Source organism: Onychomys torridus, chromosome 4 (genome assembly GCF_903995425.1).
Source record: "Onychomys torridus chromosome 4, mOncTor1.1, whole genome shotgun sequence".
NCBI lineage: Eukaryota > Metazoa > Chordata > Mammalia > Rodentia > Cricetidae > Onychomys > Onychomys torridus.
Genome location: NC_050446.1, coordinates 51,981,784 through 52,053,872, shown reverse-complemented (window position 1 = coordinate 52,053,872; position 72,089 = coordinate 51,981,784).

Below are 72,089 nucleotides of genomic sequence, written 5' to 3'. Positions count from 1 at the left end.
GGCTCAGAGATCTTACAGTTTGAAGGGCACCCTAAGACTAGAATATAAGCCAAAAGTGAGTAAGTTCTTAGGAGAGAAAGAAAACCACCACAGATTATATGTTTTAAAGCTACCAGATGCCACATGCATCACTAAACATGGAAAAATCCAGTGTTTCTGTTAATGAAGGGAAGTTGGAGCAGACATAAAGCTCAGTCTTGACCAATCTCATAGAAATATCTCAACATTTCCAACTTTACCAAATACTCTGCCCTGTGAGCACACTGCTTTGGTCTTGCACGGGGTCTTACAAGGAGCCCTTGCAAGTGAGGGGCATGAAAACTTACAGCACATGAGCACCAAGGCAAGCCTGCATCTCATTGCGACCCTAACAGGCACTCAACCAATCACTGCCCTCTCTTCCTCACTCACAGGCTGTTCTAAGATGTCTACCCACACCCAGGCATCAGCTCCCCTCAAGCTGCACACAACCAATGCACGACAACCACTGTTTCTTCCCCCACACTTAACTGACTCAAGCACACCTTGGAGAGGGTTTTATTTGAAGTGGATGTGATACTTCAAATAGAAAAACAAATAGACTTGCTGTTTGCAATAGTCTCTCTGGAAAGATCCCTTTCTAATATAAACTATAAAAACTATGCTTCTAAGAGTGAAGTGGTGAGGACTGGCTTTTGAATCTTAGTTATAGCTCATCAGAACCTTGCCTCCAAAATACATTGAACTATCACTTCGAATACACCAATGTTCAAAGAAGGGGTATCTGTGCATCTTGACTATAATACTTATTTTTTTTTTAACTAAAACATGTTTGGTTTGGGTAATGAAAGGGAGAGTGGAAAAAAAGAGAAAAAGTTATTCCATAATCATTACTACATTTACTTTAATTTTAAACCATTAATTTCTGAAAAGATAGAATGCATTTCCATAACCTCGTTGGAGTGCATAAGAAAAGGCAGTCTTTTCCCAGGAGCTGTAATACCCTTTGTTCTAAGAGAGATTATAATAAATGCACACAATTTATAAGTGATACTTTGAAGACTATCTCCCAGAATTTAAAGCAATCCAGGATTTAATAGCAATCAACAGAATCAAGGCGAAGTGAAACTATTACGGCTGAACACACTGGAAAAGTGGGGTTGGAATTGATGCTGCTTATTATTCATTTTGACAAGTGCAAACTCACACTGAAGATAGCAGGAGTGGAGACGGGGGCTGCAAGGAAGGGTAATACAAATGCATTATTAACACAAAAACAAATCTGACTTTAAGCCTGGCTCATCTCTGGTTAGTCAGAATAATAATAAGGCCTTGAGTTCTCATTGTCCTCTACATGGAAAGTAATCAGAGAATGCCCACGTTGTCAAGGGAGATGTGATGGCCAGTCCACATTAGCAACACTTTCCAAAGGAAAGCTAAGTAAATGTGGGTGGGATGAAAGCAGGTGCAGACCTGCTTTTTCCTAATGACCAAAGTGTGCTCAGACCCTGGGGGCTAGGGAACAACCTCACTCTTTCCTTCCCCCAAAGACAGGGCATCTGAGTAGAGGTAGCTTGGTTCCCTTCTGACAAGGCACTCAGACAGTCCCAGCAGTGGACCCCAGCAAGCCTCCCAGCTTTCTCTGTACTAATGGGGAAAGTCCTACCGAGACTTTTCTAAAAATGCCTGCCACGCCTGTCCAAGAGATAACGCCCCGCCCCTCTGCCCCTGAGGGTCAGGAATGCAGAAGTGCCAGAAAGATTCCAGCCGCGCCTGGTGGATGCCACACCCGCAAGCACGTGTCTTACCCACCGGTAGTGTACAGATACAAGCAGTGTGCGTGAACATTTGTCTCATACACTTCTCATATGAAGGGAGTCCCATCACCATCCCCATTTTCCTGTGGAAACAAAGATGTTGAAGAACACGAGAGGGGGCAACTGGGTGACGTCATCAGCACTGGGGGGGGGGGGAATACATTTTGTTAAGCAAAGTCTTGCCCTTCAGTGAATGTGTGTGCTTTGTTAGTTCATTGTATCCACAGACAGCTCCAGGACTTAAAACATAGTCACACTTTACAGGCTTCCATTTCCACAGAGCTCCCTCCCGTCTCTACACTGCTGTGTGGACTCTTTCCTGAGAAATCCATCAATACAATTGCTAACCTAAAGTCAAAAATACAACAAAGAAAAACACAAAGAATGTAGACTCGATGCAATGACCAGAGAAAGGGCTCCTGTCAGGGAAACTAGCCTTCTCTGTTTTACATAGATCTATCCGTTAAGGGTTTGTGGGTAACAGGGAGGCTATCCCAGGCAGCCATTATTCTAATACCACTGTATTAGTGTCAACTGTATAACCCCAAATTTATGTTAGCACAAATACCTAGGAATGTTTAACAACATGTTGTATTCTTGACTTATAGGAGTACAAAACCAAAACAGATCAGTTCTCCTCAGGAGCCACAACAGTGACCCTCTAAAGGACCAGTCTCTCTGCTCCAGAGGCATGGTCTCTCCTTCACACACATCCACAACTCTCATTAGTATCCAAAGGGAATTATACCCACCAGGGAAAAGAAAACAATGGCTACCCCATGCTTCAGCTTTTCAGAGCAATGTGAGTAAAACAACTTTTGGCTCAAACACACACAAAAAAACGACATCACTGAGCAAGGAAGAGCAGAATGTCAGTAACCCAAAGTCAGCTATTCATTTATGTTATGCTCACCTCCGGAGGCCGTAAGTAGATTCACTTTTTATAGAAATGTTGAAACATGTGAAGAAGGGGAGCATGATTAAATGAAAGTACAGTTTTTCATCAGCCATGGAAAGCCGATTTTCAGATCTACTAGGAGTTCATTGTTCTTTAAGATTTAAAAAGGAGAAGTAATTATCAATAATGTAGTCGGCTTGTGTGTGTCAGACGGATCAAGTCAAGCCACTTTTAAAAAATCGATGAGATAGTTAATATGAATTTGTGTCCCAATGGGCAGGCACAAAAAGAGGAGGCGTAACCTTAGTACTTGCCTTAAGACTTTTCAAGTTGGGACCAAAATTTCCTCTTCAGATACTTTCTAGTGTCAAGGTAGAGACAGTTCCAGCAACAGACTGGGTTCTTATCAGCTTGTGGAACCTTTTGTTAAATATGAAAGAATTTCCTGAACTGGCCTGAAACTGTGAGCATCTTAGAACGTCTATCCTGGAAGTCTTTATGAAAATCAGCAGACCCTACAAACCAGGCTACCCCATCTCCAACCCCCATTTTGCCAGTTGGTCATTGGCCAAGTTCTAAAGCAGAGTCCAGATGTATACCTGGTCATGGCCTTTTAATCTCACACTTTAGTACTGAGACAAACTGGTGATCCATTGTCAACTGGGTGACTAGGAAACTTGTGACTTAGGTTCCCATGCACTAGGTCATATTGATGCTACCCAAGAAAGAGTGGTTCTCACAATACCACTAGCCTGGGGTGAACAATGACCAAACAGGCCTGTAGTTAGAGTTTTCCTGCCTGGCCCAGTCAGGACTAATCTCTCTTACTCGCCAGTCCCACAGTCGCTCAGACCCAACCAAGAAAACACACAGAGACTTACATTGTTTAGAAACTGTATGGCTGTGGCAGGCTGCTTGTTATCTACTTCTTCTCTTTTAGATTAACCCATTTCTGTTAGTCTATACTTTGCCACATGGCTTGTGGCTTACCAGTGTCTTTACATGTTGCTTTTCATGGCGGCGGCTGGTGGTTTCTCTCTCCAACCTCCTACTTCCCAGAATTCTCTTCTCTCTTGTCCTGCCTATACTTCCTGCCTGGCCACTGGCCAATCAGAACTTTATTTACAAAGAGCGATATCCACAGCACTTCCCCTTTTCTTTTTTTTAAGAAAGGTTTTAACTTTTACATAGTACAATTACATATAACAAAACAATTATCAAGCAAGAATTACAGTTACAATATTAAAGAAGATATCCTATCTATCTTATATTTATGAGTCTAAGGTTTTATATCTAACGTATCTTTTATCATAACTGAGGAAATTATATCTATCTAGTCTTCAACCACATCAAAGACCTCAGAAGGATATAATATTACCTGAGAACCAGGAGAAGGATGTAAGCATTTTTCAGGAGTCTTGCAAGAGTAGACAGAGACAGCTGGCAGCCTGGACAGTCACCTAATGTTCCTTTGTAAAGTTGGGGCATTTGTCTTCAGCCCACAGGGCTAGAGTCTCTCAATCACTTCTCTCAGTGTCCTGTAGAATGTCTGGCAGTTTCCTCTGCAAAGCAGGTACCTGAAGGACCATTTTGTCAAGCAAAGTTTAGTGGTCACCTTTCTATGGGTCCTGCATGTCCAGTCGATCAAGCAGTCCAGGCAAGAACAGTTTCTTGCCCAAATGGCTATTTTTACCAAGGTGAAGATAAACTCCATATGAAGTGTCTTCAATGCCCATCCTCCTCTCTGAAGTAAATCGGTGCTGCCAGGAGCAGACATGTCTCACTGTCCAGAAAGTCTAAATTTTAAAATATTTTAAATGCCATATTCTGAAGGTCTTTGAAGTATTTGAAGATTGCCTATCTATCTGAAATATCTCTATGTATACCTAGAAGAGTTAACTAACATGGCTATGAGTATGATTATCACAGATGATTAATTATTAATCTATTTTTAATTATCCATTACAATTTAAAATGAGCTATACAAACATAATACCTTAAACAAGAGTAGAAATATACACACAGTATAACAAAATTAACTTTAAGTTTGTATCAATAGACTAAAATCTATACCAATGTAAAACATTTTAAACAAGTTGTTGCTCTTTAGAAGTAAGTTCCTTCATCTACCCTTTCATCCTATTATATCTATAACATATCCCCTTTTCTTTTTTAGAAAGAGATCACATTTATAATCAACCTGGTTTAAATAAAAATATCGTTTTTTTTCTGTTGCACAGCAGAGGGCTCTTCTGATTTGGGACACAAGAATCTCTTAACCTTTTCTTTTAGCAATATGTCTGCGTTTAGAAAAAGAGTGAGCCAATTCCATCTCCAAAGCCAGCTTGATAATTTTGGGAATGTGGGCGTAGTTTTTCTTACTACTTCCTGCTGGAGGGGGGCGCTGTATCTTATGGAGACACAAAGAAAATTTTAGGATTATGGAGTAGTCCATGAGGGTAAACCTCTGAGCCAGTTGCCTTGAAACCATTTTGGATGTTGGATCATCTGGGCCCTGGTGTCATCGGAGACCTTTCAGGTGGTCTTGGCTGATCAAACCTGATGTATCTTAATCTGGAACAAATCCATAGCCTCTGACTTTCTGTGGAAACAAAAGCAGAGACTCTTTTCCAAAGCAACATATCCTTATATCCAAATTTTGAAGTCAAGATACCTCTAAAATTTACATATTTGTTTAACTCAACAGCTTTTATGATCAAATCTTTTTCTGCAGTTAAAAATCCCAAAGACAAGACAAACCAGATTGTCTGTATAATATCCATCTTTGTAAGACTGAAATGCCACTGTGGCTGCTGGCTCCACCCACCTCAGCTTCCAAACATGGCGGTGGTACAGTTTACCACCAGCTCTGGGTCTGGAGCCGTGTGTACCATCAACTATCAGAAGCAGTTCTATCAAAGCAGTTCATAGCCCAGAAACCTTTTGTTGTTGTTGTTTTTAACTAGCAAAGGCTAAATCTACCACACAGCAGAGTAAAGTGCTGCTTGTAGACTCCTCATTCCCGCCACACTGCAGGTCAGACACACACGCCAGGAACCCGCCATAGTAGCTCAAACCAGCAGGCTGCCGCTAACTTGAGAGAGACAACTAGGAAGCTGTTTTTAGCTCCATTTTAGAATCTTTTTTCTCAGGTTTTAGGTGGAAATTCTTGCCAACATGTTGGACGCCATTTGTAGTTAGAATTTTCCTGCCTGGCCCAGTCAGGACTAATCTCTCTTACTCGCCAGTCCCACAGTCGCTCAGACCCAACCAAGAAAACACACAGAGACTTACATTGTTTAGAAACTGTATGGCTGTGGCAGACTGCTTGTTATCTACTTCTTCTCTTTTAGATTAACCCATTTCTGTTAGTCTATACTTTGCCACATGGCTTGTGGCTTACCAGTGTCTTTACATGTTGCTTTTCATGGCGGCGGCTGGTGGTTTCTCTCTCCAACCTCCTACTTCCCAGAATTCTCTTCTCTCTTGTCCTGCCTATACTTCAACTGCTGACAGTACAAATGCTGTCCTTTCTGGACAAGCGGGACACAAGGAAAGCGACCACTATACTTTGCCAAGACAGGGTAAGATGGTCTTTCAGAATTCCTGCTTCTGAAAATGGTCTGTCAGATACTCTAGGCCTGTAGCCAATTTGAATGCACCAACGATACTGAGAAACGTTAGGTGACTGTCCAGGCTGCTAGCTGTCTCTGTCTACTCTTGCAAGACTCCCGAAAGTTGCTTGCGTCCTTCTCCCATTTCTCAGATATTATTATATTCCTTCTCAGGTCTTTGATGAGGTTGGAGATTAGCAGTTATAGTTACAACTTAGTATATATACATATATAATATCTTAGATAGGATATATTATGTATTAGACTCAGGTTCTTTAGGATAGGACCCCTTTTGGAATGATCTTTGTAACACGCCACCTACCCATGCCCTAGACTTCCCTGGATTTTACTATGTGTTTTTTGCTTGATATTGTTTGTACTTATCGTAATTCCAACTTATCTAGGTCATTATCCCTCATTACTCCTGGACAATATTTGATAACCATCTCTTTGTATATAGTCTTGTATTAGGTTAGAACTTTCTTATTTAGACAAAAGGGGGAGATGTAGTGGGTAGCCATCCCAGCATTGGCCTGGAAGTTCCAACCCCCACTGAGGCTTTGGTAATGGTCACGCCCACAAGGCGGGGCAGAGGAGGAAGCGGAAGACGAAGGATCGGGAAGTACTCACTCTCTTGGTTCCCGGACTCTGGACGCTGGAGGTAGACCGAGCAGAGTTCTCCAGAGAACAACGCCGGATTGTGCTATACCCTTGCCAGACCCTGTAACCTACCCCCTCATTTGTAAGTACCCCACAAAATAAACCTCCCTTTTAACTACGTGGAGTGGCCTTAATAATTTCACCAATACAGGCCAGCTCTCCCCACTCACTAACCAGCTGAGCCGTCTTGGACAATCCAGTTCACCCTCAGAGCTCCCTCGTAATATTTCCGTTGCCTCTGTCTCAAGCGTGTGAGTGGCACATAGAGCCCTACTCTAAGCTGTGAAGCATTGGAAAGAACCAATATCCATACAATTAACAGCTGACTATATTCTGCCTTAATTCTTCCCCTATTCCTTCCTCATAATTTACTATCTGTCAACAACATGACTCTGTCTCCTAATGTTCTGAGCCTGCATCCAGACTCCACAACTGCCCTGCCAGCTCTCGCAGCGGGGATAACATGACACATTTCTTTCAAGTGTACCCTGGTCCTGTAGCAGCCTCTCTTGAACAGGCCCAAACACTGACTTCTGTGAGGGCTTCTTACTGTAATGAACAACCAAGAGCTCACGGAGCTACAAAACTTAAAATTATAGGGCTAAAGGAGACAGCTCAATGGATAGAGTATTTGTCTAGCATGCATGAAGACTTGCGGTCCATTCCTTAAACTGCAGAAACCTGGTTTGGTGACTCACGTCTGAAGTCCCAGAACTAAGGTAGAAGCAGAGGATGGGAAGTTCAATGTCATTCTCAGCTACATAGGGAGTTCAAGGTCAGCCCTGGTCTACAGAGACTGTCCAAAAAAGGGGGACAGGAGATCTGGAGAGATGGTTCAGACGTTAGGAGCACTGGCTGATCTTTTAGAGGACCAGGGTTCAAGTCCCAGCACTTCCATCTATACTTCTTAGGTCTAGTCTCAGGGTGTGTGACACACTCTTCTTGTCTCTGTGAGCAGTGCAAACATGTGGTGCACAGACAACATTCAGGCAAAACATCTACATATTAAATAAAATATTTTTAAAAATTAAAGGGAGGGAAAAGAAAAGGGAGAGGTAAAATTCTACAGACAAGTGGTTGACTGTTACTATTCCAGTACAAGATTTCATTGACCCCACTAGCCACAAGTTCTGATCTTTGAACAGCTTCTGCTCCAAATCGCTCCTTCAAATTCAATGTTTCTTGATGTTTCTCTGCCTTAAAGTCATTGTTTCCTTCCAGTCCATATGGAATTCCATGGGTCTTTTTAAGTAAACAGCAGGACAAAAGGTAATAACAAATATGGCCATGTATTAATATTGTCATCCTCTAACTCTTTTTTGGTTTCTGACAGTTCTTCTCTCTGTGTTTCTCTTTTTATTGTTTAATGTAGATTTGTACAATCCACAGCAGCATCTTTCTATCCCCCTGTAGGATCACACAGGGTAGTCAGGGATAAGTGTGGGCTGGGAGACTCATCAAGGTGTGAATATCAGTTTCACCTGCCCGGAGCTGCTCGATTCAAAAAAAGGCGGCCAACAACAAAATCAGGTAAGTCTGGGAAAGTCCAGTGTCAGGCACCAAGCGCCTTGCCTGTGTGTTGACTCTTGAGGACAGCTGTATTCACACCCTCTTCTGTAATCCTTCAGGACGCTGGAGGAAGCCTTAAGCACTCCCACCTTCTTGCTCTTGGTTAGAAATCAAGAACTAAGCTTCCAGTCCGCTGAATTAATCAAGGTAAATCATTGTTTCACACTGTTGAGGCGCAGTCTAGGAATGCTGCCTTTGACTGATCAACAGTGACTTGATTCTTCCGGTTGCCACTGGCTCTTTTTGGTTTGGGTTTGGATTTGGGTTGAGGGCATGTAACTCATTAGGTCAAGTGTTTATGACCTGCCTACAGAAGGCAGATGCCAGTTTCACAAAGCTTGAAGTTCATACTATTTGGGAAACCCACTTATCAAAACGAATACAAAATGCAAGTGCCAAGTTAGGTATTAAGTGTATGTTTGTTATGTTGCAAATTAAACGAGGCCTGTTGCTTAAGGCTATTTTGTTCTGTGGGAGTCACTGGCTTGCCAGGCACTGTGTGAGGCTCTGGGGATATGGCTGTGCATGCCACAGTGTCACACTCACATGGATCCTGTGGCCTGGTAACTTTCAGGCACAGCTGTCCCCACAGAGACAGAAGATTGACTCTCATACAGGTATCCACGGTGATACTCAAGTTACCTTTCTTTTCTTCTCGGAATCTGAAATCAGACATGCACAAAGGAAGACATGGGTTCCAAAGGATGTACAATATGCTCAGGCAGGAAGAGAGTTGCTAGCCCAGCCAAAGTGAAGCTGGCCAGAGTCCACAGTGTCCAGCTTGACCTTTAGTGGCAATTCTATCTTGCTACATCCCTCCTCTGACTGGCTGTCAAAATGAGAACTAAGGAAAGGCAAATAAACTTTATGCCTCCTGGAAAGGCTTGTTTGCAAGCCAGTGTCCAAATGGTCCTTAGAACTGTCTTCGTTATCTTCCTGACACTATAACCAACCAGCCTTCAGCACCCTGCACTTGCCTTTTTTTTTACTGTTATGGTTGGGTTTTTGTTAACTTTATCCAAAATGCCACTGAGGTCCAGGAAAGAGTTACGTCTTTGTAAGGGTTAATTTTAAAAGCCTATTAGAACGTGACTCTTGCACTCCTTTTACCACACACACTCCATATATACAGGGCTGGAGAGGAGAACACGAACTCAGGCTGGCCCCAGATTCACCATAATCCTCCTGCTTTATGCGCCCCCAAAGTGTTGGGATTACAATTTCTGGCTCCTGCACTCTTTTTAATTTTAACCTTTATTCTCACTTTCTCCCTGAGAGATATGATACTGTGCATCTATGCAATGGAATTGGACCTTACTAAATTATTCTCTTTCTGCTCTGCATATAAGAGCTTGTGTGTGCAGCAACTGAATCTTTTATCTTAAACTGACAAGGCTTAGTCATGAGATGCGCCTTGAAATATTCATCACTGTCTAATGCATGCAGGGTATTGCTTAACATTCAAGGCACCATAATCTAGCCTTTTCCTGAAATTTTGTCTTGATTAAATGGAGCTGGTATTCAAGAAATAGAAACCATCATCCCTGAAAAGCCTTAAGTGTAAGACAAACGTTGATTTCATTTGAGAATTACCATCAGACCACTGCACTGCTGTGAAATCATCAAATTTGGGTTAGAAGGCTTTAAAGGATGAAGGCTAGGGAATGTATTGCCTGATCAACATATCGCATCTTTGCAAGAGCAGAAAAGAAATCATGTAGCAACTGCGGCTGAAAACATCAATGCAAATGTTATTACGTCCCACTTCTCTGTCAGACCGGCTCCTGACATCTCAGCGGGCTGTCAGAGGCGAAGCAGACCTGTTTCCTATTGGCTCAGCAGTGTCATGTGACCCGACGGCCTGCACCAACCTAAATTACCAAGTGAACTGTTGTGTGAAATCATTCCTACACCCTTTGGTGACTTTGCGGTGTGACAAGCACTCCAGGAATATATTGGATGCCTTCAGACCACCTTTGCACCTCCAGCAATCCACCCGGGAGCTTGAGATTCCTGAGCTCCTGGGGTTAGTGTTTTTTGTTGACTCGAATTTGCAAAGGTTTGTGGGCTCGGCTGCCTCACAGAAACATCACCCCCACTTTCATTTGCTTCGTGTCCTTCCGCCTTTGTGCCGCATCTCTGTTCGTGACTTCAGCTGCGCATCACGCAGGCGCTCAGACAGCCTTTCCGATTGTGGGTTCTCCGAGTCTGATAACGCGTTCCAGGCCTTGTGCTGGGATAATTTATATGGTAAAGATGTCACAAAATCAGACTAGAAAGACACCAAGATCTCTTCTTACCTGAAACGGAAAGACAGAACCAAACAAAACACTGCAAATTGCATCCCCAGTTCCCAATGTTGGCTTCTAAGATTTCTCCGTTTTTCAGTCCCAAAACCCATTTCATATGCTGATAGCAAAGGCTGAAAACAGTGTAACCTTCCCAGAGGTCAACTGGACTCTATCTAGGTAAATAGTTTGAGACAGGTGCAAAATCGAACTTACAACGACGTTGAGTCAAGAGCTCTATATAAAAGCAAAACTTCTACTTAGAGATTTTTGTATTTATAATTGTCACATACAATTATAACCATCATAAAATGCATAAATACAAAAAGGTAGATGTTAAATAATAGATACAGTATTATGTAGGTATGAAATGACACAACCCAGATGTTGGCAGAAAATGTGAAATATTCTTCCCTAATTATTGAATTATTAATTTTGAGATTATGTTTATATTTCTCGAGGACTTTTCTGAGTAGGCCATCAATCCTTACAACAACAGTAATTTTTTTTCACATATGTGTGAGATTATGTGTGTGCACTCACGGGTGTATGTGCACAGGAAGATGTTGGGGGTCCTGCTCTGTCAGTCTGCCTTATTTCCTTGTGACAGGGTCTCTCACTGAACCTGGAGCTGGGCTGGCAGTTGGCTAGTCCCAGCCACTGTCCGGTCTCCGCCACACCCCCCACCAGGGCTGGGAGAGTGTGGCTTTTCTTGAGGTTCTGGAATTCCAAGTCACTTTCTCAAGCTTGGACAGCAAGCACCCTCACCAACCACCCTCTCCAGCCTCCAATAACGATTTTTACTACATGCAATTTTAACATTTTTATTACATTTATTGTGTGTGTACATGTGCACACGCATGCGCTAATATGAGTGTGGGGATGAAAGGACAAGTTCAAGAGTCAGCGCTCTTCCCGCATCCAGGCCTGGGGACAGGGCCTTTACCCTCTAAGCCATCTCCACCAGCCAAAAGGTAACATATTTTCTGGTCTTGGAGAAGCAAACAAAATCCAAACTATGATAAATCTCAAAAACAAAGTGGGGAAAATGTAACACGCATGCTGGCAAAAGGTACAAGGAGAGCTTTTGGGGGCTGACAGAAAAGAAAAAAATATTAATACAAAAATAGATAAGAAACACAAATAATTCATAGGAAGCCAATGGCCCAGGGGCAAATATAAAAATGCTTGGCTTCACCAGTAATCAATGGAAAGCATATAAATGCCATAATTAGGTATTTTTGAAGCAATTAGAGAAGGAGAAAGACCAATATATCAAGAGTAAAGAAACTCATAGAGTATAAAATGATGCATGTTTGGGGGGCATTTGGAGATACCTAAAGTAATTCATACATCTATAGCAACATAGCATGGTAATTGCTTGCATTTATTGACACTTGGTATACATCCAGGCTAACCCTTTTACAGTTAGGTGTACTAGACATTGAATTCTCACTTCCTCCCTCTGAGCAGCCCTGGGCACACCATGATTCCAGAGTCACAGTTCACAGATACTTCCACGTGTAGCACATGCCCCTCAGAGCTGCTCCAAGCAGCCTCCCCAGCTATGAGGTCCCCACTTTATACATGAGAAATCTAAGCCCTAAGCCCTGAAAAGGCTGTGTAACCTTCCTATGGCCACAGAATGGTATGGGAGCAAGTCAAGAGTGACCACTTTCACTACAGCGGATTTCAAACATGACGGCACTGAGCTTGGAGTTGGAAGATGTATACAACTGGCGCTTTTCCCCCCACTTTTGGTTTTCGAGACAGGGTTTCCTCTGTGTAGCGCTGACTGGACTGGAACTCACTTCGTAGCCCAGGCTGGTCTCGAACTCACAGAGGTCCACCTGCCTCTGCCTCTGGAGTGCTGGGATTACAGGTGTGCACCACCACTGCCTGGCACATAACTGGCTTTTGCACACCAGCTCCAGCCACTACAGTTCTGAAGTCGTGGAACCAGGATCCAAACTCTACAGCTCACACTCATGGCCAGCATTCTGTTTCTGGTGCTATACAAAAATCTACAAAATACATAAGATTAAAGTTGCATGAAAGAGGAAAAAAATGTAATGATGAAAAAATAGAAACAAATTGAACTTAAATTTGTTATTATATGCATTCCCCATACCAGCACTGCGCTCGGTGTGATAAAACAGACATGGCCACAGAACTCTGTCCATTGGAGAGTCAGAACGCACACATGTGGAAAAAAAAATTTTTTAAAAAGAGCCCACCTGCAAGACCTGTTTGCTTTATTACATGAGCTCAGGGGCCCCTTTTTCTTCAGCAAATTCCCCAGGCATGAGCTGGTGGGTTACCTACGGGGTCCTAACTGTGGAAGGTCCTGAATGTGGGCAGATTCCCATTTTATCCGGTGTTTGTCAGCCCCATCCAGGGGAAAAAGAAGGATCTAGCTGCCCAGTGACCTCTCCACTGGAAATCACTGTCAGGTTCAAATGAATTCACACAGCTTACACATATTCCTCTGTTTCCAGCTTCCCTGCCAAAGGTCAACCTATGGCTTACATTCATGCCAATATGACGTGTGGAAACCATTGTAGTTCTTAGAAAAAATACAATGCCCAACTGTGCACCAGAAAAACAACCACCCAGCGAGGGGGGAAATTCAATAGCATTAGGATCGTTCAACAAGCCAACAAAAGCCAGGAAATTCAAAGCTAAGTTTTACGCTCCCTCCTTAACTCCACCCCATTGTGAGAGAGAAATAAAGGCACAATGGCGTGTGTTAGGGGTGCAGTGTCAGCTCGGGAACTGCACTTCCAGGCTTTATTGACTCATGCCATAACCTTAGCATTCTATAAACAAGGGGTTTGGCTTAACACCTGGGCCCTTTAAAAGAGAGGTATCTTCTGGAAGCCCGGACTAGGGGAGCTCCCAGCAGCTTCCAATGTCCTCTGTGTGCACAGTAAATCATGCCGGAGAAAGGAAACAGATGAAATTGTTGTTGAGACTGCAGCCTTTCTGGCCTCTTGGGAAAATAAATAATTACGACAAAGAAATACTATTTACTTCTGAGACCGGGAGAGACTCATGAGTAACCTGGCCTAGCAGCTGACTTGTGGATAGCTTCCTATGCAAAGCTTTGCCTCTAGGGAATAAAGCTATCCGAGATGGTCCTTTATGGGACCCATAGTTTAAGGTTTCTTCTCAAAAGATCCATGCCTGAATAAACTGAAATTTTGGCCAACTTAAAACTGTTTTATTTTTAGAAGTTTAATAATAAGCACAATTTTATTAGCAGGCATAAAACTATACCTTTATTTAATTTTACTCATATTCTGGTAGTAAAAAATTATAGAGGAAGTTAAAGGAGTGAGTCCAAACACATTTGTTTTTGTAGCTTGGCTTGACTGTAAGGTAGGACAAGTTCTGCAGAGACCCTCGGCATAAGGTGCAGTTCCTTCTTAAGGGGAAGATTCCAGAAGGGGAGGTGGAGCAGCTGTACTGAGGGCTTTATTCTCTCTGAGGGGGGTCAAATGAAAGCTCTGGAATCTTGAGAACCTTAGGACTTTTAGCTACTTCATCCAAAACCAATCATGGAATTATTTTAGAACCAAGGTTCCTCACGGCAGAGAAAGCAGCTCAAACCAGTGAAAACCGTCTCCTATCTTTTTATCTTTGGGACCTGCACCTTAGGAAACTTCACACATCAGAACTGGTGTAGATAACTCAGCCATGGTCCTGGGCTAAGTGGATATGGAAATACATTGGGATCATCTTTCAAAGAGGTCAGATGTTTTCTTGACCTGTGATGTATTAATATGGCGAATAATAATGGGTTTTTGTCATGGTAAGCCCATCTTTGCATTTTTGGAATAAACATCTCACCATTCACACGCAGTTGGCCAAAACTCAGTCACAGGAAATGTGAATTCTTTGTGTGCTCCAAAGGAAAAGGAACTGGGTTGGGCAAACAGTCTCTGCAATAACAGCCAAGCCATCAGGAATACCAGGGGCCACAGAGAGGATCCAATAACAAAGGTTCCACCAGAGCCCCCATTTCTCCACTTCACCTCCAGCTCAAAGTAATCCTGAAGCAGGAGGAATGTGAGGTTCCTCGGTCTTCTTCAGGCTTTGTTATCTCATCAGAGTAACACAATGTCTGGGCCTACATCTCAGTGTTCTTCACTTATAACACGAATGGAAAAGGCTTATGCTTCCCACCCCTCTGCAAGCAGAGTCAGAATAAACCTACCACTTACATGTACTGCCATTGTTAGTTTTGTAACTGTACGATGATACACGTTCTCAAACATTTCTGTGTTGTGTAATAAATCAAATGCATATCTGGTACAGAAACCAAACGGGGCGTTTTCGTTTTAAATCAGAACCAGAAAGCCAAGGTAAAGAGGACTCAAGCATCCAGCTGTGGAGTAGATGATCTATTTTTGAGATGTTTTCCAGTTGCAAGCCCCCATGGTCACCATGTGCAGACAAACATTCTGTTTACCTGTGGGCGGAGATGGATCTGCCCTTCCTTGGTGCCCAGAAACCACATGTGTGTTTGGTTTCTTCGAGGTCTGAAGGGTACTCAGTGAGAGATACACCTGTCAGCAAAGAAGGTAATTGCCTTGCCTTTCTTGCATTCACAATTTGATTGGTCAACCAATTTTACAGAAGCTTGATAGTGTCTAAGGATTTTGAACTCAAACAGACTGAAGCCATTGACTGTTATAGTCTCTAACTCTGTTGATATACGTGTCCAGTCAGTTTATTTCATTTGAGACATGACACAACCTTGTATATTCACATGAAATATCTGAGGACGTTTTGGTTTCTTGTTTTGTTCTATTTGAGGTTTTGTTTTTGTTGTTTGGTTTGATTTTCATTTTGGGTTTCTTTAAGTTTGTTGTTGATGATGTTGTTTCATTTTCTAAAAGCTTGCATAAAACAAATACTTGAGAGCCAGAAAATATAAACCCCACACATTTTGAGCTCCTTTCTCCTTCTGGTGCCCTTTTGAACTGGTCTGTCTTCCCAAACACTTAGAAAAAAATCACTGTCAAGTCTTGAATCCCCTGCACTTCCTTGGCAATAACCCTGGCAGAGTTAGGAATGGGTTCTCCTTCTGAGAGAGGTGTGAAAGCGTCGCCCATCTCCCCAGTGAGGGAGCTAGGTCTCAAGGTCAAGCCTCCTAACCGAAGTCCCATGGTCATGTTCATAGGCCACCCTACTATCAACCAAACCCCTCATCCAGGTGCAGCGCCTCACCCCCCAAACAAAGGTTCCCAGGTCACTGTTGTCCTTCTTGTGGGTAAGGAGAAGGACTTGGTAGTTAATGCCCTGAGTTTCATGTGTTCTGTTTGTGTTTCTGGGAGATGGCCATGGGACCTTTGTCTTCCCATCTTGTAGAGGTCCTCCATGACAGGATTCCATCTCTCCTAACTCCTTCTCCTCCCCCATCTTATTCCCCACCTGCACAACACAACCCTCCGAGTGTCCCTCTCCCTCCCTCTCCGCTCCAGTCCACTCCTACCCTGACAGATCCTTTGAAACCCAAGCCAGACTGTGTCACCACAGTGCTCAAAACTCTCCAGATTAGCCACCAAATCAAAACCAAATGAGCTACCACTTTACACCCAGGGGCATGGCTACAATCAAAAAGACAGACATCACACATGTTGGTCAGGCAGGCTGGGGAGAAACTGGAATCTTCATACACTTCTGGGGATGTAAAACGTACAGCTGCTTCGGAGTATCCTCTGGCAGGTCCTCAAAACATTCAACTTTTTTTTTTTTCTTACTTCTGCTTCTTACCTAGGAGTGGAATTTCTGGCTAGACTCTTCCCAGGAACTCCCCCACAACAAACTCAGGAGGTTTTTGACTCAAAAAATCCAACTCCTGAGTGGAAGTAGAAGGGCAAACATGAAAGAGGGTTCACCAGCCTGCTAGGTGGCTCAGCAGGTGAAGGCTGCTTGTCCTGGTGACCTGAGTTCAATCCCCGGAAGGCACAGTGGAAGGAGAGAACTGACTCCAGGAAGTCATCGTTGGACTCCACATGTGCTCATAACTATCTCTACCAAAGCCACTGAATTATGCACTTCAGAAGCTGAATTATACAGCATGTGACTCCTATCAATTAAGCTATTATTTAACTTTAACAACATACAGCACAGTGAAGAACTGATTCTCACAAGTATTCTCTGACCTCCACATGCACACATGTACACACATTCTCTCTCTCTCTCTCTCTCTCTCTCTCTCTCTCTCTCTCTCTCTCTCTCTCTCTCACACACACACACACACACACACACACACACACACACACACAAAGAATAAATGGGAAAACAAATAATAGTCTTGAAAAGTTCTAAACCCTGGTCTTTTCTGAATATATAGAAGAAAAGCAACTGGTACCTCCAAAGGGCTGTCTGTCATCAACAGCCTGATAACCACAGATTTGGGTACATGCCATCACGTGCTAAGTGGCAGAATCGAGCACATTAAATATGAATGTACTTCCTGGTCTGGATGTCAGCTAGGTCCTATTGCTAACTTTGGGCCTTCAGATAAGCTGCACATCTATTTAGAGCCTCAGTGTCCTTGTCTGTGACAGAGGTATCTTGATAGTGCTACTTCCTTCCTGGGACTGCTCTGAAGATGAAATAAGACACCAAGGCAAACTTCCACAAATTAGCAACAGCAATATTATCAGAGGTACAAAGAGGAAGGAGCCAGACTGAGTCCAGCTCAGTGGTAGAGTGTTGGCTTAGCATATACCAGCCCCGGGGTTCGAGCCCCACCACCAAAACAAAGTTGACTTCTGCAGACCTGGAAAGGAGGTTGGAATTAGACCATCTGGGGTTCTGATCCTGAAGAGACCACTCCCTAGCTTCTCGTTAGACTGGTGGCTTAATTCTTTTTTTTTTTTTTTTTGAGCTGAGGATCGAACCCAGGGCCTTGCACTTGCTAGGCAAGCGTTCTACCACTGAGCTAATCCCCAACTCCTTTAATTCTTATCAATAAATGGAAGACCTAAAAGCATCTATGCTGTGGGGTTGGGATGAATTAGCAAAGAGTACTGACATGTTAGATGTGTTCAGTAGTTAACCTCCACCAATGGTGGGTGGTGGGTGTTATTCAAATCCTTATACTTCAAGGGAGCTGTGCCTAGCACTTTGCAAAATGTGCTTGATGACAGGGCAGCCTTCTTATGGGAGATAGGCACCCAACACCACAAGGCCCTGTGCAAAAACCCATGGCATCTCACAACTGTTCCCTGAATGTTGTCACTGAAATTAAAGCCACTGTCCCTTCCTATTGTTGGTTATAAGACACCTCGTACAGGACATTAGAAGGCTCTCTGGGAATGCAGTCAATGTTTCTTGTAGGCTTTTGCAGGGGAGAGTCCACTCTATGCCAATCATTAAGCAATCTGTAGTTCTCCATAAGCTGAGATGGACAGACAATTCAAACAATATTCCTATCTATCCAGACTCAACAAGACCCGGAAGACACGTGATCACTCCCGAAGAGGAGGGAACCAGCAGGCAGGGAGCGTCAAGAGCCTGCATTTGGTCTCAGGTGAATGAGGCAGTTGGCATTCCCATTTCAGCTAGTTCTTATTCCCCTCACGTCCCAATTTAACGAAATCAAAGATTTCTCCTCTCTTTGTGATTCTCAGACTTAGGTATGTATCAAGAAGACCCAGAGTCTGCAAGAGCACAAATGAGTTGGTCCTACCTAGGGTTTCTTATGTGGTAGCTGGGAGATGGGGCGCACATCTACAGGTTCCAGTCAGTTTCCCAGACGCTGTGACCCCGCTGGGTTGAGGAAAGCTGGTACCTCAGCGGACAGAGGGTTGTTTTGAGAAACCCCACGGGGTTTCAGGTTGCCTTTCCCTTTAAAAGACCTCTGACAGTAGTCAAGCCTTCCCTGGTAAAGCTCAGTGCACACAGCTTGGGAAGTTGCTCAGGGTGGACCCTCAGAGAGTCAGGAGATGATGGCTTGCAGCTGCTCTGATGAAACATCCTATAATCAGAGGCTGCTTGTCTTTGGCAGACTCCCCCACCCCCCCTTAGCACAAAGGGCTCCCAGGCCAGCTGCCTGCATCCTGGGGCAAAGCCACAGCTGGCCCCACTTCCCTAGGCTGCAGAGAACCCGCGGGTGTGGTGAGGACCTGAGGCCTCTTGGTGGACTTCCGCCATCTCCTGAAGTGGGCTTTCCTCCCAGAACCAGCCTCCACTGCCTTGAGGGAAACTGCCGGAGGTTCGGTTGCCATGGCAACCGATCCTCTATCCAAGGGGAATCCTGGTGTGTGATTTGATGGGTGGGCTACACCATTTCCCAAAGAACAACTATTTTACCAGGAAGAAATCCTCCTTTTTGTAGTAGGATTTTTTTTTTCCGGTCCAAGAATCTCATTTTACATAGCAAACAGTCCTTGGAAGAGTGTGGATTTCCTTATCAAATGGAGCCCGTACCAACCAGTCGCAGAGGACAGGCAGTCAGCCTTCACCCACAAAGGGATGCTGACAACAGCAAATTTGCCTCCACGCAATTGCACCGAAGTCCTGCTGGAGGGCGGGGGCGGGGGTTATTTCCCGGGGATTAAGGGGGACGTGTGTGTGTGTGTGTGTGTGTGTGTGTGTGTGTGTGTGTGTGTGTGTGTGACTGAGGCCACAAAAATAATGTCTAGGTTGGGACTTGTGTCTCTTCTTACTGATAGTAATACATTGAAATCCTGTGATGAAAAGCTAAAGACTGGGAAGGATAGACATATATGCCTTACCTCGGGTTGTCATAAAATAGCTAGAACGCCCGTTAAGACTGGAATCCTACTGCAGGGTAATGTGTTGATATTTCGCTACAAATGTACCTTTGTGGTACCTTTTTTTTTTTTTTTTTCATCTATTTTAAGACCTTGAGTCGAGTTACACATAGGAGAATTAGATCCAGGATGTTTGGGGAAATTAACAGATGATATTTAGCAAACATTTGGATGGGTCATAAGGAAACATCTGCAGAGAATCTGAGTTGGCACTAGCCAAGGCAGCTGCTTCAGGTTATGCGACTGAGCTGAACGAAGCCTCTTAGCTCGAGGTGACGCAGTTCAAGGAGCATCCAGCAGGGGGCACCCTTTTGCAGTAAACTCCTTGGCCTTTAAAGCTTTGCTCCTCACCAGACGACCTTACACATAATTGGCATTTTGATTTCGCTAACCCTCTGCTTCTTCCTTCAAAGCAGACACTCCCCTCCGAGAAATCTCCCTCCCATCTCTAATGAAAACGAACATTTTGATGGGAGGCGGCTCTTGTGGCCAGGATTAAAAGCAATATCTGAAGAAAAAAGACAATGAAATTAAATGTAGATTCTGAAGAAGGTTGAATACATGCCCACAAAAGTAAAAGATGGTTTTGCTGCCTGCTTTCGTAGCCAACTGAAAGGACATAAGGAATTCTTAGACTGTCTTATAAAAGCCTGAGTCAACCATGCACATGGGCATCGGTATTAAATTGACCCTCTGTTACCTAACTTCTCAAGGGTGACCAGTGTTACTTGACAGTGTGGGCATGTGTGGAAAGGACCCCATTTTCTCCAGCCTGTGAATAAACAATTACAACAAATAGCCTACTCATTATCCTAAACAATTAGCCCCATTTTATACAATCCTAACATGTCTTGAACACAAATAATTCAGGAAAAGACAGACGTTTGCTCTCAAACCCAGAACCAGCAACACGAGGCTTTAAACTGTGTAGCTCACGATGGCTTCAGGATTGTAATTCTCCTGCCTCAGCCTCCCCAATACTGGGATTACAGGCAGGTATAACTACACCTAACTAAATATTATAAATAATACGGTTTTTTTTTTCTCTCAAATGCGATCAGACCATTTAGCTCACTGCATTTACGCTCCAGAGCTCAGTAGACATATTTGGGCAGCATTCTCATTTTCAACTTGCTATGGATTTTGTAATTTGATAGGTTTTTTTTTTTTCTTTCATTTTCTGGTAAAGATTTTTTTGCTGGAGCTGGTTATTGCCTAGTAAGCTTCTGTTGCCTACCAGGCTTCACTCTACACTACTCTTGGGAACATTTGAAAAGCTAATTGAATTATTAATCAAACTCTCATAAAAAACCTAAGCGGTTTCTGTCACTGTCCTGGGCACTCTGGAAATGTTAAGTCCCCCCAAGCTCTAGCAGGGAGGCACTACTCACCTGTGTCATCACACAATGACAGAATGAGGCAGAGGCAGAATTTGAACCCAGGAAGTCTGAAGCATGAGTCCAAACACTTCCCCATGCTGTGTTCTCTCTCTTCCCCCTGCCTTTGTGTATATGTGCATGGTGTACTCGGAGTAGCAGTATCCAAATTCAGCTAGTAAATGGCTATCTTAAGTGTCTCCAGCACGTATCAGATGCTCAGTAAACATTGGTAGTGGGGGAAGGTTGCTGGATGAGTGCCTACTGACCCTCAGCAGCCCTTTATAGAGGTGGTGAGTCCCAGTTTCCATAGAAGTCAAGTATTTCCAGTCCTTCTGACTGCTGCCTATAAACCTTGATGAGCCAATTTCCTCCCCCTCAGCTCTGCTTCTCCATCTTGGGGTAGTTTTGGCAGAATCTACCTCACAGGTTGGTGGTCTGGATGCTTCGCTCTGTCTGGCTCCAGTTGGAAGATGGCGATTATTACCTTCAGTCTCACTTAGATCCATTTTACTTAGGGACTTACTCTGTGGTGTCCTAAGAGCAAAACCTCCTCAACTGCTCCCCCAAATGAGGTCATACAAGAAGCAAGTTCAACTCTTTCTTGAGAGACACAGTAACGTTTGGTAATCAATCCCGATCTAGGGAGGGGATGAGGGGAAAACAGAGATTAAGTGCACTATTAGAAAATCGGTTATGGACTGAAATCTGCAAGGTTTACAGAGACTCAGGTTCGATATTCCACTTCGAGAGCCAGCATTCTTTAACGTGTACAAGAAAAGCTATGAAGTCGGCCCATGACAGACCAGAGAACAAAGAAATGGGAAAGGGGAGGCTCAGATGGACCAGGTTCAGAGCAACAGAAGGGGAAGTGGGCTGGCCCCTTCCTTCCCCACTGCCTGCCCCTCTCACATCCCAGATCATCTCTTCCCACTACTATTCTCCACACTCGCCACCCCCACTGAACCTCCTCGGGCAGCAGAGGCAGCATGGGGAAGGCTTCCAGGGGGCTCCAGAGAGAGCCAAGGATGATCACCGCCGGAAGTGGACACCATTTCCTCAGACCACTACAGACATGGAAAGTTCACCAGGAAGTGCCACTCATGTGCTTCCTTCTTGGGATTCTCATGGCCATGTAGTCGAATTTCAAGAGAGACTCAAAGACTTAAGAGTTTTTGTTTGTTTGTTTGTTTGTTTGTTTGTTTGTTTTCTTCTTTGCCACTTCTTGATGGGTTTCTTCTCACTCCAACAGGACTTTTCACTAATGGGATCTAGTATCCCAAAATACATGAATGAAAAAACTAGGGGTTGATGGCATTAGAAATGTGACTTGCAGAATTCTCTAACGACCTCCTAATAGTCCTGGAAACAGCTCTATCAGTGGTCTTGTATTTATACATCTCAGAGTCCCTAAAAAGACAGTTGAAGATCTTTTATTAAAATAACTAAGAGATAAATCTCAGAGAATTTATTATACAATCCATATCTTCACATTGTGAGCTCAGAGTGCTTGTCTACCCTGAGCTAAGAGCCACAGAGGATGAGGCATGGTTTGGTTTTTGCCTTCAAGGAACTTTCGAGCTGTAGAGAAGAAGTCAAGGGACCAGCCTCCGTATGATGCATAGAACACACTAACAACATTGTGGATACCATAGGGAAACTCAAGCAGGTCCCACAACCAAGATGAGGATGTTCTCGGAGAAGCCATGGAAACCACCCATTTTACCCAGTGCATTAGAATAAAAAGAGGGCAGGAGATGGCTGTAGGAATCTTATTGATATATCTAAACACTCCATCACAATATGGAAGCATAATGGATAATGGAAACATGGAGAACCAAGGCTTATTCATAGGGAAACTATGAAAGGTATTAAAGGCCACGATAAAGAAATAATTTTAGCTTCCAGATGTAAGGAAATAGATGAGGTAGAAGTTTGGGAGTAATATCATCAGATCAGAATCTGCAAGTAACATTCTGGCCATGGATAGCAGCTTCCTAATTGTTGGCATAAATGAAGAGAGACCATTGCCTGGGCTCACTCAACCTCCCTTGCTTCCCGTGAAGAAGAATCCTCACGGTCCAAGTTTACAGATTCAGCAGGACCACCTGTTATTTGCAGCTCCTCCTGAGGACATAAGATGTGACATCCATATTCCTTCTCCTGAAATCAGGACTGGACGTAGACTCATGCTGACTTAGACCTCATGGCAGATCTGACCAAATCCAGATCACTGGCAGTCTTGAAGTTTCCATTTTTTACCCTGTTGGAACCACTAACACCATCAAACACTAGAGCAGCATTCTTGGGGATGAGAGACCAACAGAAAGAGGAGATGAACATCAAGCCACTCAACAATCTTGTCACATGTGAACGAGACTGTTCCCCACCAGCCAGCCTCCAACACACACATCCACTAATGGCCACACAGAGACCTCAAGCAAAACATACAGAAGTGGCCGCTGACTGAACCCAGCACAAACTACCAAACCAAGAACCAGTCAGTGGCTATTGCCTTACACCACTCTGCCTTGGCTGGTTAGTGACTCAACAGCAGATGAGGGGTCCTTCTCACTTCTGCAGTTCTTAAAGCCTAGAGCTGGGACAAGCCATCTAGAGCTTCACCAGAATGAATTCTGTCTGCAGGGCACATATGCTTACATGCCCTGTGGAGAAAGGTTTCTGCTGGGCTTGTCTGAGCATCCTTGCTTCCAGAGTGCCATTTAGGATGCCCAGCTCTACCTTACAGTTGACTATAAATGCACTACCCTGATTGATGCAACATCAATATTAATTAATAATTCAGGGTATGGTCAGGCTTTTTCACATGTAATCACAACTTTAAATCTCAAGGATATGTCTGGAGATGGCTAGGATGGAGCTTTTCCTTCAAGTCTTGTTTTTATTTTCACAAACAGTGATCCAACAGTTTCTCAGAGTTTTCAGAAAGTGTGCAGAAAGGTCAAAAGTGGCCACAGACACCAAATTTCTCTGAATTGCAGGGTATCAATCCTTTGAAATGTATCTTCATGCGATGAGACCCCACCACGGGGACAAACAAGCAAAAGACAAACTGAGTGGGTATTTGAGGTTTCTCTATCGCCTTCTCCAATCCCATCTGGCAGGGGTGGGGGAGGGGTACCAAAGGAGGCTCTGGGAGCCAAGCTGATGCTATGAAATCCACAGCATCGAAATTCCTGAGTGCACATCAAAAGGGAAAGAACCCTGTTGCCACACACTTGAACTCATTTTGAACCTGCAAGAATTCTCTGTAGCATTCTACCATGCCTTATTTTGGTCCCATAAATCTAACGTTCAGTTCCTGTCTTTTTTCCTGTCACCACATCATCCCCAACTGGCTAGATAGATTTTTATCAAATTGAGTGGATATGTTTGGGATGTCCTTACTTGAAAGAATTAAAAACATCAGTGAGGTTCACAAGTCTGCGAGTCATTTCTAGGAGGTAAAAAAAAAAAGATGGCCAGAAGACACTGGAGATCAAATGTGAGTGTCCTCGGGGTCCTACTGTGGGCACTGATCTAGCTGAAACCTCTCGTCATGAAGTGCCATCTGTAAGGTCCTTCAGTGTCCACAGCAGCAGGGATTTATTCATTTAACATGGGCCCAGGAATCTTAGCAGAAGCTAGCAGGGAGGCAATGAGTGGAGTCAATACGTAGGCCATGCTCCTAGGGCACAGTTTACTATTTAGAAACAAAGCCATGTTCTAACCTAAAAAGGGATGCCTCACATGCCTTCCGGTAAGGCTCTTCTTTACTGGTAAAATAACAGTAAGGTCAGTCAGGGCCATGAAAAGCTTAAGTCCCTCAGAAACAATGCCGGTCAGGCTCCCACCACAGATCTGAGAAAACACAGGCCTATTTCTGGTGTGATGGTCTTGACTTGGACATTCAGGCACGTTCACTCGCTGGTGCCCCACAGGTATTTAATAAACAGCAGTTGAGTTAAACACGGGAATGAATGAATGAAGGAGCAAATGAATGCATGGATGGATGTGTTGACCGAGGTGCTTTGACAGGCAGCTGTACCCTTCACAGAAGGCTGAATTCGTTAGCTGCACTTCACACCAAATGGCATTTTTATTTCCATTATTTGATATGGTGTTGAATATTTTCAGATGGTCTTTAAGGATTCAAAATATCAAGGCACAGCCATGAAAGTCAGGAACTATACAGCACTTCTGTAATGCTTTCCAGAATAGCTGTTTACCTCGTGGTTAATATTGGCAATGCCGCTGTTCCTGCGATGAATTGACAAGCAGTTCAATACACCTCATTTAGAACCATTATGGGGCATTTCATCAAAGATCCGGTTATGAATGTCTCCAAAGAAAGGATCAATGGGGTTTTTATTATGGTTGGGAGAGGTTTCTTTAAGGCAAGGTGACTAGAATAAAGAGTGACCAGGGCAAAGGACACGTTCTATTTTATTCCACCAAAGGTAAACATAATTTTCAGTTTTACAATAGTCTCTTCCCACATATATTATCCACGTAATTGTTTATGTTTCAAACCCCACATGATAGCAGTTTTACAAGCGGCAGAAGGAGACCGTTCTCAGGAGTCTGTGCCCTGGGACTTCCTCAAAGAGAAAACGGCCTTGTAATTAGCACATTTGGAACATTAGCGATAAAGCACCCGGGGGAGGGAGGCCTGCAGCCTGCCAGACTCCTTTCTGAGCTGTGCCAGAGTGAGGTTTTCCCTCTCCTTCATTGCTATCACTGGGTCAAGGGTCCCCAGCACTGTGGTCTTAATTAAAGATCTCATAAAACTCAGTGTTTTGATAACTTATTTGTATGTTTTCTGCTTATTAAATGCACTAACTCAGCTTTTTATGTAGTTCTGTTTAGACCAAGATAGTTTGATAATTTAATAAGATAAACGTTTCTAGTTGTTTTCACATTTTTCCTTAGTTTGCCTCAACAAACCAAGCATTTGTAAGAAATGGAATACAGTTTTGAAAATTGTAATTTTATTGTATAGCTTTATCTGTATTGTATATTATGTCCCTGCTTTCATGCAGCCTTTTCAATAGCTACCTGGACTTACTGTCCCTTTGTACAAATCTAAAAGGACACACACTAGGCATGTGAGAAGAGGTTTCCTTCCGGTGATGTCAGGCAAGGAAGGCTCTTTGGTGCAAGTCAGAGAATTGAACTCTGGTAATTTACATGGATTTTGAAAATGACAGAGGAGGAAACAGACGAAGGAACAGACACTCAGACAAAGCCCAGGCCTTCCTTCCCTTCAGGGCTTCAGCTACAGCTCCACTGACCTTCATGTCTCAGGATCAGGATCTCAGCCCAACTTGGGTCTACTTTGAGCCAATCAGACATGGTCAGGATCTGGGGTGGAAAGCAGACAGGGTACCAAGGGTACCATGTGTGATCATCTCCTTCATGTCCATTATGCTATGGAATTCTATCCTGTAAATATTCTCTAGGTGGCATTTTTTTTACTTTTTTTTATTAAGAATTTTTTCATTCATTTTACACACCAAAGATCACCCTCTTCCCTCTTCCCACCCCCCACAGTCTCCCCTCCCAACCCACTCCCCCACTCCCCTCCACAAGAAGGCAAGCCCTCCCATGGGGAGGCATATTCAGTAGAGGCAAGTCCAAGCCCTTCCCCCTGCCTCAAGGCTGCATGAGGTGTCCCATCATAGGTAGTGGGCTCCACAAAGCCCGCTCATGCACCAGAGATGGATTCTAATCCTACCACCAGGGGGCCTCCCAAGCAGATCAAGCTACACAACCGTCTCACCATGCAGAGGGCCTAGTCCAGTCCCATGTAGGTTCCACAGCCATTGATCCAACTTTCATGAGTACCCTCTAGTTTGGTTTGGTCGTCCCTGCATGTTGCCCCCTCATGATCCTGATGCACTTGCTCATAGATTCCCTCTTCTCTCTTTGACTGGACTCCTGGAGCTCTGCCTGGTGATTGGCTGTGGATCTCTGCATCTGCTTCCATCAGTCATTGGAGAAAAGTTCTGTAATGACAGTTAGGGTATTCACCAGTCTGATCTCTGAGGCAAGCCAATTCAGTTCAGGCACCCTCTTCACTATTGCTAGTAGTCCACACTAGAGTCATCCTTGGGGATTCCTGGCAACTTCCCTAGCACTGGGTTTCTCTCTATCCCCATAATGTCTCTCTCTATCATGGTATCTCTTCCACTGCATTCCTACTCCATCCCTGTTCCAGCTCAACCATCCCATTCCCTTATGTTCTCATCCCCCATCCCCTACCCTCCATTGCCCCCCCCCATCATCCCTAGCTTACTCATAGAGATTTCATCTATTTACCCTTCCCAGGGTAATCCATGCATCCTTCTTTGGGTCCTCTCTGTTAATTAGTTTCTCTGGAGCTGTGGGTTGTAGACTCTGGTTATCCCTTGCTTTATATCTAGTATCCACTTATGAGTGGGTACATACCATGTTTGTTTCTGAGTCTGGGTGACCTCACTCAGGATGATATTTTCTAGTTCCATCCATTTGCCTGCAAATTCCCTATCTACCAACAGTGTTTCTATCTTTTCAGAGTTGACTCAATGATGGCAACACTCCACATCTGTGCAGTGCTTTCATTTCAAATACCTGATTGCCTTATTATTACTAACACATCTTTACAAGTAACAAAGCATTATCCATTGAACATTTACTAATTTGTTAATAGTGCACTACCACTGATTGTGTGCTTACACTGTGCTGGGCTGATCTAAGCATTTTCAGATTATCTCTCATCCTCACACCAAATTATCAGGTTCAGATTATTATTGAGTTAGCCCGTTTATTTAAATAATAAATTTTAAATTAAAATTATAAATAATTAACTTTATAATAATAAAACTTAACTGGTCCCTTATATGCAGACTCATTTGAACTTACCAAGACCCTGGGGGGAAAAGTCATAATACACAGACAAGAATGCAGAGGACCTGGTACACAGAGTGAGTTCCAGGAGATAGGGCAGTTAGAGTTGTTACACAGAAAAACCCTGTCTCAAAAAACCAAAAAAGAGAAGAAGGAGGAGGAGGAGGGTGGTGATATTTTATTTGTGCTGAAATGTGGTGATATTTTATTTGTGTTTTAATAAATAAAGTTTACTTGAAGATCAGGGGAAATAGCAAGTCATTTTAAGTAAACAAAGAAGTCAGGCAGTGATAGCACATGCCCTTAATCCTATCACTTAGCATGCAGAATCTCTGTGTGTTCAAGGCCACACTAGGGAACAGAGCCAATCGTGGTGGCACATGCCTTTAATCCCAGTACCAACCATAGAGTTCTGGAGGCCTGTACAGACATGAAGTGACAGAGCTGGCCAGGAAGAGGAAGTGATGTAGCTAGACAGAGAGCAAATCAGATGGCAGAACAGCAAGGCAATAAAGGTATGGGTAGACAGGAAAGTAATTTGAATTTGGAAGCTGCAGAGTTGGTGAGGTAAGGTTGGCTGGTGGCTTTCCCTATTTCCCTGATCTCTCAAAGGCTTTCACTTCACCCCTATATTTGGCTCTGTGTTTTTATTTAAGAAGACCATTTAGAAATCTGTCTACAGAGGAGGAGGAGGAGGAGAAGGAGAAGAGAGGAAGGAGGAGGAGAAGAGGAAAAGAAAGAAGAAGAAGGAGAAAGAGGAGAAGAAGAAGAAGAAGAAGAAGGAGGAGGAGGAGGAGGAGGAGGAGGAGGAGGAGGAGGAGGAGGAGAAGGAGAAGAAGGAGAAGAAGGAGAAAGAGAAGAAGAAGGAGGAGGAGGAGGAGGAGGAGGAGGAGGAGGAGGAGGAGGAGGAGGAGGAGGAAAAGAAGACCGAAGAAGGAGAAGAATGCAGTGGACCAAAGAAGGAACGAGTGTCCTCCTTCATCTATGAACAGTCTTATCCTCATCACCTAACTATTTTTTCCAGTGTTCTTTGTAGTAATAAGTCAACAGAGCTGGGAGTAAATCTACTGATAAGGAGATTTCTTGTGCTTTCACAATCTTGGACAAACTCAGTTTTAAGCATTGAATATCTAGAGTAATTACAGAGATTAAACTCTTTTTTTTTTTTTAAGATTTATTTATTTAGTATGTATACAATGTTCTGCCTGCATGTATGTCTGCAGGCCAGAAGAGGGCACCAGATCTCATTACAGATGGTTGTAAGCCACCATGTGGTTGCTGGGAATTGAACTCTGGACCTCTGGAAGAGCAGTCAGTGCTCTTAACCTCTGAGCCATCTCTCCAGCCCAGAGATTAAACTCTTAACTGAGTTCATTTGTTTCATTTATTTTGTTTGATATAGAAGAGGAGGAAAAAATGTAATTAGCACAGTCAAAATTATCATAACTAAGAGACTCAAAGGTTGAGTGACTTCCTTTCCTATCTACGAGTCTTCAGTGAAGGCAGGGACAGCAGGACAAGGCCACCACCTCAGGGCTCTGAGTCCTCACCCTTTCCCAGCCAGCAGGAGGGAGGAAGAGGGAAATGGAGACATCCATAATGAAGGATTTGGATTTCAGGAGTCTGAGGTGGGATTGGAAGTAGATATATTTTTCAAGAAGAATAGTACACAATCATCTAAGTTTTGAACATGGTACATGTTATAAAAACAGAGCACCAGGCCGTGCATAGATGGGCTTTGTACAAGGAAGAAGCCAAAGCTTAACTCTTAGTGCCAAGATAACTGGTTTATACCCACCACAGTTACCTTTTTCTAATCCTATTCCTGCAAATGTTGATCAGCGGAAAGCCGCTACTACATACACTTAAGATAAATAGCTAGACCCATGCTGGAAGCGGTGTGCTTTTATGAAAGCTAGCTCTGTGCGGTGTCCAGGCTGACTTCCTTGCTGATGGCACAGAAGCCTTAATGACATACACTGGCCAGCTAGTTTCTGCCTGGCCATAAACCAACACACTCATAGTAACGGTTCACAGGAAGCAAATGGCTATATTTGTTTGGGTAGTTTGAGCTACTGTGTTAGGTTGAGCTGAGAAAGCTGGGTCTCCACCCTGACCCTTTCAGGAGAACCAGCCAGTAGGCAGAGTTGGGTCTGTTCTACCTCCTCCCCAAGGAGTTGAAGTCTTTGTGAAATGTGCTCTGGTCTACTCCATGTCAAGGGCCTGAGTCCAAAGGAAAATAATTTGTCATTACAATGGCCACTTGCCCAGAGCAAATGACAAAACATGACAGGTTCAGTTTTACTGAAAACATAGGTTGGATGAAGGACAGAAAGCTGGATGTGGGTGTTTAATTCCAAGAATGCACTTTTCCTCTTAGAATTTCCAAGATGTGCAGTTCTTAGCACAGCCCCAAAGATTCCTCCTTTCATTCATTCACCCCACAACCAGCCTCTATGCAGGTAAGCCTAGGGATGTAGGAATAAGTAAGGGAAGGGGTTTGTTAGCAAATTAGTCACCATGAAATTCTCTCTCCCTGGCTTTCTGGGCTGGAATGATGAGCACCCTTTAAAGAATACTGAGCACCTTTCGAAGAGTGCTGGACTTCCATCTCCCATGACACCCACCACATTTCCCTAGATGATGCTCTACAAGGCCCTTTGTTCTCCTTCAACAGGGAGACATGTGAACAGGTACTCGTGGAAAGGGAGCACTCACATTTAATGAGCATCTATTTTAAGCTAGACCTTGTATACATTATGCTTCCTCTAAATCGCATTTCACAGATAAGAAAGCTGAAGATTGAAACAGAAAAGAAACAACTTCGGGAATTTCATCTAGGCTTGTGTAACACTCGTGGAGTAATGAAGATCTGCGATTGACTATCTCTGACTGCAAAGCCTCCAAAGATCAGAGTTACTTAGCATTCTGGATCTCTCAGTACAGAGCCTTCTGATCTCGTCTTGTTAGTAAGGAATCTTTCTGCTGAACTGCCGGTCTCTCTGGGCCATTCTTCATGGGCCTCAGATTAGTGACAAGAAAACCTACCACAGCTGATTTCTCCTGATAGAGACATCTGCCAGCTCAGGACAAGGATGCTGAATGCTGGCTGCTTCAGCAACCGTCATTAAATAATGATCACTTGGCTACAACCTTGACCTTAGACCCATTAGAAAAAAGGATTGTGGCAATTAAACACTCCAGAAGAGTGTGTCATCCAGCCCTTTGTAAACCTGTGCTCTGCACTTTCGTTTCTTATGAAACAGCAGACCCCCTCCCTCAAAGAAAGAAAAGACAAGGCTAGTGGAGGTGATTTTTCCAATGTAAACGGAGTTCTGTGCTGATTGGCAGGCCTATGAGCTAGTTAGGCTAGTTGCTGTCAAGCCAAAAGCTAATTTTCTTTCTCTTTTACCAAATCCTACTACTCCCCCCCCCCCCCGCGCCCCGATAGAGCATGGAGAAATATTACCCAGTATTTCTTACTTAGTATTTTTAGAGGAGAGCCATCTTCTATCATATCATCTGTTTCTAAGCAAAAAGTAAGTAGGTGGTTTTTAGTTGCTGTGGGATGTCTTTCTGTACGCTGTGAATATATGTGTGGCTCCCATTGGCTAATCAATAAAGCAGCTTTGGCCTATGGCAAGGCAGCTTAGAGTCAGGCAGGAAATCCAAACAGAGATACAGAGAGAAGAAGGGCAGAGTTGGGGGAGACACCAACCCACCATCTAAGGAACAACATGTAACAAGACACAGGTAAAGCCACAGAACAGGAGCAATACATAAATTAATAGTAATGGATTGAGTTAAGTTATACAAGCTCGCTAGCAAGAAGTCTGATCCATAGGCCATACAGTTTGTAATTAACATTAAGCCTCTGAGTGATTATTTTATAAATGGCTGCAGGACCACAGAGCCAAGTGGGACTGGAGAAACTTCCGGCTACACTTAATTAGCATTAATATTGCAGCCCCTAAGTTCTATGCAATTATTATGGAAATAACATAAGATAAATAGTGTCGGGTGAGGGTAGGGGAGATAGAGTCTCACTATTGTAGTCCTGACTGGCCTGGAACTCAAAGACCCACCTGCCTCTGCCCCTCCCCTCCCCTCCCCTAGAGCTGAGATTAAAGGTGTGCACTACCACACCCAGACTTTGAGAATTCTTTTTAAATTCTTGGTCATAACTTACCATGAAAGTCAGCAGGCACAGTGATTCCAAACTGACTTAAGGTTTTATACATACAGAAATTCCGTGAGTCACTTTCGTTAGTCTTTCTGGGCCTGTTTCTCAACCGTGGAAAAGTCAAATTTTGCATCAAGTATTTGAAGTAACAACTTATTGTAAGAGTCACACTTTTAATAGAATCCAATTCATTTCAACAGTTAAAATTCCTTAGCATTTTTGTTTGTTTGTTTGTTTGTTTGTTTGTTTGTTTAGAGACAGGGTTTCTCTCTGTAGCCCTGGCTATCCTGGAACTAGCTCTGTAGACCAGGCTAGCCTTAAACTCAGAGATCCTCCTGCTTCTGTCTCCCGGGTGCTGGGATTAAAGGTGTGCACCACCAATGTGTGGTTTAGTATGTTTAAGAACAATTTTTAAGACCCTTCCAACAGTATGGAAAGTGAACAGAATGATAAACAGAGATTGTTCTCCGAGGATGTCCTATGATGTGGAGCTGGTGACCAAGCGGAGCGAGAGCAGGTGAACTGAACTGAAGCATCGGCCAGGAAGGGGGGAAAACTGCCCCAAGATTGGCGTGAGCAAACAACAAACAAACAAACAAACAAACAAAACCAATAATAGATTCTGTTAGCTTGCTTAAGTAGGAATTGAATTTTTACCCTCAAATCTAATATATTTTAATACTTCCTCATATTTGGTGAAGAGTAAAATTCCCCCACTTCTTTTAGGCTTGAATCTTTTGCCTCTTCAGTGAACTCGAGCATCATAGTTCTGAATTAGTTGAAAACACTGTGGCATCCAAAGGCAAAGTCACAAACCCACATTCACAGCTCTTTAGAAAAGTCAAGGTGAGAAGCTCAGACCAGGGACCCTCAACCTCACCACCAGCAACATTTTAGAGCAGTTAGTTCTTTTAGGGAAGGACACTTCTTTATTGTGTCTTATTGTTATTTTAAAAATAAATATCAGGTTGGAGAGATAGGGGTAAGGGCACCTGGTGCTGAGCTTGATGACCTGGGACTTACATGGTAGCAGGAGAGAAGAAACTCCAGCAAGTTGTCTTCTGACCTCTAAACATACACTGGGGGCATGGACACATGAACTCAAGTACACACATGTATACACACATAATTAAATGTAAAAAAATGAAAAATTAATGTCTGGTATAATAAAGTCATTCCATAATTGTCTCTACTATTTCTCTACATGACAACAGTGTGTAAAGTGTATGATGTTCATCAGCATCCATGTCTCTATCCTTGATGCCAACATCACATCACCTTGGTGTACCAACCAAATACATTTCCAGATTTGCCAAATAGCCTGTCTAAGTTATTATTCTATTGCTGTGAAGAGACACTGTAGTTGAGACCTCAGGGCCAGGCAGGACCAAAGAAACCTTCCAACAAGACACCATCACCAAGGCAGCTCTTATAAAAAGAAAGAAAGCATTTAACTGGGGGCTTGCTCTTTGGCGAGTTAGTCCCTGATCATCATGATGGAGGGTGCAGTGGCAGGCAGGCATGGTTCTGGAGAAGTTGCTGAAAACATTAAAGTTGATCCACAGGCAGCAGGCAGAGAGAGAGAGAGACTGGGCCTGGCATGAACTTTTGAAACCTCAAAGCCCTCCCATAGTGACAGACCTTCTTCAACAAGATCACACCTCCTCCAACAAGGCCACACCTCCTAATCTTTCTCAAACAGATCCACTAACAGGAGATCAAGTATTCAAACATATGGACCTATGGAGGCCATTCTCATTCAAACTACTGTAACATGAATCTTAACAGGTCTTATTAATAAAATCAAACCTGAAGCCAGGTATTGGGGTAAATGCTCGAAGATCAGAGAAGCAGAACAAGCCACAGCTTCCTCACCTCACCAATTCCTCAGCTGATCCTGTTTCCTCATCCAGAATGAATCTCAGCTGAACTGCTGCTCAAAAGCCTAAAAGCTTAACCAGCCTCTAGTTCCTGGTCCTCACGCCTTATATACCTTTCTGCTTCCTGCCATCACTTCCTGGGATTAAAGGCGTGAGTCAACATGCCTGGCTGTTTCCAGTGGGGCTTTGAACTCACAGAGATCTGGATGGATCTCTGCCTCCAGAATACTAGGATTAAAGGTGTGTGTGCCACTATTTTCTGGCCTCTATATCTAGTGGTTGTTCTGTTCTCTGACCCCAGATACGTTTATTAGGGTGCATAATATATTGGGAAACACAATATCACCACAAACTACCATACCTTCTGAAGCCAAAAGTCAACCCAGATGGGAACCCCTACTCTAGACCTACTTTGATTTGCCAAATGATGGCTCAACCCTAAACCAGTCTCCCAATATCTCCAAATCTCCTTTAGGAGGGCCTGTTGCAGACAAGCCCATGCATTATCTTGGAAGAGATTACATTGTTCTAGAAAGAGTAACAGGCTTGAATAGGGGCAGATTCATGTTTAAATGGTGGCTGTGCCAACTCATTTATTTGGGGCCCTCAGACAATATTATTAATTTCCCTGAGTCTCGTTTTCCCAGTTGTAAATGACAATTACAAGGTGGCTTTCAGGGTGAAGTATTATACCAGCAGTCTACAAGAACTGTGACACAGTGCCTGGCACATTAGAAGAGGAAATGGCAGTTCTCCCTCACTAATGATGAAACCAGAATTACTGGGAAAGGAGACTGTTTTGCCAATGGGAACACAGGGGAGCTGAAATGTAGAACTGGGAAACTCAGGCTTGAACAAGTCAGCCTCTACTGGAGAACTTCATGACAAGCTTTGCCAGGAAACTGCAGGCCTCCCCAGAGGCCCAGGAGTATCTGGATTCTAGCTTTGCAAAGGGCTAAACCATGAGAAAGACAACTGGATGGCTGGAATCCAAAGAAATCCAGGACAGAAAGAAATGGTGAGGGTCAGGCTTGTCCAAGACTCTGGGTGAGTTCCTCGAGTTGGAAAAGGAGTTGGGAGTCTCTCCTGTCCGAGATCTACGGCTCTTACTTCTCTCATCAATTTTTCCAGAAGTTTCTTTCTTCTGAATGCCTTTGGTGATGTTAACTCTTTGAGAAATGCATAAGAGTTGGGGGCAGGGGGCTAGGAGTTCTCTTCCATGGAAAAACATCTTGAAAAGCTTTAGCACACAGCAAGGCAATGCATTTCTCAGAACATCTCTCTCAAAAAAAAAAAAAAACTTTCAGTTAAAAATTTCCACTTTAAGTGTTGATTTTGCCCATGAGGCATTATTATTTCTTGGACGATGTCCATGACATTATAACTGAACTAATACTGAGCTTTGTATAGTTTCTATCTTATTTCTGAGTGTAATACGGGTTGAAAAAGTATGAGTCATGAAAAGCAAACTCAGACATACACATTGAGAAAGTTTATTTCCAACTTCTTTTTATTGCTTTCTAATTTGAGCACTAATTATAACAAAATTGAAGAGGGCCATATGCATGAAGATACTCAGAACATATTTATCTACAATACCACTCACTACAACCATCACTTCCAACAACAACAACAACAAATGTCTAGAAACAACCAACTCTCTCTTCTGGATTAAATCATGTTCACAAAGAAATACGAAGGCTTAACCCTATTACCTCAGCTGTGGCCTTTCTAAATACAGGGGCTGGAGAGATGGCTCAGTTGGTAAAGAGCTTGCCACGTGAGCATGAGGGTCTCGGTTCAATCCCCAGCACCCACATCAAAACCAAGCATGGCAGGATGTACCTGTCATCCCAACACTGGGGAGGAGACAAGAGGATCCCTGGGGCTTGCAGGCCAACCAGTCCAGCCTCATCAGCAGGTGCCAGATTCAATGAGAGATGAAACAGCAAAAAGGAAGCGTTTGTTTGGGGCTTACAGTTCCAGAGGGATAGGAGTCCATCACTATCATGGCAAAAACTGTGGCAGCATGCAGGCAGGCATGATGCTGGAACAGCAGCTGGGAGCTCACTTCAGGATCCAGGATATAAAAGTGGTGAGATAAAAGGGTAGATTATTGAATTCACTTTAATTCAAAAAGCAACTATTAATCTCAAAATATTTTACATTGGTATGGATTTTGGTTTATTAATACAAACTTGAAGTTAATTTTGTTATACTGTATTACATATGTTCCTACTCTTGTTTGGGGTATTGTGATTATGTAGCTCATTTAAAAATGTAATGTATAATTAAGAAATACAGGTTAGTAGTTAGTCATCTATAATAATCAAGCTTGTAGGCGTATTAGGTGTGTTTTCAAGGCTAAACAGATGTATTTAGATAGATAGATGATTTTCAAATACTTTGAAGACCTATAGAATATGGCATTTAAAATGTTTTAATAACATAAGACTTTTCTTGACAGTAAGACATGTCTGCTCCTAACAGTACCAATTTATTTCAAAAGAAGATGATGGGCATCAAAGAAATTCCTTATAGTATTCACTTTTTTTAATGGTAAAAGCTAGCCATTTGAATGAAGAAACTGCCTTTGTCTTAATTGCTGACAGTATACTGTACAAACTAGACCAGCAGGATACACACACACACACACACACACACACACACACACACACACACACAAAGTGATCACCAAACTTTGCCAAGACAAGATAAGACAGTCCTTCAAAATTCCCTGCTTCTTAGAAATGTCTGTCAGATATACCATGCCTGTAGACCAAAGTTGGATTCCCCAACATCACAGAAGAAAGAGCCTACAGTGACTGTGTAGGTGGCCTAATGTCCCTGTCATTAGGTAACATTTCACCCTTCTGGGGTCTTTGATAGAATTGAAGACTAGATAGTCATAGTTAAAGTTTTCCTTAGTTATGATATGGTATATAAAAGTAAATTAGTTATAAAACTAAATAGAGTATTTCTCTAAATTTGCCAAATACAAATGGACTGGCTATTATAACTGTAATTCTTACTTAATAACTGTTTTGTTATATATAATTTTACTATTTTAAAGTTAAAAACTTCTTTTCTAATTAGGCAAAAAGAGGGAAATGTGGAATATTCCTTTACACTATGTAAATATATCTCACCATGATTGGTTTAATAAAGAAGCTGACTAGCCAATAGCTGAACAAAATAAGGTTAGGAGGGAGAGCCAAACTGAGAATGCTGGGAAAAGAAAGAGGGCAGAGTCAGGAGAATCGTGAGCCAGACACAAAGAGAAGCAAGATGGGCATGCCATACTAAGAAAAGATACCAAGCCACAAGGCAAAGCATAGATAAGAAATATGAGTTAATTTAAATGTCAGAGTTAGCTAGCAACAAGCCTGAGCTATTGGCCAGATTTTTATAATTAATATTAAGTCTCCATGTTGGTTATTTGGGAACTAGCAGTCTCAACAAAAATTCTGCCTACAGAGCCACAAACAGGAAGCAGAAAGGGCACAATGGGAAATTTCAAAATCTTCCCTAATACCTCCTAATGCTTCCCAAACAGTTTTGCCAACTAGAGGCTAAATATGCAAACATGTGAGCCTCTGGGGGCCATTCTCATTCTGAGCCAAGAAATGCTCAGATTTGTCAGCAAGTAACCAGAGGCCATGAAGAGATGAGGAGAAATTCTCCTACAGGTTTTCGACTGAAGACAGCTCTACCAATACCTTCATTTCAGTCTTCCCTGGACAGAGTTGTAAGCTAACAAGCTTGTGTTTGTTTTCAAGCAAAGGAGTTTGGTGGTACTTGGTTAAACCAGCCATAGAAAACTAGTACAGTGTCCAATGACAAAGACATGTTTTACTAAAACCATGAAACATAACCACCAAAAGGGACATTTTAAATGATTTTATGGACATGTGGTAAATATTATAATGCATGTGATAATTCTAAAAATGACCGAAGAACATATTAGAAATGGCATATACTCTGAGCATCGTAATACAAATGTTTCTGGGCTGATTTGTTGTAAATATTAGCACATGTATTTTCATTTCCTGCTTTCAATGATGTCTGCTGGCAACCCTTTATTTCTTAGACGACATCAGCAGTGTTTGCGTGGGTGAGCAATGTAGTAGATGCTATGGTCAGAATAAAGTAGCTATGGTTAACTTTGCTTCTAGGAACCAATTTTCTCAGCTACTAGTGTCCATTTGGTCCTGAAAGTCAGGCTTGGTGGAGTTTAGGAAGAAGTGTCTACATAGCAAAATGCCCTCACTAAAAGTGCCAAAGATAGGGGCTTGGCAAGTGAATCAGTTCCAGTTAAGGAAGGTCCATATACAGCAAGATGAAAGAATGCTTTTGAGTTAGGTGAGACAAAGGCTCAAGGGAAGAAGCTTCGGGTCCACCTCACAACTGACCCTGGAAGGGATTTGTTCTAAGCCAAACAGGAAGCTGCCCCATCAGTCAGTACTATGAGGTAGTATAGATAACGGAAGGGCTTTTGTAGGATACCCTGAATCCTGACGGCTTAGATCAGACCCAGAAATTCTTGGATGTCCCTGCAGGCACACACCGACCCCGCAGGGCAGAGAGATTGCCCTGGCGTGAGGATCCGAACAAAAGGAAGAGACGGGCCAAACGGAGCTCATGGTGCAAACCCTAAGGCTCTGTGAGAGTCAAGTCGAGGGACACTAAGCCGGTAGGGTGACCCCAGATGGTCCCAGCAGATAGCCTCAGGTTTGGGAGCCAGCCACAGACACCGCAGAATTGGTCCTGCCTTCCCAAGAAGCCGTAGGTGGAATAATTCTGCAACAGGAACCAATAGCGTGAATCCCAAGCAAACCCCTAAAGATCCGAAGCCCAGATCTTCTCTGAGAAGAGCTTAGGTGAACAGCAACGAGAGCCCGTCTCTGTGTCTGAACACCTATACATCGATTAACTGATCACGTCAAAGGAAACAAGTCAGCTAGCAAAATGCAGCCATGCAGCCATGCAGCCATGCAGCCATGCAGCCATGCAGCCATGCAGCCACGGTGATGGAAATGCCACCTTCATTCTTGATAGGCATCACTCTCTGTTGCCCTGAATTGATGAGGTACTGCAAGGCCCAAGAGGACCGGAACACAGAAAGTGCTGGAAGGTTGGCAGAATCCAGTGGAAAGGAAGAGTAGGACAAAGACATCTGAGCATGATCCCCTCCTCAAGTAGTCTGAGAGTGGCCACTCAGTTTGGTCCTTTACCATGGCACCTCATATTTCTCTCTTGGGATTCCTCAGGGGTTTAAACGATTTAAATGATTTGTTCAAGGCCATACAAACTGCAGAGGTCTGAGCTAGAACCCAAGCTTTCCGACTTAGACATCCCGTGCTCTTTACTCTCTGTGTGTGGTTACAGGAGGTACACGGGGTGTTTGCTAAATGTACTAAAAAATGACCCTAAGCACTTCCACTCTTTAGACTGTGGGAGGTATCTTAAGGAATAAACTGCAGGCCAGACGACAGCGGTAGACCACGCCTTTAATCCCAGCACTCCTGAGGCAGAGACAGGTGAGTATCTGTAGAGGCTATGAGATGGCTCAGCAGTTAAGAGCACTGGCTTCTCTTCCAAAGGACCTGGGTTTGATTCCCAGCATCTACAACCATCTGTAACTCCAGTCTCAGGGTATCTGATGTCATCTTTGTTTGACCTTTTCAAGTACTATATATACATGGTGCACAGACCTACATATAGGCAAAGCATCCATGTACATAAAATAAAATGAAAAAAAATTAAAATAAATAAACCACAGATATGCACAAAGATTTCACTATGATGCTGTTCACTAAGGTTCTAGCTAGAACACAAAGAAATAATGTGCTGGCAATTTTTTAAAATCTGTTTTAAACATGCACTCTGAGCCGGGCGGTGGTGGCGCATACCTGTAATCCCAGAACTCGGGAGGCAGAGGCAGGTGGATCTCTGTGAGTTCGAGGCCAGCCTGGTCTACAAAGAGAGTTCCAGGACAGTCTCCAAGGCTACAGAGAAACCCTGTCTTGAAAAACCAAAGGAAAAACAAAAACAAAAAAACAAAAACATGCACTCTGGAAACTATTATTGTGTAACCAATTATCCTATTTATTTTATTTTATTTTTTCTCCCCAAAAGCATAGGTTGAGAACCCCAGAAAGGAGCAGCTGAGTTGTTCTCACAGGAACTCTTGCTGGCATCTGTAGCAGCGTGAGAGATGGGGTTGCAGTTGGCTGCATGCCCTCCTGTGCTGGGTGCCCACAATGGCTCCTGGGAGGTGAGGTAGGGTCGTTGTCTACAGCCTCTGCGCCTGGCCTGGCCTGTCAGTGGGAGCTCCTCACGACATTTCCAGTTGCTGGACTGCCTGGTAACTCATAGCCCCAGCACAAGGACGAGAGAGAACAAGGCAGAATCTGTACCTCACATTTTGGGCCCACATTCTACTGGAAACAAACAAGTCACAAGTCTGCCCATGTACAGGAAGATGGTGAAATACTGAAACATTTATAAATACTTTTTAAGATGCCTCAGCACTTCTAAAGAACTTATCAAATATAGTTATACTTTTGCTAACTACACATGTGGTCAGTAGGAAAAAAACAAAACAAAACAAAACAAAAAACATGAAAACACAAATACAATTTTAAGCAATTTTCTCTTGAATTTGGATACATTTCATTTTTATTTTTACCTAAAATTTTATGCCAAATTTCTATTAATTTTGTGCTCTCCAAAAAATCACATCCGGACACTTAATTTCTAACGTTTGTTAAGAATGCTTATATTGCTCTCCAGTCTCCAAAAGCTAGGCACCTTTCCCCACCTGCCCATCACCTGAGACTCTGCAGAGCATTCTACCTCATGAGTTCACCCCCTGTTCAGTGTCATAGTCACGCCAATAAATCTCCTCAATGTCCTAGACCACTGGTTACCTGTCACGCCTAGCCATCCACAAGGATGTGGAATGTGACATGTGCCACACGGTATGGCCTTCTCTAGAAAATTCACAAGCTCGTAGGCTGCAATCACATTTCTTTGAATGTGGCTTTTTCTTTTCTTTCACAGAAAGTAAAGCAACAAGAATCTAGTAATTCCAGCCTTTGGGAATGTTTCTATGGAAAGGGGAAAAATTATCAGTTAAATCCTGTCAATCAAATAGTAGGCCAGGACTGGTAAGATCCATTATTTTTAGGCTGTCTTCAATGCCAATGTCAACAGCTACAGACAGAGGAACAGATGTCCTTCAGTTAGGGGTGGGGGTGCACACTAAACCCAAATATTCACAAAAGTCTCAGAGGCTAGACTTCACTAATGACCCCGCTTTTTCTTCCCTCATACCCTAAAACACTTAAAACTAAGGTCACCAGCTGTTGTATGGCATCAAGAGCTAAGGAATTTATGGCAAGGGTCCTATTTAATTACATCTCATGAAACTGATCCTGTGATATTGCAGACCTCATATATAAATATTATTTATATCCCTAACTTTCAGGAAAGCAAGGTCTATTTCACAAGCTTGCTAGAGGTCAGGGATCTGCCCCCGATGTTAAACATAAAAGGTGTTGTATAACATAGCTAAACAGATTATGGGCTGGTGTGCAGACATGGCTTTCTTCTCCACACAACTGTAGCTCTCCTTCTGTGACAAAGGAGAAAGAACACCATTCAGTCCACATCTCCTCAGAGCCCTGAGTACCTGTCTAAAGAGTGTGTACCTAATTCAGAGGGCCATGGGGAGCCATTGAAGGCTTACTGAGAAAGCAACGACATGGTCCAAACTATACTTTAGTGTTATTAAAGGTGAAATTAGTAAGTGAAAAAAAAAGCATAAGTATAAAAATCTGGTTCTTTGAAAGGACTAATACAGTGGTTCTCAACCTGGGGGTTGAGAGCCCTTTGGTGGTAACAATCACAGGGGTCACCTAAGACCATTTTCATACCAGATATTTACATTACAATTCATAACAGTGGCAAAATTACAGTTATGAAGTAGCAACAAAAATAATTTTATGGTTGGGGGTCACCGCAACATGAGGATCTGTATTAAGGGGTTGCAGCATTAGGAAGGTTGAAAGCATTGGACTAGTAGAATGGGCTCTCTCCCAAACTTGAATAAGAAAACTAAGTGCTAGGCAGTGGTGGCTCATGCCTTTAATCCCAGCACTCAGGAGGCAGAGGCAGAGGCAGGTGGATCTCTGTGAGTTTGAGGCCAGCCGGGTCTACAGAGTGAGGTCCAGGACTGGCTCCAAAGCTACACAGAGATGAGTACTGCAGGCTCTGCGGCACCCACGGGAGAAGGATTTGGCTCAGTCCCTGTGCCCTCCTCCCCAGCACACCTGCCCTCTCCCGACAAGGCTAACTTCCCATTTAGCCGCAGCCTGTCCTACTGCGGGTCTCCCTTAGAGACATCACTCTCTAGGCTATGGATTTGTTCCAGATTAAGATACATCAGGTTTGATCAGCCAAGACCACCTGAAAGGTGTCCGATGACACCATGGCCCAGATGATCCAACATCCAGAATGGTTTCAAGGCAACTGGCTCAGAGGTTCACCCTCACTGATTACTCCATAATCCTAAAATTTTCTTTATGTCCCCTTAAGATATAGCACCCCCCTCCAGCAGGAAGTAGTAAAAAAAAAAAAAAAAAAAAAAAAAAAAAAAAAAAAAAAAAAAAAAAAAAAAAAAAAAAAACTACGCCCACATTCCCAAAATCATCAAGCTGGCTTTGGAGATGGAATTGGCTCACTCCTTCTCTAAACCCAGACATATTGCTGAAACAAAAGGTTAAGAGATTCTTGAGTCCCAAATCAGAAGAGCTCTCTGGTATGGGACAGAAAAAAAAACAATATTTTTATTTAAAGCAGGTTGATTATAAATGCTATCTCTTTCTAAAGAAGAAAAGGGGATATGATATAGATATAATAGAATGAAAGGGTAGATTAAGGAACTTACTTCTAAAGAACAACAACTTGTTTAAAATGTTTTACATTAGTATAGATTTTAGTCTATTGATACAAACTTAAAGTTAATTTTGTTATACTGTGTGTATATTTCTACTCTTGTTTAAGGTATTATGTTTGTACAGCTCATTTAAAATTGTAATGGATAATTAAAAATAGATTAATAATTAGTCATCTATGCTAATCATACTTGTAGCCATGTTAGTTAAGTTTTCTAGGTATACATAGATATATTTCAGATAGACAGGTAATCTTCAAATACTTCAAAGACCTACAGAATATGGCATTTAAAATATTTTTAAAATTTAGACTTTCTGGACAGGGAGATATGTCTGTTCCTGGCAGCACTGGATTTACTTCAGAGAGGAGGATGGGCATTGAAGACACTTCATATCTTATCTTCACCTTGGCAAAAATAGCCATTTGGGCAAGAAACTGTTCTTGCCTGGACTGCTTGATCAACTGGACATGCAGGATCCATAGAAAGGTGACCACTAAACTTTGCTTGACAAAATGGTCCTTCAGGTTCCTGCTTCGCAGAGGAAACTGCCAGACATTCTACAGGACACTACAGGACACTGAAAAAAGTGACCAAGAGACTCTAGCCCTGTGAGCTGAAGACAAATGCCCCAAGTTTACAAAGGAACATTAGGTGACTGTCCAGGCTGCCACCTGTCTCTGTCTACCTTACAAGACTCCCGAAAGTTGCTTGCATCCTTCTCCCGGTTCTCAGGTAATATTATATCCTTCTGAGGTCTTGGATGTGGTTGAAGACTAGATAGTTATAATTTCCTCAATTATGATAAAAGATAAGTTAGATATAAAACCTTAGACTTACAAATATAAGATAGATAGGATATCTTCTTTAATATTGTAACTGTAATTCTTGTTTGATAATTGTTTTGTTATGTGTAATTTTACTATGTAAAAGTTAAAACCCTCCTTAAAAAAAAAAAAGAAAAGGGGAAGTGCTGTGGATATCGCTCTGTGTAAATAAAATTCTGATTGGCCAGTGGCCAGGCAGGAAGTATAGGCGGGACAAGAGAGAAGAGAATTCTGGGAGGTGGAAGGCTGGGGAAAAGAGACACTGCCAGCCACCGCCATGGGAGAAAAGACATAAGGTACTGGTAAGCCACGAGCCACATGGCAAAGTATAGATTAATAGAAATGGGTTAATTTAAGATAAAAGAAGTAGATAACAAGAAGCCTGCCACAGCCATACAGTTTGTAAGTAATATAAGTCTCTGTGTGTTTACTTGGTTGGGTCTGAGCGACTATAGGACTGGCGGGTGAGAGAGATTTGTCCTGACTATGAGCCAGGCAGGAAAACTCCAACTACAGACGAGAACAATTAAAACTTCTAGAGGAGCTTAAAAGACAGTAGAATATCACATACAACTTGCAAGACACAGTTGAAGCCTAGAGGAAACCCATGGGTTTTTGGACAGACACTAGTCTTCATAGTTGATCCCAGAAGAAGTAATGACTATGAATGGGCCAAGAACACGAAGAGACAGAGAGGGACCACCTGTGGGTGAATCCAAGCCATGTTGGACTGGGATTGTTGATAAAGGGTAAGAAAGAAGTGGGTGAGGCTAACACTCACTACTCAAGTTAACTGAATGAAAATCCTTCTTTTGCACACAGGGAAATCAAGAGAAGGAGTAAATCTAGGGTGGAGGCAACGCATCATTTGGGAGCATCACTAAGGTGTACCTAAATGGAGATACGCATCCAAGTGTTATAATGTGATGGCTGCAAGCTGATGATGCCTTGACCCTAATCGGGATGGTGTGGTGCCAGGCAAGGAGAAATAGTCATATTCATTCTACTGCATATTGTCTGCACTTTAGACACTTGTGTCATCTTATAGCGTATAAAATACAGTTGGTAGCACAATTCTAACATCCTCAACATATATATGAGGCAGTGGATGGTTTAAGGACTACAGTAATATGAGAGGATAACCAAAAATAACTGGTTATGTAGCCACACAGTAAAATATTGTTCAGATATAAAAAGGCAGGTTTCACCAATACACACAACATAGATGAGCTTCAAAGTCATCATGTTGAAAGAGTGTATATACCACATGATTTCATGTATGTAAAAAAATTAAATAAATGTAAATAGACAATGTGACAAAAAAACAAATCAATGTAGCCATGGATAAGGGGCAGAGAGAAGAATGTGTTGCAAAGACATAGGGAATATTTGGGCTATTGAGAATGTTCGTATCTTAACTATAAAATGACTTCACATGTATGTACATCCATCTAAACACATCGAGTAGAATACATAATACACATGTAATTATTTACACATTATGCCTAGAACACAGTTGAAAAATATTTTTTACAAGTCTGCTAGCAGAAGGGTTCTAGAACCTCTGTGTTCCTCAGCCATGCTATACTTATGTTGTGAAGAACACCCAAGTCACAGTGATTTACTCCAATAAAGGCTGATTTCTGGTTTATGTTCAGTGTTGGCTGTCGGTCAGCTATGGCTCCACTCCATAGAAGCCCCTGGCTACAGTGTCTGCTCCACATACCACACACACAGGGGCTGAGCTCTTACTGAAGCATCTTAAAATCAACAGACAGCCAAGAGTCGTTAGGACATGATGAACACATTTAATATGGAGAAAGAAGGCCAACAAAAGCAAGCAGAAGAGAGAGCTTGAAGAAAACAGAGATCTTAAATAGAGGGGAAGGGTTTAACTTTACCAAGCAGTCTGGCCAGAGTGTTCCAGAAGGTGCTTTTTTTCTGGGAGATGTAATTTACACTCAATGTGTTTAAACGTACTGAAGGGGAATCTGTACAATTTAAGTGAAGTTTGAATTTGGTGATAAGTATGTAGATATTAAATAACAATAACGATCTATTAAAAGCAAGTGTAGCTATAAACTCTGTGGAAAACAAAATATTGGACAGGGTAGGAAAGAATAAGAAGTTACATGAATACCTAAACAAATATTTACATTGTCTTGATTATTTAGACATAGCATAGAAGTTGACATAGATAAAATTACTAGAGAACCATATCCCATTGCTAACGACTACAAAGGGTATGTATGTTTGGGAAGCAAAGTGAGCTGAACTTCACCTTCCAAGCATAAAAATCAATGAGATACATAACACCTGAAGCTAAAAAGTGATGCCCAGATAAGTATAAAATTAAATAGCCAATTTCAAGAAGATAGGAACTCTTGTCTCCAATAGGCTTGCCTCCAAGATTTCCTAAGGACCTCAGGAAAGATCCACAAACAGAATTGGAAAAATGATAAGGAAATCCCATCATCCTCTGCATTCTTTTCTTAGTGGAATATACTCTTCACACTCCATGTGCATTTTAAAAATTGTGGTGTGTTTGTGTACATGACGTGTGTGAACATATATATGATATATGTGCATATATATGCTCATGAGTGGGAGCATGCATGCACATGCCATAAGGTGCTCATGGAGCTCAAAGAACACAACTTTCAGGGCCAGTCTTTGCTTCCTACCTTGTGTGGGACAGGGTCTCTTACGTTCCACTGTTAGGGCACTGCACAGGCTGGCTGGCCCTCGAGTCTCCTGGTGTTCTCCTCCTGTCTCAACCTTCCATCTTGCCCTAGAAGTGCTAGGATTATGGACACATGTTACCACAGCAGCTTTACATTGGGTTCTAGGGATCCAAGCTCAAGCACTCATGCTTGTACATTAACCATGGAGCCATCTCCTCTGCCTGCATGCACATTTCTTTTGTATTTTCATTATTCATTTCATCTTCTTTTGTAGCTCTAAGGACCAGTTCTAGGGCCTCACACAGGCTAGGAAGGAGCTTTACCACTGAGTTTTAACTGAGCACGTGGTCACTGGAGTCAATTTTCCAGTTTCTCATCCTACTAATACGGACCATGTTACCAAACTCACAGGGACACAAAAGGGATTTTGGCAACTTCTGGAAGCCTCTTGTTCTCTCTTTCCACTTTTGCCTCTTCTCTGAGATGCAGATGTCAATAATATGAACAAAGACAAATTCCTAAAAATTATTGAAGCAACAAAATAGGGGGCAACTGGCCCAAGGGAACAGAGCAGGCCACCTGAGCCTGCCCATCTATTCACACCCGTGTGAAACAGAAACATCCCTGCTCTTAGCCAAAGGACTGTGCAATAATGTCCCGATCACAGTTAAGTGATTCTTGTTATAGCAGCCACACCAAGGACCTAAGAGACTAGAACACCTGGCCAGGGTCCATAGACAAGATGCAGACAGAAAAGAGAAACATGAGGCCCAGGAATAATGTGATGTGTGTTGAGAAGGAGATGCCAGAAGAAGCTGAGCGCAAAGATGTCGCTCGGTGAAGCCATGCTTGCAATGTCACTGATATCTTATTAGAAATTGCGAACTGTCAGCTCCTGTGTACTAATGGTGGCAAGTCTGTCACTGTAACGGTGAGTAATCTATAATCTAATGCATGTGTTTAAGGAAAAATCTGCTTACCAGTAGAGGACGTGCAAACCACATGTTGCAGTTAGTGGACAGCATTTGCGGACTTCATGAATGTCCTAGGTGAACCTGGTTGGTTTTCCTACAACATCTAAACTGGTTTTCCTCCATTCAAAAAGTATCACTTTGAGGACTTTGGAAATCATTTATTTGGTATAGGACAGCAAGTTTTCACTTTAAGGACTTGGGAAGAAATGTCTTATTTAGTACAGCACATAAAACAGGCTTTTTAATGATAAAGTTATCTTCCCATTATTTTTTAATTCTATGACACTGAGTAAAAATTTAACTAAGGCTAATAAACCAATTGTGAAGAAATAAATATTTTCAAACTGGGAGAAAAACTAGCTGGAAATCAGTATGAAAGAAAAAAAAAAAGAGGTTTACTTCCCGTATAACAGAATATGCTCCAAACAGCTAGAAAAGTATTAAATTTAAAGGAAAAAAATTTAAAACTACAATTGTCATCTCAGTAAGGAACAACATTACTGAAAAACATCACCAAGAAGATAGATGGGACCAACTAAAGGAAAGATGGAAAACGGTACCCCAAACAGGAAGAAGACAAGACATGGAAGGCTGGGGTGATTTGCATTGCACATGAATAAAACCTTAATATTCTTCAAAGATCTGTATAAATCAAGAGGCTTTCTGCTTTTTACTAGGTAAAGTTATGAAAGGTCACAATGCAGATGAGATGGTATAAATAGCCATCAAATGCTTAGACTGACACACAGATTTCCTGATGTTAAAAATGGAAACTGAAGCAATGGTGACCTCATTCACACTATCAAATTGGCACACGTTTCGAGTTGCGTGCATTCTCATGCCACGAGCATGACATATTCTACAACCTGAGCTAATCCGTCTTTTGACAAACTAACTTATTTTTATTAGTATACACCCAGGGAATCACTTAGAAGAAAAAATTACTTATGTAAAGATGTCTCTAGAAGTTGTTTTTTAGTTTTTTCTTTATTGTATGTGGGAGAAAGGGAGATATGTATGTGTGTATGATGTGAGTGAGGGTACACCCATTCAAGGGCACATGTGTGGAGGTCAGTTCTCTCTTTCCACTGTGTGTTAAAGGGACGGGACTCAAGTGGCCAGTCTTGTGCAGCAAACACTTCGACCTGCTGAGCCATCTCACCAAATTCTGTTGTAAGGAAAATTTCCTTAATGAAATTTTTTTAATGTTTTTAAAAGCCATCTAACAGTTAAGAAATGAGTATAGAAATCAGTACACTGCTACTGCTGTAGAGTGCTATCCAGCTAGCAGATAACATTGGCATTCAAAATTATGTGCAAAAATGTTTGAAGATCAAACATGTGAAATAGAACATCAATTACTGTGCTTAATGATTAGATTTCTATAAAATTGTAAGTCTCTTCATTGAAAATAATTGAAAGAAGATCCGTGCACAGTGAAGTTTAAAACATTGTTTTTCTATAAAGTGTTGGAATGAACCATAAAAGATAACAGATGAATTGGTCAAGTGAAAGAAATTATTTTTTCCAGCTTGCAATCATCTCTAAACTAAGTCATAATTTCAACAAGTACTATTTATTAACTGTCTAATGTGTGCTGGCAATTCTGCTGGCTTCTGAAATGCAGGATCTGAGCATCATAGACACCCTACAAGTCAGATACTACCAGCCTTCACTTTACAGCTATAAATGGAGGCTCAGGGAAATTAAATGATTTGCCAAGCGACCACACAATTACTATGCACAAAGGGCCCAAGTTAGAATCTACTCTTGCTTCCAAATGATTTCATTAAACAGAGTTTCTTCATGAGAGTCCACATAACCCATTCTAATGGGGGAAGACATGGAAGAACACAAATATTATTCAAGAAAAAAAAAATCTGAATTCCACCATTGAAAGACTATCCACTTGATATTTTCCCAAATAGCCTTCCAATATTTTCCTAGCATGCTTTCGTTCTCATAGTTAAATTCATAGTCCATGTATAATTTCATATCCTGCATTTTATTTAACATTACATCATACTCATAAGTCTTAATGACAGCATAATACACTATTACATGGATATTCTGTTGCTCACTTAACCATTTAACATACATTTGGACACTGCCGGTTTTTCGCTATTGGAAAAAGCACCACGATAAAATCCTTAGTGTACAAACCACACTTGGCAAGAAAGTTAGCTGAAAGATGAAGCGTTGGGATAAAAGGTGTGGGACTCTCCGAGTTGTTATAAATTTCTTCCCAGGAAGGTTGTATCAATTCACACCAGCAGTGACTAAGAGGGTGTTTGTCTTGCACACAGCCTCACCAGGACCATTACTGCCTTTTGATCCTTGCTAATGGAGAGATGAAAAATTAGGCATTCTAGTTTAGTTTGAGCTTACAGATGGTAGTTTCCCGGGTTTGTTTTTAATTCAATCTTCTTCAGAGACCCTCCTAAGTGCTCTAAATTATTTCAGTTTCAGACATATCATCATAAAACAATCGCAGGCTCTCAGCCTTTTTTCACAACATGTCACCTCCCCAAAGGCAGGGAATCTACAGGCTTTGTTTCTTTTATTCACCAGCCATACTTTCAAAGAAAGGGTGCAGGGTGCATGGGAAGCATTTTGAAAAAAAAAAAAAAAAAAAAAAAGTAGCAAAATTTTTACCAGGTCATAACCTTTAAGCGTAGACCCTCTCCTGATAGACTGTCTTTGCAGACCAGCAACATTTGGTTTGATTTCTAAAAGAAAGTCAAAGAAAATGAATCCAAAGAAGTAGCTGTGATCTTGTTTTCCTTTGTTTCTCTCATTTCAGAGGAGTCAAACATCTTACCAAGAACAGCTGGACTGCAAACAGTGGGAAGTAAGCAGGCAGCACCACCTGTGCCTAATCAATTATAAGCTCTCTAAGCACCCAGTTCTTCTCAACTGTTTTGGGAAAAGCCTTAGGAAGATTTAAATTGAGAACTTTCTCATATGGATGGATGGATGGATGAGTGGGTGGATGGATGGATGAATGTGTGTGGGTGGGTGGGTAGGTGAATGTATGGGTGGATGGATGGATGGATGGATGGACGGACGGATGGACAGGTGGATGGATAGGTAGGTGGATGAATGGGTGTGTGGGTGAGTAGATGGATGGATGGATGGATGGATGGATGGATGGATGGATGGATGGATGGATCCATGGATCCATGGATCCATGGATGGATGGATGGATGGATGGATGGATCCATGGATGGATCCATGGATGGATGGATGGATGGATCCATGGATGGATCCATGGATGGATGGATGGATGGATCCATGGATGGATGGATTCTAAAACATCCATGAGCAATCATATCACTCTAATTTAATCTGCTATGGAGCAGGTGGTTTACTAAGCAATGGTCGTGCCAGCTACTTGCAGTGGATGACAGGGACACTGGTATGGTTTGAAGGTGAAACTCCCACCATAACCCCTGTGTTTGAACACTTGGTCCCCAGCTGATGCCACTGTCTCGGGAAGTTATGGAATATTTAGGATGTGGGACCTAGATGGAGAAAGTGGGTCCTGTGGGGTGGAGTTATACCACAGCCTACTTCCATGTGGAACTCTTTGCTTCCAGGTATGTGCCACACCATATAAGAAGCAGCCGCAAGTACACTCCTGCTATCACAGGCCTCTCAAGCCCCCTGCCAGGCCCTGAGCATCTATAAGCAAGAGGAAACCAGTACAAATGAAGTCTCCCTGCCCACAGTCTCTCCTGCAACTTTACAGAACCTTATTTTATATTTGTAAATATGTAGAGGAGTGGGTGGGTCAGTGAGTGTCCTGTTCACCCTAAGTTACCACAAACCAACAGGCTTTCAAATGTATATGTTTTAAAGTATGAGCTAGCTCTAACAAGTGGTTCAGGTCCTTCCTGTGAGATCAAGTTTAAAAATAAAGGAAGGAGAGTTGGAGCTGGGGATGTAGCTCAGTGGTAGAGTGCTTATCTACCAATTACAAGGTCCTGGGTTCAATCCCCAGCACCACACAATAAATGGGGGAAGGGAGGGATAAATAAATCAGCTTTCTTTCCATGTGTAAGACTCTCTCATAGTACTTAAATTCTGAAGAAGGGGGACAGACAACATGAAGAAACAAACACACAAGCAAGAAAATGCAGACTTCTGATGATAAATGGGATGAAGAAAATCAATAGAATGACAGTCTCTGGGGCTGTTAGCACACTCAGAAAGGCAGTTCTAAGGAAATGACATTTTGACTGAAACTTGAGGTGAAAGGAACAACCAGGGAGCCAACCAGGGCAGGACCAGGGAGCAGAGGCTCCTGTGGCATGTAGTGGTCACCGAGACACAGGAGGTGGGCCAGGTGGCCAGCTCCCTGGGAGGGAGGAAAACAAGGGAGAAAGAAGTACTGCCTTATAAAGTCCTGCTGGAGGGTCGACCTTGGGACAGGAGCTGCTGGAAGACTCAGAAAGCTTTAAGCCTGAGCACAGATGTCAGGGAAATAGTTAGCCTGCCTTCCTTTCTGCATCTGCATGCCTAACTCCTATCTGCTCATTCCATCCTACAGTGACCTCATTCTTTAAGACTGTGAACTCAGCTCCCTGTTACCTCTCCATTCATACTGTAAGAATGTAAGGTTGGGATCCAGCCTCTGCTCACACCTCCTCTCTTAAATACTGAGATGTTATCTGTGAACCCTGGGCCAGCAGACTTGGGTACCACCATGCCTTACATGAGAAGTGAGTCTCCATCAGAGGATGCCACCTCCTGCACCCCTCCTGCCTCCCTGCTTGCCTCTTGGAACCAGAAAGCCTGACTGCTGACTCCTGCTGTGACCCACTCCAATCCTCTAAAAGTATGATAGGCTCTGTCCCTGCCACACAGGCCCTGATTCTCTTCGGAGACCCCACCATGCCACTGCCCCAGTGGCTACCTGTATATGGTGCAAATAACTCTTCTAACAAACTCCCGGGAATCATCCCAGTGTCCTCCAAACCTTCCTGCCCTGTCCAGAGCCTAACGCTCGCTTCCAGCCCCCTTGCACTCGCCCTGCCTCTTCTATGCCTGTCACCTTCAACACTTCACGCCATCACTGATGTGCCATTTGCTGTTGGCCATCAGACTCCCATGTGAATGCAAGTTCCACAAGGGTGGGCGTTCCACCAGTCTGGAAGGATAGCAGCGCAGTGGAGGGCCTGGGTCCATGCTGATGTGATCAGCCATGAACCTCCCCTCCTGGAGCAGCATGGCTTTCTGCTGTATTTGGTAAATTTGTCATGACACCCTTTCTGAATGGAATGATACAGCAGGCTAGACACTGCCACCATCATTCCTGCCCCCCACTCTCACCCCCACCCCCACAGATGTCCACTGCCAAGGCCTGGCTCCTGTGTGGTTATAGTAGAACTGGGAATTGAGGTTGTTGTAGGTGGGGTCAAGGTTGTCAGTGGTGGTTGTAAAGCAGGGGTTTATCTTGGATGATTTGGAGGAGCCCACTGTAATCATGAGGGTCTTCAGAGGTGTGAGAGGGAGTCAAAAGAGAGGTCCAGAGAAAGAGCAATGTGAGGAGGATTTGGCAGCCACTGAAAGAGGGGCCATGGGTCAGAGAGTTCGGGTACTTTCTAGAAAAGGTGGAGACAGTGGAGGAGCCATGCTTGGGGAGACAAGAACCTCTGTGGTTTTTTGTTCAGTTTCGCTGTGAAGCTAAGATGCTTCTAAAAACAAAAATGATAATAAAGTCTATTAGAAAAACAGACAAGGGCCAGCAAGACGGCCCAGCAGGTAAAAGTGCTGCCTGTGTAAGGACCTGAGTTCAATCCCTGGATCTGTGAGTCCTTCTCTGACCTCTGCACATGCACCATGGCACACATAAGCCTAACACACACACACACACACACACACACACACACACACACACACACACACAGAGAGAGAGAGAGAGAGAGACAGAGAGAGAGAGAGAGAGAGAGAAATGTAATGAAGAAAAAATGATAAAACAAAAAAGGTCCAGCAATTCCACTCCTCATAATATCCAAAGGGAACAAAATCATAAGTCAAAGACATCCACACTTCCAAGTTCCCTACAGCACTGCTCACAACAGATAAGACATTAAATCAATTTAGTGTCTGCCAACAAACAAAATCGGGCCATGGAAAGGTGGTTATACAGTGGAATACTATTCAGCCATGAGGAAAGAACAAAATTCTGTCACTTGTGACAGTGCAATTCAACCAGAGAGCTTTTCATTGTTAAGACAGTGGTTCCCAACCTTCCTAATTCTGAGATACTTTAATACAGTTCCTTACGTTGTGGTTACCCCTAACCATGAAATTATTACTTTATAACTGTAACTTTGCTACTTTTATGAGTCATAATGCAAATATCTGTGCTCTCCTATGGTCTTAGGCGACCCCGTGAAAGGATCTTTTGACACACCCGGGTGTCTTGACCCACAGGTTGAGAACCACTGCGTTAAGAGCCATGCATTCGTTTAGGTACAATCTAAAATAGCTGGACCTACAGTATGAGAGTAAAATGATGGGTACCAGAGGACTGGGAGGTTAAGAAGAATGGGTGGGAGACTTAGTCAAATGGTACAGAATTACTACTGTACGGAAGAGAGAAAGATCTAAGCAAGCATGGAGATAAGGCAGAAAGTAACCGCCTGGTAAGAAGGGTCAGGGTAAAGGTCGAGTGGGTCAATAGGGAATGACGAATAAGTTGACTTGCCTTGAGGGTGAAAGTGCTCTAAAGTTGGCGATGTGTACACAATGCTTGAGAACACACTAAAAACATTGGACTGTGTGACTCGGGTGAACTCTGATATGTGAGCGATCTCAATAAAGCTGTTGGTTCTGGTGGTTTGGTTTTGGTTTTAAGGTCACAAAACACAAGGAGAATTATTTGCAACAAAGCTCCCAGAAGGTGCACAGCCCTTTGGTGACAGGCTTCTAACCTACAAAACCATAAGGCTGTGGAGTCTTAAGCCAGGACGCTTGTGATTTGTGTGTTTGTCTATCACCCAACAACTACTACAGGAGACTATATATTTAACCATTAAAAGCTAAATTGAGAGTGAAAGGTACAGCTAGGGGGTGCAGTTAGAGGGTACAGCTAGGGGGTGCAGCTAGGGGGTGCAGCTAGGGGGTACAGCTAGGGGGCGCAGCTAGGGGGCGCAGCTAGGGGGTGCAGCTAGGGGGTGCAGCTAGGGGGTGCAGCTAGGGGGTACAAACTGGAAGTTCTTAGGAATGACCTACACACTGTTCATATTGCATTACATCAGATTTTCTGATATTTGTGACAATTATCCTACATAATTATAGTAAGCATACAAACATAGTTCATAGATGGCCATAAACTCAACATGCCCTAATTTTGAGATATGAATTTCAACAAACAAATATCGAGCCAGCAACACAGGAATTCCATATGTGGGGGACTCCCTGCATGTGGAGAACCTAGTCCCAAAGTTAGCCTAGAGTGTGAGAGAGTAATGAAAGGGAAAACCAGTTCCCACTTTCCAGAAGTTTACAATAAAGCCAGACAGACAAATGCCACAGAAATTAAGGATCTAATGAACTGATTTATAGGAGAGCTATTTCTTGGCAACATCTCAAGATGTCCTTGTGCCAAGTGGCTCTGTTCCTCCAGGGAAGAAGGAAATGGAAAACCTGCTATTTCAGTGCACTGTTCCTCTCCCTGGTGAAGCATCCTTCCCTCTAAATGTGAGGAGAGTTCTCTCCCCAAGGCAAACCAGGGAAATAGAAAGCAAAGGTTTGCTTCAGAAAACTCAGAAAATAGCTGACATATTTATAATAGAAAAATACAGGGGGAAATTGCCTATCAAGTAAAGAAGAGTGGGGTGTGTGTGTGTGTGTGTGTGTGTGTGTGTGTGTAGACTCACTTAAAGAAACTATCTTCCATGCCCCTCTCTTGTTATACAAGGGAAAGACTCTGCAGGAAGGAGCTTAGGGAATTAGCCTTGGGCATTGAAATGGAAACCACAGCCCCAGCAATAGGTAGAGTTAAATGCACAGGAGCCCTAAGGGAATTAACTTAGAGTCCCAGCAAAAGAATGCAGGAAGAAAGATGTGAATTTGGAGACTCCACCCAGAGAGAGGAATTCCATTTCCTGAGCTCACTGGAGCAAGGCGGAGTCCTGGCACCTGAAGCCATCAGCCTGGGGAAGGATCAGAGGCCAGAGGTTGTTCTGGTTGCTGCGGAGGGACCCCAAGCTCCAGTGCAATTTCCTGCACTGGGAAGAATGGGGAGATTAAAGGCAGTCTCTCTAGGTTTAGGGTATACATGGGAAGAGAGGCAACCGCTAGTGAAAGATCAGGAAGTCTGTCAGAAAGCACAGGTGACTCGAGTCTACCTGATTTGTCCAGGTGCATTAAGAAATGTCAGACAATAGACATGTCCATAGAGAGGGCAAGGCTGCAGACAGATGCAGGCATTGTAAGGGGGGGGGGGGCACTGTGAGGAACTCTGGGGTATTGCATACACTGTGACTCTCACACTGAGCAGGTGTGGTGAGGGCAAGACACCCTGGAATTGGGTCCCTGTATGGCTTGTCTCTGAGAGGTGAAGCCAGGGAACATTAAGATTATGAATATTGATTGTTGAGAAAGCCAAAGACCCAGCACAAGCATGCCATCTAATTAAGTCAAAGAGACCTGTCTACCCCAGCTTCATTTCCACCTGCCCCACCACAAAAGAAACCACAACTCCCATTGAGTTAATGACTTCTTCACTTTTGTCAAGAAAAATGGTTCTTCTCCATTCTGAATCATCTTGAACTCTTTGTAGCTTCCAGCCATTGATCAATAGCTATTATCTTGCCCTGCTTCTGAGACATCCTGGGTGTAGTCAGCCCCCTTTGCTCATTCATTCATTCAGGCCATACCGACATCCCCAGAGTGCTGGGCCCTAAGGAAGATGAATAAGATCCAATCTGACTAGTCCGAATGTTGAACACTCTCCTGGGGAAAGTGAGCCAGAAAGGCAGTCTCCATGTTCCGTGATTCATCTTTTCCACATTTTCCCAACTGCCATGCTGGGTAAGACTCTCCCCTAAATGCTCTGTGAGTTTATCAGCTATAACATGTGAGGCCAGCTTCCCATGGTGCTCCTCATAGAAGTAGGAATCTGGCTGCAGCTCACTGCCACCACTCCCTGTTCCAAAGGCCCAACTGTGTCTTTCTCTTGCTCAGCAGAATAAAAATATGCCTCAGTTTCCCCTATCAAAAGATGTGTACCTGCCACATCTACTGGCCAATGGTTAGGATCCTTGTTCATCACTCAGGAGATATAAAGAGCTGTCTTTGGCCCATCCTAGTTGATTCCTTATCAATTCCAGTATCCAAACATAGGCTAGCATGTGCTTTCATCCCCTCTTAGTCAAGTGCTCCTCTTTTTTTTTTTTTCTCTCTCTCTCTCTTTTTCTTTTTTCTTTTTTCTGGAGCTGAGGACCAAACCCAGGGCCTTGTGCTTGCTAGGCAAATGTTCTACCACTGAGCTAAATCCCCAACCCCTCAAGTGTTCCTCTTAAGGATGCCCATACTTGGGTCCTCTTTGGCTCCTAACTAGGATTTGTTTTTCTCTATGTGTCGATGCCCTTCATGGACTCCACATTGCCCAGAGTGTGCAGTAACTCCAGGTTCAAATACATCCACAAAGTTCTTTTTTCTCTTTGCTTCAAAACCAAGAAGTGTTTAGATTAACTCTGGTGGGATTGGATTGAGTAGGGACATCCCTAAACCAATCTCGGCTGACAAATGAACACCCATGTGAGGTACCACACCAGTGCCATCCTCAGTTGAAGAGACGGTAAATTAAGATGGCAGATCCCTGCAATGAGCTGTGGTGGCAAAGTCCCACATGCTCATTTCTGAGCACCGGGAGAGGGCTGCTGTGAGAGAAACAGCAGGCAGGAGATTCTAAGGCCCCGACGGAGAAGCTTTGAAGGGCAGCATTGTTTTGCTCTGATCCAAGCGCATAGAGTGTCAGCAATCTGGGTTCAAATGCAGGCTCTGCCACTTCTCGACAGACAAATTACTTGTCTGTGGTTCAGTTTCCTTGACGATGAAGAGGAAATACTTACAGGTCCTAAGCAAGTAAAGAGGTGGTACTTGGCTCTTCACGAGTGCCCAATATAGGTTCTCTATAGTAGAGACATCAAGGATTGACTATCAGGACACTGGTGCAGACATTAATGCTGACCGGAGGGACCAAAGCCTTGCATATGTAGACTGTGAGAAGAAGCAATCCAAGCACGGTCCAGCATGTCTCCAGACTCTCTGAGATGGGAAGATGAAACCTTCCTGTAACAGGGGGAGGAAAGGGGATGCGGGGGGGGGGGGGGGGGGAAGGGAGGAGAATGGGAAGCGGGGAGAAACTAAGCAAAGAAAGTGTGGATGGGTAATTAAAATAAAAATCAATATTGGGATTAATCCAAGGGTCTTGCACACGCTAGGCAAGTGTTCTATCACTGAGCCCTCTTCCTGGCTCCTAAATAAAAGATTGTGAAGGCAGGATGGCTTTTCACTCCTCTAGCTCCACCTGCCTTGGCCCCCCCCCTTTTGTGGGAGAGCACCCAGCATGCATTTCATTAAATTGGGGAAGGCTAGTGCCTGCTAATTGCATACCTGCTAACCACATTCATCCCAGCAGCCCCTTGATCAGAGACTTAGCTTGAGTGATCCCCTTGGTGGGTGACCTGACCAGCATCTAAAAACACTCACATGTCCAGCCAGGTTGATGGAGGGCAGGAAGTGTAACCTTTGACCAGGCCAGTGGTAACAGTGTGGCCCTTTCTGCAAGGAAGAGCCAAAGGAATTAAAATCTAGTCAGTCACCAAGTAGATTGCATTTAGGGCCACCTATAAATCTCTCTGAAAGATTTGCCAAAATGTTTACTTTTCTTAGTAATTCAAAACAAATGGGGAAAGGTTTGGGGCCAAATACTGCAAAAACAAATTTAGTTTCCTTCGCTCCCATTCCATTCTATGGGCAAGGTGTTCCCTTAGCAGAGTGTGTCCCTCTAACATAATGGTTCAACAAGCTAAGGCTACATTTTCTGAAACTAAATCTACTCCTGTTCCCTCGGCTGATGAGGCTGCAATTGTCCTATGAGATACACATGTGGGTGATATCAAATGTGCACACACACTAAATAAAGCTGGTATGACAAAAAAACCCTCGTTTCCTGCCATTGACTTGAAATCTCTTTTTGTCTCCCACCTCCCTCTTAATAACATTCAGATTGTGTTTTGCAATGCCACCAAGAGTCTGAGTGGGACACAAGGGACCTGAGTCTGTGGTTTGTCCTGTTTATAGTTACAGTGTTTATCCTAGGGGTGGGGGCAAGGCTTGGGAGGAGACCCTCTGAGGAGTTAGATGCAGACCAAGCAAATGTGAGTGCAAAAGCAGCTCACGCCCGTTCCCAGCTTTGTGTTTTATGGTAAGGTCTGGTCACTGGAGTGTAGAGATTTAGTCCTGTTGTAACTCTCTGCCGGCTGTTCTTGCTCAGATGTTTCTTCATTGACCAGGACTGCTTACAGACCAACACAAAGTAAATGCGGCTTTGATAATGCTTCCGACTCCGACACCACATCACGCAATCCTTCTTGAGCAAGGTATTGATTTGAAAATTGGCTTCCTGACTTCTAAGTAATTGTCAATTCTTTTTTTAATGGAATTCCTGTCTACTGACTGTATGGTCCTTTTTCTGTTTCTTTTTTATTAGTATAAGTGAGGTGCATTCTGGATCCCACAGAATGAGTCTTGTATTCTTAGGATAAAAGCATGGAGGGAAACAAATGATGTTCTACTGGCTTCCCAGGAACTTTCTCTACAGCGAATTCTATGCTAAACTGAACTTTCATCTCAATACAGCATTTAGCATTTGGTCTAATTTTAAGAGAAATAATTTTGTTTCATGTAGCAAAAATTTCTGTCTGTGGTTTCCATTTATTTTATTCAAACCATCCAGTTTCCTTGGCCTCCACCCCATAGGCACCGCTAGAGAAACACAAATGTGCTTGCCTTGAAGTTCCACCTAATAAACTGAGCTTTAAATACACGGGCAGGAACGAGTTAGACATGCTGTGTGAATCTACAAATTGTTGGTGACAGAGAAGGAAAAATCCTTAGGATCTAGGACATGTCTCAGGGTGTCCAAATTCTGTTGACTTGTGTCACTACCCAAAAAGCCTGGAATTATTTCTTTTTTAGATGTCTAAGAAGATGAAAATTTCTCCATGATGAGAAGGAATTTTCTCTCTGCCCTTAAAGGTTCTAGAGAAGTAACAGAGAAAAAAAAAATAATTAGAAAGGAGGCAATAAGCTCTGGTGGTCCTTTTATCCGAGCTCTACTGCTGCCCTTCAGATGAACCCTCTCTTTCTAGGGAGCCTCAATGTGAGGCCTCATGACTTTAGAGCCAGGAAAATGAGGCCCCTTTCTCTGGCGCCACATCTACATTCGTGGCTCTGCTCCTACCCCACTTCTAGGCCCACTAAATACCCATTAGATATCCGCTAGATGTCCAAAAGGTCCCCGAGGAGGAGTCAAGGCACCAGATCTGAGATTGAAGAGGGTAAGCTTGGCTATGACACTGGGTGTCCATGGTGGAGAGAGGGGGTGTCTCCAGGCCCAGGACCTCTTGTTCACAGCTTTGCTTGTAGGCCCCACAGGCCAGGTGTTCAATAATGAAGAAGAGAGATGGGTCTTGCACACCCGGAGTCTCCAATCTAGCACGGAGACAGATGGGGAAGAGGTAATTCGAAGGGTGATGGGGCTGCAAATGAGAAGTCTGGTGCTTCGGGAGCCTCTGATGTGCGGGGTAAGAGAAGGAAAGGTAAGCCAAGCTGGAGGGGGTGAAAAGTAGGAATGCCTTCACCGTGGAGGTTCTGCCCACCATCTCCTCCCAGAATTCCTGCATGCCGCACCAGAATTCACACACTAGGACTCAATGTGCAAAGCTGTGACTTACTCTGTTAGGTGTGGCGGGGGGTGGGGGACTGAGACAGAGGATTGCTACTGGTCCTTTCCAACAGTGCTCTTTCTTGCTCCCCACATTCCTTTTCATTGACTATTTGTCACAACTTTCTCCCGTCGTCAGCTGAGTGATGTCTCGGCACAAAATCCTTTTCTGAAAGTAAGGTTGCCTGATGTCTGAGGTAGAATGATGGTAGCCTGGTTGCCAGCTCTATGCCTTGATCTGCTCACTGTATCCTGAGAAAAACAGTATCTGTCTCAGATGGTCTCGTCCATAAGGTAAGTCAGAGCAGAGGAGATGAAAATCCACGAACATTGTCCCGCCTCTCCATTCTGTTAGTAACCTTCAAAACCCAGACAATCTCTGAAAACTTTTGAAAAGGGAGAGAAGTGTAGATGAACTGTCTTTGGATGTCAGCTCCCAAATCATGACACAGAGATTTCTTACTATGTATGAAAGTTTGGCCTTAGCTTAGGCTTGTTCCCAACTAGTTCTTATAACTTAAATTAACCCGTTTATATTAATCTACGTTCTGCCATGTGGCTCTTACCCCTGCTCAGTTTCGTGTGTCCCACTTCCTCTATGTCTATCTGTGCCTGCCCCTCTTCTTCCTAGAGTTCCTCTGTCTGCCTGGAAGTCCCACCTCTCTTCTCCTGCCTAGCTATTGGCCATTCAGCTCTTTATTAAACCAATCACAAGGTGCACAGGCAGGCAAGGTGAAACAGCAACACATCTTCACAGTGTACAAAAAGATTATCCCACAACAGAGAGGGATGCACTGCTTTTCAAATTTAGTAACTCTCTGCTTTACTTCAATGCCAACCTCCCTCCCTCTACACACCTACAATTTGATTTCTACTAAGACAAATACATGCCTTGTGGGGTGGGGCAGGATCAAGTCCAGCCTTGAATGCATGACCCTGCTTCAGCCACCTGAGCATTAGGATTATAGGAGTGCAATCCTCCTGCAGCCACCATACTCGGCCATACTGCCCGTGTCTTTAAAAGAAACAGAAATGAATTCCCTTAACGTGAAAACACATATAATAAATACAGATATCATCACCCATACCTGTGTTTTGTTTTCTCCTAAACTTCTGTTTTAAAACCAGAGAAATGAATTCCTAACCCAGAAAGACATTTTTGGAAAGAAACTACAAAGAAATTGCTGGGTATGAGGAAGTGATGAGTATCTTGACACACTGGGACTCCTCTGGCATGTCCTGCCTCCTGCTGAGGTCAGGAATGCGCAAACTCCACACGCCTCACTCACTTATCTTTGCTTCCCATTGGACTTCTGTATCCTACTCCTGGTTTTACTAAAAAGCTTGGAAAAAAATGAAGTTCTCAGATAAAGAATCAAAGTCTGGAATTATCTAAATTCCAGTAACACTGAAGACATGAAAATCCACAGATTTGCGGCTCCCAGGGGTGGATAAATAGCACTGTTATCCTCACCTGGGGCTCCTGATGTGATGGTAATGCAATGTGCCACTTCTGTATTTACTGTCTCTGCTTCTCCTATTTATAGGAAAAGATGCTTCTAGCCATCTATATTTTCTTTTTCTGTTTTGTGTGTCTTGGGAAGGAAATGGATCTATAGGGGTACAAATGCCTTATTTTCTAGGTAATGTAGTAAGTGCAACCTAATAAACTCTTTCTGAAGCAGCATGGCTATCTCCATAAACTAAATTTAAAGGTAAAAGTGGTTTGGAAGTCTGTTTTTGGTTGTTGAAAAAAGAAACCGATGCAGTAAATAAAATGTTACAACAATGGATATAGAAAAAGCCACGCCCACATTTCTGCCCCCCCCCCCCCCCAGGGCTTTCACTGTTTTCTGTGCAGTGTTTGGCACAGATGCATTTATTTTTTTCAAAGCAATCTCCATTTAAATGCTACTGCAGGCTTTACTTCCTCACTCCTATAAACAATCCCCAGTTTTCTACAGAACTAATTTTGTCCATTCACAGGAAGCTTCTGCAATTTAGTTTCTACAAACGAAATAAATCATGGTAATTTCTATTTTGCTAATCTCAATCTTCTGACGAATCTGCAGTACTTTAAAAATAGCACCTTGGGAAACACATCAGAGCCCAGAAGGCCCCCAATACAATGTACCCTTTTAATACATAGGGGAAACAGTATTCAAAAAGCTATGGGGCCAACCAGGATGATTCTGCTCTCCAGGACTACAAACCAGCTGCAGAGCTCTGGATACCTTTCTCCACAGCCTCAGTCACCTCCCCCAGACCCGCATAACTGCCATCCTGGGTAATGTTGATTCTCAGTGGAGGTCGCTGAAGCTCCTTGCTCATCACTTTCTCCAACCCAGGAGGATCACGAAGCTGCTCCCTGCCTCTGAGCGTGAATGGCATGGTCCTAACCTGACTACCCAGGATGAGAACGCTTTAATGTTTTGTTTTTAATTTTTAATTTTACTAATATTTTGTTTTATTTATTAATTATTTTAATATAAACAACCGTTTTAATGAAGTAATTGTTTTAATTAATAATATAATTACCATTTTATTAATGGAGACAGGAGCAGTCAGACACTCCTGGAGCTGGAGTCGCAGGAAGATCTGCAGCACCCAGTGTAGGTGCTGAGAGTTAAACTAAGGACCTCTGGAAGATCAGTACACGCTCTTAATCACTGAGCCATTTCTCCAGCCTTTTCTTGTCTTAAAATCTGCTCTTTATTGCCTCAAAGCTGAGTTCTAGGTCTCTAACAGTCTGCCAGGGACCTGGAGACTTGAAGAGCAAGGTTAATTTTATGCAACTTCCCCCGCTTAGCAGTCCACTCCAAGGACTGCACCATGGTTCCCCTGAGGTTTGCTACCAGAGACCACTCAACTGGACTCTCTGGTGTAGAGTGGAAGGAAGCCTCTTTGCTACGTGATTGTTTCAGACACTGAGTCAAGTCGTAAAGCAAATTCTTTCTTCATCTGCTCAATTCCCAGCCAGCTGGAGTCTTGAAGGAAGGTTTCCTCTTGGTCTGGCAGGATTCGGGCACTCACTAAACCACAGGACGTGCTTTTTCCCCAACCCATGTTACGGGCCTGAAGAACCCTAGGGAATGGTCTGCAAAGGTGAAAAGCAGGGGCCGCAGGGATCTGAATTTCCGTGAACACCAGCTGGAGCCAGGATTCTCTAAGCTGGATTTCCAGCTCTCCAGCTGTTGACAAGGAAACCCAGCACATGGCCCTCTTTCCAAGAGGACACCCACTGTATGAATACTGAGCCGGAGCTGAGCACAGCTGCCTTTGAACTGAAACCTGGTAATCTGCTCTAGAAAGGTCCATATCCCTTTTCAAATCCCTCAAACCTCACCATGTATTTGATACGTTCTCTTCACGTTTCACATCATTCCCCATATGTTAAGCCACTGGGTCAAGGATATTCTGAGTCTGGAGAAGAAAACCAGCCCAGTGGGCATGTTCTGTCCACCACCGCTGGGATCTGCTTCCCACTGCACAGTTCACATGGCTCCGTTGCAGGTAGGCATATTGGTTTAAAGGTTCAGGGCTTTTTTTTTTTTCCCTCCTGGGGAAATGCATCTGCCGGAAGCAACGTGTTAGAGAACACTGATGCAGCAGTGTAGACATTTTTTTTTTTTTGTGGAGAATAGGAACAGAGCATCCTACAGGGTTTCAGATCCACGCAGATGGCTTCTTTCAAACAATCAAGCATTTGTCCAAACTGTGACACAAAGAAAGCTGTATGCTCACAACATTGTTCCTACAGCATGTGTTCAATACAGAACTCACTGGCAAAAAAAAAAAAAAAAAAAAAAAAAAAAAAAAAAAAAAAAAAAAAATCTTACTTTTGCTTCATGAGTAATATTATCTTTGGTATATGTTCATAAACTTTGATAACTATAATCATGTAAAACATACACAGCCTTCTTAGTCCTCCATTTGCCAATGTATGGTCATAAGTATTTATCTAATTATATGTAATTTCATTAAATATATCATCTGATATAATGAGAACTTCTGGAACACTTCAGGGTTTTGTTTTTATGTTTTGATAGGCTTGTCCTTTTTTCATATATTCTAAAGGTACCAAAACCTACCAAATTTGATAAGACTAGAAATTTGGGGACATGTCCGAATTGTGGTTTGTGGACCAGGGGTTTCCTCTCCTCTTGCTAACCTAGTCCTGTGCTCAGGATTTTTATCCCTTCTTGATAAACTGTCAGAGTTTCTATTTCGAACACAAAACATTTTAAAAAGAATTATAGAATTATATTTTTCTCTTTTTATTGGGGTAGTTTCTTATCTACCTCTCAGTGCCATAGGATCTAAAGACATTGGAATCGTTTACATCTACCAGAACTGACAATCATCTTTTGCCTCGTGATGGCCCTACAGTGAAATCCTCTAGTGGTGTTTAGTGGCATCATTTAGGAAAAGTCAAAAACACTCATAGCATCAAAATCCCATCCTTTTCCTCATACAGATATATCATCCTGAAGGAAAAATGCTGTCTTTGCTTGCCTGCTGCCCCATAAGGATATAATTAGAAAAACCTTGTGCAAACAGCTTTAATGTTCTTTTAAGTTTGAAGGAAGACGCATGAGGGCTTGGAATGATTGTTTTCAAATAAAACAGCAAGTATAATAATATATATATATTTTAGTAGAATATTAATTTTGATAGTTTCAAACAGAAAGATAATCGTCAAAGCATCTTTCTCACTGATGGACCCTGAGCAACATGGCATTTTCCTTGCCCTTATAACCCCCAAACCATTTGTTTCCATCACCTCCATTCCTGAAAACTTATTTGTCTTTTCTCTTTTTAATTTTACCCATCAAGAAGCAGATGCAGAGATCCACAGCTAAGCACTGGGTGGAGTTCCTGGAGTCCAGTCGAAGAGAGGGAGGAGGGATTATATGAGCAAAGGGGTCAAGATCATGATGGGGAAACCCACAGAGACAGCTGACCCAAGCTAGGTGGAGCTCACTGACTCCGGACTGACAGCTGGGGAACCTGCACAGGACTGAACTAGGTCCTCTGAATGTGGGTGGCAGTTGTGTGGCTTGGGCAGTTTATGGGACCACTGGCAGTGGGACCAGGATTTATTTATCCTTAGTGCATGAGTTGGCTTTTTGGAGCCCACTCCCTGTGGAGGGATGCCTTGCTCAATCTTGCTCAGCCTTGATGCAGTGGGGAGTGGCTTGGCCCTGCCTCAACTTGATAGCCAGACTTTGTGGGCTCCCCATGGGAAGCCTTACCCTCTCTGAGGAGCAGATGGGGGGTGGGAAGGGGGTGAGGTGTGGGGTGAGAGGGAGGAGGGGAGGGAGGGGGAACTGTGGTTGGTATGTAAAAAAAAATAAGAAAAGAAAAGAAAAAAGAAACCTTTTAAAGGAAAATAATTTTACCTACCAAATATTTAAAAATGGAAACTTTCTTTAAGATGGCCCTTACGGCCTACTATGACCTCACTGACGAAGCCACAGGCTGATGGTTAAGGCGGGACTTCTGCTAGTCTTCAGTCCAATGACAGCAGAGAGAACACTCAACATGGCTCTGCTCAACATGTTTGCCTCCGACTTCAGAAAGCTGATGACTGCAGACTGAGCAAAAATGAGGGGACATCCTGGGCTCCTTAGCAAAGATGTCACATCTGAGTGTGTCTCCACGTGGTCCCCGGAGGAAGAATGGCAACGCCCCAAATTATACAACTCTTTCTGTGAATTCTGCAAAGAACCTATCTCCTCAAATATCAATATTCGCAGGGCTAGCTGGGCCCTGACAACTATGCTGTACCAATATGCTGGGGCTATCATAGCAAAATACCACAGACTGGGCCGCTTTAGCCACAGAAACTCATTGTCTGGAGGCTATGAGTTCCAGATGAAGGTGCCATTCGTACAGGCTTGGTTTCATCCCAGGCCTCTCTCTTCGACCTGCAGACAATTACCTCCTCATTCTCACTGCCCTCCGTTGGTCTGTGTTGGGTTCTAATTCCCGAGTCTCATAAAGGGACCAGGCATATTGGGTTAGAGCCTCATTTTACCTGATTACTTTTTCAAAAACACTATCTCCAAATGTAGTCCCACCCTGAAGCATTAAGGGTTAGGACTTTAATATATGAATTTGAGAGGAGACTCAGTTTACCACAAAACATATGATTCTGAAAGACATAACTGACAGGTGTGGTCTTGGTTTGGGCCACCCAGTATGTTCTTATGCATCCCTTAAAGGGTGGTGCTGAGGAATTTATCTGCCTATGCTGAAGGACTACAAACATGACATTCAGGAACATGATAGAATGTTGTTCTGGAGCTGCAAGTAGAGACATTTATAAGACTCCACTGACTGGCAGGAAAGGGTCCAGAAGAAACTGCAATATATATATAATTAAATTTAAATTATTAAATATAAATTATATATATAACACATACATAAATTATATATATATACATATATGTATATGTGTGTGTATATATATGGTTTTATGTATTGGTTGAAACCAATAGAGCTGTGACTTCCAGTGTGAAGGGAAAGTGACTTTCTCCAGAGTACTTTGTCTATGTCCTCAGATGAGGAGATCACTCAACTCTCCCATTCATTAGCTGTGTATACAAACTACTGACCTCCCTGCTAGCTCTTTCCTTATCTGTAAACTCTAATGGTAACCTACCTCGGAGGCCATGAGATTAAATGAGGCTATAGATCTAAAAAACAAACTGTGTAATGCTATCTAATTACTCTAGTCCTCACCATTTTTATTGCGTATAAAATGAAAAAATTAAATAACATGCTTTCTAAAATTGCTCTTGCTTCTAAAGCTGAGGTAGCGGTGTACCTCTTGTGTTTTATGACTCTCTAAGTTACTACTTGGCAATTACATAGTAACATTAGTAGACATTACAAAACCTTAGGAGTGAATTTACTTCCTGCTATTTGCAATTAGTGAGCTTTTTCATACTAGAGAGAGCAGGGTAGGTTGAATAACTCCTCCATTGCCTTCCCAGAACTTTCTTAAATACTGCGACATTGGTTCTTTATACAGAATATAGTCCAGTGTAGTGTCCACCAAAATACCCCTCACGTGTCATCATGCTGCTTCCCGCCGTATTTATATACTGTACTATAAATAGATTTTCTTCCTTTTGCTGTTACAATACCCAGTATAGTATTTGATGTAGAGACTAGCAAACATTTTTTTAGTGTTCATACTGAGGAAACAAATCATTTGATAATTAATAAATACACTAGCTAAGGAAAAAGTTCCTTTCAGTTAGAAAAATCAAGCCATCAGAGACATCTCAATTACAAACATTTTATAAAAGTAGTTGGCGGCATGGGTGATAACTCGAGTAGGGGATTAGAGAAGCCGTGGATGGGGGAGATAAGAAATCGTATGTGTTCAAAGGCAATGGCCTGGTCATTGGAATTACATGGGACGTTTGTTAAAAACACAGCCATCCTGGGCCTTCCCCCCCCCCTTAGATAAAGCCAAGGAATCTGGATTTTAGTGTGTATCCCAGAGTCTTTATGAGCAGGCAGGTTTTAGGAACACTATCTTAGGCCGAGTAATTGAGCATTTGAATCAGCCTTTGGGGATGGTAGATGGGAGGAGAATGAGGAGGGTGGAAACCAGATGCCCTTAGACGTTAGAAAACTTAGAGAGCTGACTGTAATATTTCTATCTCTATGTGTCACATACCACTATCCGTAGTCTACAATGGGACGAAGATGTAGATAAAGGCTGCTTCGTAGGCTCCACAATGCATAATGTTCCACTGAAAAAGAAATCAGACTCCTGCAAGCCAACTTCTAGGTCACTGCCACCATCACAGTCAAGACTTTAGTCTCCTCTGATCACTGGCAGAATTATTAGCAGAAAACCAACTGAGCTAGAGGAAAACCAAAGAATACCTTCAACAAACAAACAGGGTCCATCAGCGGGAGCAGAAACCCTTTCTTTTTAATTGGTTGAGCCATGCACACACCAAAGCAGAGGGAGGCAGGACAAGTCTCACCACATTTAAAAGAAATGAAACCACTCACATATATCTACTGGCAAAAATGAACTCAACCTGAAACTAATCATGACGCCACACACGAGGAAAACCTGCAAACAATATACTAATTTTGCGGGCTGCAGCTCGCCTGTGCAGAGGAGGAAGCCAGGTCGCATTAGGAAACCCAATAAAGTCCACAGGCTAAGTCCCTGCCTCAAGGAACAGACAAGGAATCAAGTGGCCTAGAAGCAGCAGGAGGAAAGAAACCCGTACAAACCAGGAAACAAGACAGGAAAGCAAGAACCAAAACCTGGTTTTTAAAGCAATGAAGTCTGCAAACATCTAACAGCAACAAAAGACACAAATCACCTGCCTCGAGAATGAAGCGGAGAAATTCAGTTCAGACCTACAGCCATGAGACGATAATAAAGGGATAGGTAATACAAGGACCACTTAGCAACCCCGGATCAGCTCCTGGAGAGTGAACTGATTGCAAATCCAACCACAATTATACAGGTAATCTGCACACTCCTCCATTAAAGAAATTGAAATTATTTGAAGTCTTCCCACCTATCTCCCCAAGGGAACCCCCAAACAAACAAAACACTCAACAAAAGTTTAGTAGTTTGAAATCAGCAAATGCAAGCCCAGCTCCATATTCAAAAACCAAAGAAGGAAATCAAACCACTAAAGAAAACGTGAAGACAACTGATCTGCTAGACTTCAACACCCAGCTTTTCCATTAAAAAACACAACAACTGTCAAGAGGAACTTTATCAATCTGATCAAAGCAGATACTTCGGGAGCTAGTGCATACTTGGTGGTGACAGACACGCCTGCAGTTAGCACCATACTTGATGGTGACTGAGACTTCCTCCCCAGATCAGAAAGAAAGTAAAGATGGCTGCTGCTGCCACCGCTCCGATTCTACAGAGTTAGTTCAAAAATGGAAAACTAGAAAATGTTTAGAAAAGAAATAGGAAATCTTTGGAATCTAGAAACTGAGAGAAGAGCTTTTGATTGACATCAAAAGCACAACCCATAAGAAAAACATTTGATGAATTAGGAGACCATGCCACGGTTTAGTTAGAAGGATGAAAAGACAGCCATGCACCGAGAGGAGATATTTGCAAAGCACATATCTGAATTCTCAAAACTTAACAGCAAAAAAACAACTAGAAAATTGACAAACAGGCATGACCTGCCCTTTGATCCAAGAAGATATCCAGATGGCAGATAAACACATGAAAAGACATTCAAAGTCATCGGCTATGAAAATGTAAAACAAAACTACAAGAGGGTATCTGTATAGTCCTGCCAGAAGATGGTTAAAACTGAAAACAGCGGCGAAGGGAGAGAGGGTGGAGGCAAAGGGGACCAGAAACACACTGCCGTGTGAGCAGACAACGGCACAGTACCAGGGCAACAGGCAGGGTTTGCTGAAGGAAACACGGAGCTGTCAGATGACCTAGTCATTGTTCTCATGGATGTTTTATGCAAGAGAAATGTAAATTTATGTTCATACAAAAACTTGTGCACAAAAATCAATAACTTTATTCATATTCGTCAAAAACAACCCAGCGAGTGAATCGATAAGTTTGCAGGACATCCTTGCCATGAGAGACTATTCAGCATTAAGAAGGACGAAAGACCCAAGCTATTGATCATGTAATAACCTGGATGAATCTCCAAAGAAAGCAAAAGGAAAAAGATAATAATAAAGCAATGCTAGGCGGGAAGAGGCTCCCCAGGTAAAGGTGCTTGCCACCATGCCATGGAGTTCAGTCCCCAGGACCCACAGAGCGGAAAGGAAAGAACCAACTCCAGCAAGCTGTCCTCTGGCCCCCACATGCATGCCATGGCACACACATATAAATTAATATTTTTTAAAGGAACAGAATTGTTCCTTAAAAAATAAAAAGCAATCCCAAAAGGTTACATATTATTTGATCTCATCTAAATAATAACTACAAACTTAGAATTTTTTTTCTTTTGGTTTTTCAAGACAGAGTTTCTCTGTGTTGCTTTGGTGCCTGTTCTGGAACTCAGTCTGTAGACCAGGCTGGCCTCGAACTTACAGAGATCTGCCTGGCTCTGCCTCCTGAGTGCTGGAATAAAAGGTGTGCGCCACCACTGCCCATTATGGAAGGGGATTCTATTTCCTCTTCTGGCCACTGCAGGTACAAGGCATGCATATGGTATACATACATATGCACAGGTAAAGGGTTCATAGAAATTATCACATTAAAATACCTTTAAAATCTTTTGAAACAGACAAAGAACACATTAGCTGCATCTACAGTTAAGGCTGGGTGAGGACAAGAAGTGGGTGGGGTAAGTACAGAGAGAGCCACAGGGAACATAGTAGTAATAATTTGGTGTCTGGATTAGGAATTGATGAGTCCCACACATGTCCAGACATTTGAATACATGCAAGACTCATGAAACTCCAGCCAACTGTACAATGTCAGCTTCTAGTATGCTGAACTATGCAAGTCGTTAGCATTGAGAGAGTGATCAGGGTGGTGCGAGACCTTCCTGGGTATTTTGTTGTTTGTTGTTGTTATGAATTTACAACTATTTCAAAACATAAAGCTAAAGAAAATACATATTTTAAAAAAGAGCAAGAACAAAATATACAAGGCTCTCGGTAGAGTAAGAACAGAAAGAGGGGTGGATCTTTTCCTTTGGCACACTTCCATGAATGGCTAAAATGAACAAATGGTGGAAAATGCAGGTATTGGGGGCGGGGGAGCCCACAGATTGACGGACCACTAGAATCTCTGATTCAGAAGATCTGGAATGGAGACCAGGAATGTGCATTTCTAGAAGGTTCCAAGGTGAACCAGTGCTGCTGGCTTGGAAAGGCTTTGAGACTCACTGATTAGAGGAAAGAGGAAGTCAGTTCAATCTTTGCATGTCTGCTCTAATCGAAAAGTGGCCCTTGATCTGGTGGTTGGATAATTGCTGCAACTAATCTGAGTTATCAGTTCAAATCTCATTTCTTTCAGACAAAAAGCAGGTTCAGATAAAAATACCTTTCCATTCAAACCCATGGCTACTCAACTGGATTCTGGAAAGAAGAGAGAGAGAGAGAGAGAGAGAGAGAGAGAGAGAGAGAGAGAGAGAGAGAAGGAAAAAAAAAAACAAAGAAAATTATTTTGTAATGGGAGAGGTCCCCATGATGTGTATCTCCAAATGACTCAAGCCTTCAGAGACAGCCCCTATGAAACACCCACTCCACCTATGCCTGGTGCTTCAGGGTGCCATATATTTATATCTGCCACCACAGAAGGGCTCCACCATCTCATGGGGAGAGAGGCCTAGCATAAAATGCAGTGAATTAAATGTGCTCTTTCTCTTCCAATTCTTGTCTCAGATACATTCATGCCCTTTTCTCCGAATGTTTATCACCACCAAGAGTCATATTTCTGTTTGAGTATCTGGCAAGTGAGTCCCTGCTGAACAAGTCAAGAGAAAGTTCTCATAAATCAGAATTCTGCAGACCATAGCCTGGCTCCCAGGCCAGTAGTAGGGCTCTCGAATAGTCTTGAAAGCTGAGTACTTCAGAACAGCACTCTTGAAAACAAAGACCCAAGTACTCAACATTGGATGGAATTAGAAATGTCCCACATCCTCATGTGGCAAAGTCCAGAACGGACCTGAAGAGTCTCTCAGTTTCCTGAGAGCCCTCAGCAGCCACTGACTCCAGAGTGCAAGTCACAGTTGCCTGCCCC